The sequence below is a fragment of the Vigna unguiculata genome, chromosome 5 (assembly GCF_037176805.1).
Source record: "Vigna unguiculata cultivar grain cowpea cultivar isolate G323 ecotype 2 chromosome 5, ASM3717680v1, whole genome shotgun sequence".
In the NCBI taxonomy this organism is placed as follows: domain Eukaryota; kingdom Viridiplantae; phylum Streptophyta; class Magnoliopsida; order Fabales; family Fabaceae; genus Vigna; species Vigna unguiculata.
The window spans coordinates 12,418,154-12,490,242 of NC_140796.1; the positions used below are offsets into that span (position 1 = coordinate 12,418,154).

The window sequence follows — 72,089 nt, forward strand, 5'->3', positions numbered from 1 at the left end:
TAGAATCATGTTGAAGAAATATCAACCAGAAAATGTAATGATGAAAACATAGATATTTACACAAACTTTCAATAGATATGAGAACAATAAATACAAAGAAAAGTTACACAAATATGGATTAAGATAGAGACCGACAATAATAGTTGTGTGATTATCAAATGTGATATGTGTTGGAACTAAATGGTGATAGTAAATTAATATGCACCTCTTGCTCATGTATACAATTTTCATTTTCCCTTCATTAAGGATCCAAATAATTTACTCAATTCATTCCAATAACTCACTCGGTCCCTTCTTTAGGTTCCAGAAAGCATTAGGAGCCAAAAATATAACCATGTCCCCAATAATTATTTTCTCATAATATTATACTATGATATCATATGTTCCCCTATTCTATTTGGCCAAACCAAATTAATTCCTTAATCATGATTATCTAAGGATCTAAACAACTTTACTCAATTTCTTATAATAAAGTAACTCAATCCTTGCATTAAGATTTAGGACAATCATAATCAAAAATACAAATTTGTTCCCAAGAATTGTCCTTTTTTGATAATTTAGTTTAATTTGTGAAAGTATTTTCCAATATCATTCAAAATCTAAAATCAAGTATTGGGATTTCTTTACCGTCAAGCATTAGGTGTGAAAGTAAAGCATTAGGTGTAAAAGTAAATCAAGTTAAAAAGTAAATATTTGAATATGATGTATATATGAGACAAGAAGTTCAAAAAGCGTAGCTACTCATGATGAGTAGGATATTAAAATGAATCTAACAACAACAAATAACACAAAGTTTAAAATGTAGATCTTCCTATCTAATTTAATCTATTATCCTCCTACTAAGTCATTATAAATTCTCTCTATTTATAGAGCCAAGCTACTTTATTTTTACTGGAAGTTTGCGCTCAACGCCTAATTACTTCACTCAGCAAATGACCTTTCCTCATGTGTAGGATTTCCTTTCCGCTCAACTTCTCTACAATGAGCTCAACGAATGTTTTACTCATCTGAAGGGTTTCTTCCAATGATAAGCTTCTCTTCACTTCACCCAACTCTTTAAAGCTCGCTTAACTACATTTTTCCTTCCTCTAAGGGTTTTTTCTCCCACTCAGTGCATCCCCACTTCGTTCAACTCTGAGGATAAAATTTTTAATTTTTTTTCACCCTCAATTCACTCAGCTCCAACTTTTTGTGATCAATGAATTATTTGTCTTCAATTTTGCTTGTTATGATAAAAATATATAAACGGAAACATGTTCCTTAAGGTCTGTATTACTATCATACCGATCGAGAGTGAAAGTTTCCCACAACTTAGGGAGTGAGATCTTCGTGATTCTATCCATGAAGGGGTTTCAGTGCTTTGCCCGAGATGTCGAGTTGTTGTTTGTCATCCCCACTGTCCTAAGGGTGAGGTTGTATTCACTATCCTCCTTAATATCTTGGAGGGTGACTTGGCATGCAACGAGGTTTTGTGTGCCATGTACAGATCGTTAGGGGTCTCCTTGTCTTTTCCCTTCGCATTGATCCCTTCAGCCTCTACCTTCCTTTTAAGCCTCGAGTTCTCTTGTCTTATCACATCCATCTCCTTGACGCTCCTTTTTCTGAATTCAGCAAATTCTTGTTGCATTTTGGCTTGACTTTCCAAGATAACGGCTATATTTGCTTGGGACGACCTCCTCCCTTTCTCGTTCTGACCATTCGACTTCTTGTGGAAACTATTCAATGATCCATCTTTGCAAAATACTAGTCAACCTCACGGTGGTCGTTAATGTTCCAATTCCAAGTCTGATGATAGAATTGCAGTCTATCATCATACATCCGAAATATTGTCAGTTTTAGAATGTGGTTTCATCATGATTTTACCTTTAAAAGATGTCTCACAAAGTGAAAAAAGGAAAAGATATTTAAATGCTTTTACAAACTCTTTATCTAATTCTCCAAACATAAATGATACCTTTTAGAATTTGAGAGTTTAATCTAAAATTCCCCCTTCTCATTCTGAGAATGAATAAATTGATAATAATTTAGTTTATAAAACAATAGTGTAAATTTAGTTTATAAAATAATAGTGTACGTGTGTTATTATTTTTTATAATAATAACAAGTAATAAATTTATTATTATTATTATTATTATAATAGAATTAAAACAAATTTAATAATTTTATCGTAAATAGTTTTTATTTATTTCGTAAGTAATTTTATAATTAAGAAAATAATTAAATTTAAAAAATCTCAAATCGAGAAAAAAACTGTTAATTTTAAAGTAACAATTACTTGAAAAATTAAACTGATTTTAATTTAAAAAAACATTTATGTGAATAATAAAATCAGAAAACAAATGAAAAAGGAGGAATCCTAGGTATATAGGTATAGATTAGAAAATTTATGTGGCATCTAATTTATGAAAAGTGCAACCATTATTCTAATCTTGATCTTGATGTATATTTTAGTGATAAATTGGTTTCTGAATTTTACAGTTTAACTAACATCAAATTAAAAATAAAAGATATAATTTAATATCAAATTAGTTTTTAAATATTATAATTTAATAACAAGATAATCTTACAAAATTTAACAACGGAAGATAATTGTTATATATATATATATATATATATATATATATATATATATATATATATATATATATATATATATATATATATATATATATATATATATATATATATATATAAACATATTTAACTTTGAATCTAAAACTGTGATAAATTGAAGTAATTTTATGTAATTTTTCTAATTGAAATTTTCTTTTGCATTTTTAAAAAAAAAAATTTATCGAGATCCTCACACACTTGTCAATCTCAAATCTGAAGTTATCAATTCCTAAAATCCACTGCCAACTAAGCTTTATTGGTCACAGTATGCAACCCAAATTGTGTTAAATTATACTTAATATGTGTTTAAAATAAATAAAATCTTAAGCAACAAGACCGAACAAAGTAGAAGGCATAATTAGTATGTGAACCAACTTTGAAAAAAAAATGATTTTGTTGCATTCCCCTTTTTCTAGTTTAAGATAGAAGCAGATAATGCTGATGTTATAAAGCAAAAATTCTACAGACATTAATTCCTGTACATCTATAATGCCCCTTATGGAAAAGAATGCCATCACATTGAAGTTTAAGATGTAAACATTCTCTAATGCAACTAAAGTTCATAACTTCATCTCACATGTTGTAGTGTTTTTCTTCCTTTTTTTTTAGTTTCTTGCTTTATTTTTCTCACCCGAAAGATGCTGCAAGTTGCCAAATTAGCAGCAACCCGATCCACCCAAAAATCACTGAACATTATTAAAATAGCAATATTTTAACCATTTTAATATCACAGTTACGTAGAAAAGAAATCTCCAGCTGGAAGCAATGCATATATGCTCCTTTGCTATGAAAGAGAAAGTAGAAAGTAATTAGAGAAAAATAAAGGCAAAAGCTTAACGAGGGTGACAGTGGGAAGTTGCAAAACCGTTTTTGTTTTTGTATAAAAAGATAGCACTTGGCACGATCTATACTTGAGAGCGAAATATTTGGAACCTGGAAACCTCACACCGTCACACGCACTGTTACTCACGCATATATAGGTTGCACAAACTTTTCAGTTGTTGTGTTGCTATTCTTTGAGCTCAAACAATGGCGAAAATCTCCTTCTTTCTCTTCTCTCTGGCTGCATTCTGTTACATCATACTCACAGGTAAAAATGGTATTTTATTTCTTTTCAATTTGTAACTGAAACCTTTCTATGCATTATTTATCTTCTGTTATTTGTTGCAGATGGTGCTCAACTTATTGTAGTGAACAACTGTGGGGAAAGTGTGTGGCCAGGGATACTTGGCGGTGCAGGGCAGCAAAGTCCAAAAGATGGTGGGATGCATCTTGGAAGTGGTGAAGAAATTGTGCTTGAAGTGCCAGAAAAGTGGTCAGGGAGAATTTGGGGTAGGCAAGGTTGTAGCTTTGACAGTGATGGAAATGGGCACTGTGTCACTGGTGACTGCAATGGGAAGCTACATTGTAGAGGGCAAGGAGGGGTGCCACCAGCAACAGTGGTGGAAATGACCCTTGGATCTTCCTCTTCCCCTTTGCACTTCTATGATGTGAGTTTGGTGGATGGCTTCAACTTGCCAGTTTCCATGAAGCCCATTGGGGGTGGAGTTGGGTGTGGAGTGGCATCCTGTGAGGTGGATTTGAACATTTGTTGTCCATCAGCACTTGAGGTGAAGAGAAATGGCAGAGTTGTGGGGTGTAAAAGTGCATGCTTGGCTATGCAATCAGCTAAATATTGCTGCACAGGGAATTATTCTGACCCTAAAACTTGCAAGCCTACACTTTTTGCTCATCTCTTTAAGGCTATATGTCCTAAGGCTTATAGTTATGCCTATGATGACTCTAGCAGCCTTAACAGATGCAGGGCTCCAAGGTATGTTATCACCTTCTGCCCTCCTCCACTGTAAAGGGATTCATGATGACAACAATGAAGTTGAAGCTGGTCTTGGAGAATTACAAAGGTCATCAGTTATCTGTGAAGAACTGTTTGAATATTTTAGTTCTGTTTTTAATCTTCAATTGTCATAGTTATCTGTTTTATAGATTGTTAATTAATAGTCATTGTTCTTTGCCATCAAGATAGTTGAAAAGAAGGGTAGATTGATAATAAACAATATTTCACATTTTTGCTCTTACTGGTGATAGTGCTTTGCCTTGTATGAAGTTTAACTAATGAAGTTAACTTGGGAATAATAACCTGTAAACTACACATTCTACTTACAGTAAAAGGGAGTAAATATTGGAATCATGTGACCAACTTCTTGGAACCAGAAAAAGGGGAAAGAAAATCTGAGCAGCATCATTTGCAATAAAAATTATGGACAACGATATACTAAAAGTTCCATTTTTTTATCTTAGTGTTACTTCCATTTGTTTCCATGAAAGTTTCATTAAGAAAGATGAAAATTGAATGAATAGAAGCTTTTGGTCATTAGAATTCTAGCAGGTTTGGTGCACCAAGAATCCTACCATGCTGGGTCATGTACAATTTCATACAGCAAAAAATAGTATATCTCTTCGATGCGAGTGCAAAATTAGTCCTCACGATTTTATCTTTTAAGATACGTCTCAAGCAAGGGAAAGAAAATTCATTTAACATTTTCTCCTCTTTATAGGATGCAAAACTTTTGGTATGAGTCATGTGGAATCATTACTTTGCATTTGGTTATTCCATTAGCCTCATCTATGCAGGGCTTTCATCTTGTTATTATCACTTTACATTCTTCTCCAATAAGAGATACCTCAAAATGAGGATTCCCTCATTGGTCTACTGAGATTTTTAGATGATTTAAAATTAGGAAAGAAGGAAAAGAAGATCTTCATCATGTACTACCATCTTCTTTTAGGCTATATTTGGTATTAGACATGTCTTAGGTTGTTCCATGTTGGAAAACAAGAATTGTTCTTCATCATGAGAACATTCTCTAAAGTAGGACGGATTGAAAAGCAGAGAACATAGAATAACATTTCACATTTTTGCTTTCGTGCTAATGACACTTTGCCATATACATAGTTTAATATATTTCAATAAATTGGGATTGGGATTGGGAATAGTTGGCAGCCAATGTTTTTAAAATTGGACTCATTTCATAGATCCAATAGATCTCCACATAAGAGATTGACTCCACTTCCAATCTAAAATCTTAAGATAATAGTTTTATGAGTTTTTTTTTCTTATATAGTATTCAACTTTTTAATTTTTACTTAATGTAGGACTTAGATTCACACCTATAATAAACATGAGACCGGTTTTCTGACTAAATGCCAATTTGATCAGATTTGTAAAACATGGGTGCTAACTATTACATTGTAAGCTAAGCATTACATTGTAAGCTAAGCAATTTTTTTTTCTTTGGATCCTCCGCAAGAAGGTGCAATACATCCAAAACAAGGACAAGTTGACAATAAACTAATCTCCTCCAACGATTGAGAAAGACTTTGCTTACAATAGTGAATGTCCCTTAGAAACAAAAAGTCAACTCTCAGAGGAAACAATCTCAGCAGAACAAAGATGAGTCTCAATGTAGATGTTGAAGAGTTGGTGACTGAAATGGAGGAAGTACCCACTTTTGCTCCATCTATACCAGTCCCCAATGTTCAAGAAATGGTAAGGAATAATCCCCTGCAGGTTCCTGAAAGGTATGTGAGGAGTAATGAAGAACTGCAAAAAGTCAATCACATGCCTCACCTTTCATCTGAGGTACCTGTCATTGATTTATCACTGCTCTCATATGGGAACAAGGATGAGTTATTGAAATTGGATGTAGCATGCAAAGAGTGGGGTTTCTTTCAGGTAATTTTTTTATCAACACTACTGTTAATTACATACAAAAGTACACAAATGGGAAACTACACAAAGAAGAGTACTTCCACATCATTTTTTTAACAATAATACAACAATCACTATAACTTTTAGAGACACTGTAAAATCATTCATGCATCTTCATTTAGACAACTTAAACTTTAGTTTAATAAATTCATGAGATAATATTCTTAAAATATCTAGCTTGAGTTTGAGTCCTATATTAAGGATTAAGGAGAAATGAGCAAGATGAGTGAGATATAAGAAAAATTTACAAACTTAGTATGTTACCACTGCCATAATGAACATTTGACCTTATATATAGTTCCAACACCTTTGAACTACTAAATAGGATTAATCATAGATTTATTATCTTTTATGAGTAATGAAAACTAGTATTATATTCTCTTTGGTTTAAAAGTCTAACACAAGTTTAATATACAAAAACTTTCGGACTTCTAGATAGCAAAATCATATTAAATATTTTTCAGGTATTCTCATTCAAATCATTTAGACTACAACTTAAGTCGAATTTATCATCCTTCACAATGATTCCGCAGTCCTAGAGCTTTGAGATGGATGATAAAATTTATACCCTTCAAACTAGGTTTCCAACATGTGAATGAATCAAAAATATGTATCTTTCAACAACCTCTGTTTGTTGGAATTTAATTTAGTCTATACACAATTGTTGGCCGTGCTTCAACTCACCAGAATAGAGAAAGTTTTACATTCACCTCGTGCTTTTCACTCTGTGTATTAAGTTTGACTTCTTCGTTTTGCTATACTATTCTGATTCGGAATACTAGACATAGCACATTAAGCAACAATCTCATAATCTTGAAAACATTTTGTATATGGACGGGTGTTTGTACACTTTTTGTGTTTCTACCATAATACTTTCCAACTTTCTTTCATTAATCCTAATTTGTTTTGCACCATGTTTTTATATTTAAAACTCCATCCATCCTTAAACTGAAGCATATCAGTATACAAAGATGAGTAATCATCTATAGAAGTGATAAATATCTAAAACTACCTGCATTTATATAAACCATCTGATCTTCATCAAACTGACTGTGTGAATGTGTGAACTTCTAAGGAATCTGGATGTGTCTTTATGTAAAAGCTTAAATCTTTGGAATATTAATGAGAAGTTTGTTTGGATTTCATCAAATGGTGCTTGAGATTGAAGTCACCTTTGGTTGCAGATAGTAAACCATGGTGTTAAGAAAGAGGTCGTGCAGAAAATGAAGGATGCAGCAACCGAGTTTTTTGAACTTCCAATAGAAGAGAAGAAAAAGTATGCAATGGAATCAAACGATGTACAAGGTTACGGGCAGGCTTATGTAGTTTCGGAGGAGCAGATACTAGATTGGTCAGATGCACTGGTGTTAATCACATGCCCCACCCGATACAGGAAACTTCACCTTTGGCCAAAAACTCCAGAGGGATTCAAGTAGGTGCTCCTCTCAATTGGAAACTATATACACTACTTTTCATCACTTCATGAAATTCATCTACTAATGCAGGGAGGTAGTAGAGGCATATACAAGTGAAGTTAGAGGAGTTAGTAAGAAAATACTTAGTTCATTGTCAGAGATAATGGGGACGCAGAAGCATGTTTTTCTGGGACTGCATAAAGATTCATTGGAAGGTATTCGTGTGAACTATTACCCTCCTTGTAACACACCTGAGCAAGTGCTTGGTTTGAGTCCACACTCTGACACAAGCACCATAACCTTGCTTATGCAAGATGATGATGTAACTGGGTTAGAAATTCGACACGGAGGAGGATGGGTGCCAGTGGCTCCAATATCAGATGCTCTAGTTGTCAATGTTGGAGATGTTATTGAGGTACTAAATTATCTCTTTATGTCATAATCAAAAGGTTAGTTCTTTAATCATTTACTCTTGTTGTGAGTGTCTTCCTTTTGCAATCATTGCAGATCTTGACTAATGGGAAATACAAGAGTGTAGAGCACAGAGCAGTGACAAACAAGAACAAGAAAAGGATTTCTTATGCATTGTTTGTGTCCCCAGAGGATGATGCAGAAGTTGAGCCCCTTGATCATATGATAGATGCTGAAAACCCCAAGTTGTACCAGAAAGTGAGGTATGGAGATTATTTGAGACAATCTTTGAACAGGAAAATGGAGGGAAAAGCACACATTGATGTGGCAATGTTAGAACATTCTGATACGAGGAATGAAGACTGATAAGAAAAGAAATGGAAACAACTGAGAAAAGAAAACAAAAGTTACTCCAAGTCCCTCGTGTGGATTTATCAAGTGTCAATTGTGTTTGTATAGTAATAAATGGGAATTCCTTAACATCCAACATTTCCATGTACATTGTTGACAACTGCTTATTATGATAATAAAATATGATATTATAATAATAATAAGTATAAATAAAATATTATAAGAAAATAATAATTTATAAATATACATCAATGAGAGTTGAGTCTTTGTTCACTTAATGCGAATCTTGTCACTTTGATTCACTCAAATTCCACAAAACCTAAATTCTCATCTTGGCTTTTCCTGAGAAGGATAGTACTTTCCTTTATGAGTCAAATCTAAAAAAATTTAACCATGAATTGAGTTTTAATGCTGCCAAATTTTGGGTCATATATATTGTTTTCGATATAGATATAAGGGTTCAAATTTTAGTTATTTAATATTTTTTTAGTTAATTGAGTTAAGAAGCCGTTAAAGTGATTAAAGTGATGTTTCTTAAGTAGATTGTTCATGAATTAAATGTTTGTGCTTATGTTTATTCGAGCGAGTCTCAATCAAGGAAAATTAATGCTTAGTCAGATTGCATACTCATATGTGATGGTAAACGTGTGATAATTGTGAAGTTTTGCTTGTCAATGATAAATCAATTCAAAAATAGGTTTGTTGTTGGAGATGTTTTATTATCAATGTTTGATTATTATGACAAGATACCCCTACAATTAATATTTGTCCAAAGACTTAATATTGCTAGTGCATTAGGTGTTTTGAGATGAGTCATGCCATTATTTGAATATATTGATAATTATTATTTTTATTATTATTATTTTTATGATGTGAGCTTAATTACATTATTTTTCTTATTTTAAATTCAACTATTATTGCTTTAATATCTACTAATCTGAATTCGTTTGCAGTTCTTAATGGAGAATTTTTTAAAGACTGAAAAAGGAAACATGAAAATTGTTCTTAGTTGTATGGATCTTGATCTTGCATAAAAATTGAGAAACACATTTCTCCTACGGACTCTAGTATCTCTAAAGAGAGAAAAAATTATGAAAAGTGGGATCACTCAAATCGCATGAGTCTTATAATCATTAAGCGTGACATTCATGAGATCTTTAAGGATGTTATATTTGAAGAGATAACAAGTGCCAAAGATTTTCTTGCTGAAATTGAAAAGCGTTTTGCAAAAAAAGCAATAGGGCGGAAACTAGTGTTCTTCTTTAGAGTTTGATTTCTATGAAGTATTAAGGAAAAAGAAATGTAAGAGAAAACATTAGTGGAATGTCAAAATATTGCTTCAAAACTCAAGGCATTAAACATTGAGTTGTCGAAAGACTTACTTATACATTTAGTATTAATTTCTCTTCCTTTGTAATTTGTTCAGTTTAAGGTATCTTACAACTATTAAAAGGATAAGTGGTCTCTTGATGAGGTTATTTCATACTGAGTGCAGGGAGAAGAGAGATTAAAGTAAGAAAAAGACAGAAAATGCTCATTTTGTAACTACCTCTAAAGACAAGGGCAAAAGAAAGAAAATTGAGGATCCCAAAAATAAAGTTGTTAAGGGTCCACCACAAAAGAAACAAAAATCAGGGTGACAAATGTTTCTTTTATAATAAGGTTGGACATGTAAAGAAGAAATGTACCAAATATCATGCTTGGCATGCAAAGAAAGGTACGTTTCTTATTTTAGTTTACTTTGAGGTCCATTTAACTTTAGTACCTAGAAACACTTGGTGATTAGACTTTGGTGCCACTATTAACATTAGTGTTTCAATGTAGGGATGCCTAAGTTATCAGAAGTCAATTGATTATGCAAGATGGGTATATGTTAAAGATGGCAAATCGGTGGACGTGGAAGCTATAAGGCATTTTAGATTATTATTATTATGCACTGGTTTTTATTTGAGTTTGAAAGACACTTTTGTTGTACCGTCGTTTAGACCAAATTTGGTTTCAGATTCTTATATGGACAAATTGGGTTATTTATGTTCATTTGGAAACAATGTGCCCAGTTTGTATTTTAATTCAAATGTTGTTGGAACTAGTTCACTTTTGGCTCATGATAATCTATATATGTTTGAAATTGTAGCTTTCTACAATGAATCCTTAAATATGGAATCACGTGATACTAAGCATAAAATTGGCAATACTAGCTCATGAGCATTTTGGCAAAAACGTCTAAGACACATCCCTAAAAATAAAGTTGAACGACTTGTGTCAGATGAGATCTTGGATTCAATTGACTTCACAAATTTTGATGTTTATGTTAAATGTGTTAAAGGTAAACAAAAAAAAAATGTATGTATAGAGCTACAAACATTTTAGAATTGATACATATGGATATTTGTGGGTCAATCTCTAGATATATTCAAATCATTTAAGGTTGAAGTTGAGAATAAACTCAATAATAGAATTAAGAGTGTCAAGTTTGATCATGGTGGTGACTACTATATTAGATATGACAATTCAAGTGAACAACGTCCAGGACCTTTTGTCAAGTACCTAGAGGAATGTTGAATCATCTCACAACACACCATGCTAGGGTCACCTAGCATGAATGATGTGGCTGAAAGACGAAACCGAACCGTAAGGAGAATGATTTCTCATTCTACCTTACTAGAGTCACTTTGGAGAAAGGCACTAAAAACTGTAACTTACATTTTAAATAGAGTGTCAAACAAGGCAGTTGCCAAAACACCTTATTAGCTTTGGGTTGGGCGAAAACCTAGTCTAAAATATTTTTGATGACTATAAATTTTATGATCCTAAATTAAAGACAATTTTTGAGACAAGAACTGCCACATTCTTTAGAGATATTGAGTTTGAGGTGAAGAATAAGGTTAAATACTTTGTCTTAGAGGAAAAATCAACAATAATTCCATATTTGATTCATACAGTTGCTTTTGATAAAGCAAGTTCAGAACATTTACAAGATATTGTTAATGAATCTCTCACTAAAGATAATTTGGAAGTTTATGAAGAAAAAACTCAAGATCCTTAAGAAGCTTCATGAGCCATTACCTTTGTGAAGATTCATGAGAGAAAAGAGAAGTGTTATTCCAAGTGATTATGTGGTATTTCTTCAGACAAATGAGAAAAATAATGGTATGATGGAAAATGACCCAATCAACTTTCACCAAGCCATGCCATATTCGAACTCAGAAAAATGGATTAAAGCAATGAATAAGGAGTATAAGTCCATGTGTCGCAACCGAGATCGCAGCGGGACGGCAAAAGTAATTAAAAAAAAAAAACAGAGGAGTCGCCACCATAGTTTATTATAGAAAACTATAGAAAAAACCTTAAAAGAATGGTCTTCGAAACCAAATTTGGATTCGGGAGTCGGTTACGTGTGGGGAAGGTATTAGCACCCCACAACGCCCGTCTTAAGACGGTTCCCTCTTTAATTAAGTGTGCAAAGTAGAATTTTGATGTTTAAAATATTTGTTATTCCCCAAAAAATCAAACAAAATAAAAAAATACATACAAAAATATTAAAGATTAAAACAAAATTATTCTTTTATTTTTTTGGGCCCGACGAGGATTGCACCTCGCTCCTACGTATTTCCATTTGGAAAATCAAGGATAACGTAGTTCTTTGTAAAAAAAATTGTTGTTTGATATTATTATCTTATTTTTTTAATTTTCTAGATTTTATGTATATGTATATTTTATTAATATCAAGAGAACCAGAGATTCTACATGATAAAGATTTAGTTAGCAAGCAAATCCGAGATTTGACATGATATTTAAGATGATTTTATAATTTTTATTTTTTATTATTACTAAAAAAGAATTAAAAACCTATGAAAGAGTGTTTTGATTATCAAGCAAGTCTGAGACTTGACATGACATTCAATACTTATATAAAAAGAAAAAAAAATTATTTTTTTATTTTTTTATATTATTTTTTAGAGAGAATTTAAGCCTATGAAAGAAACCTTTTTATTTATCAAGATAAAAATAAAGAGAAAGAGAAAGGTTGAGCACATCAATGACAAACCCAAAATCCTCTAACATGAGCACCTCAATATTTAATCATACAACCGTTCAAACGATCATATATTTGATATTACAAGAGAACCATGAAAAGCATTAGGAGCAAAGAGAATTTACCTTAAAGTGACCCGTGACCAGTGACCCCCTTTTGCACGTACTCTGGTAATAAAAAAGGAGAGGAGTTTTTCGAATTTTCTTTTTTTCTCTCCCCTGCATTGGATATTTTCTTGTGCTTATATAGGCACATTGGGGTAACACTGAGATCCTAGTCTTTAATTATAATAGAATATATGTGAAAGAAATTGATATTGATGAAACATATTATAGTAATTAAATCGTTGCATACTATCCACGATATTGATTATAATTATTAACGAAATATTGCCTGCAATTATTAGAATCATATTTTCTGTCACATATAGATCGTGATCAAATCATAACATATTATTCATATAATTGATTCTAATTATTACCAAAAATATTTTCTTCTAAATATTAAAATCGTACCATTCTCTAAAAGCATTATTATCAAGAATATTTACTTCTAATTAAAATAATACCTTCCCAGACTGACAATGCAAAGAGACACATGAGTGTAAGTGCAAGATATTTATTCAAATTATTATAAAAAAAATATTGTTCCTAATATTATACCCTTCTCTAAAAACATAAAGTATGAAACATATTTTTCTAACATGTCATGTGGAGAGTGTAAATAGCAAATAGTGGGGGTGAAAATATGTAAAACATTTGGGCTTATGAAAAGAGTGTGATAATTAAAAATAAATTAGATTCTTCTTCTCTTGGTTTTTTCTTTTTTTTTTCTTTTTTCCCATAGTAAAATTAAAGTTAAAAAAACCTACCATCAATCAAAACATATTTTTTTATTTTATTTTATTATTTATTATTATATTATATATTATTTTTATTATTATTATTATTATTATTTTTAACCAAACAAATGCATTTACCCGAACGAAATTGGGTGTTGACACCATGCAAGACAACAAGGTTTGGGAACTTGTTCTATTACCAAAAAGTGTGAAACCCATTGGTTGTAATGGATATTTAAGATCAAATGAGACTTCAAAGGTAATGCGCAGAGGTATAAGGCTCGTCTTGTGATAAAAGGTTGTACCCAAAAGGAAGGGATTGGCTTTAAAAAGAATTTCTCTTCAGTCTCATTGAAAAACTCTTTTAGGACAATCATGGATCTTGTTGAACATTATGATTTGGAGCTTCATCAATTAGATGTCAAGACGACGTTTCTCAATGGCAACATTGGTGAGACAATTTATGTGATTCAACCAAAAAACTTTGTGTCAAAAGATCTAAAGAATATGGTTTGCAAATTGAAAAAAAAATCCATTTACGGGCTAAAACAAACAGGTCATCAATGGTACAATAAATTTCATTAAGTGATTATCTCATTTGGTTTCAAGATGATTTTTATTGATGATTATGTGTATCACAAATTCAATGGGAACAAGTACATTTTCCTGGTCTCATATGTTAATGACATACTGCTTGCCACTAATAATATTGCCATGTTCCACGAAACCAAGAGATTTATATCAAGAAACTTTGAAATGAAAGACCTTGGTAATGCCTCCTTTGTATTAGGAACTCAGATACACTAAGATTGATCTCGAGGTATTCTAGGATTGTCACAAAAAGAGCTATATTAAAAAGGTGCTTGAAAGGTTTGACATGCCGGAAATTAAATCTGGGGATACTCCAGTTGTTAAAGGAGACAAGTTCAATCTTAAATAGTGCCCAAAAGGAAATTTGAAAATTCAGAAAATGTAGAATATTATACATACGAAATGATCTGTAGATAATGCTGCGTCAAATTCATACAGTCAATTTTGTATGTAAATATGTATGTAATAATACATTTTTCAAATTAAAAACTATATTTTTCTTTATTTCCAAATTTTTTTACATTTCTTGTCAATTTCAATGAAATTTCACCAACACCACCAAGCAACATTTCACTTAATCCAAATCCAAGTTCATTATAAACAACATAAAATCCAAATCAACTTATAAACAAATAAGTGTCAAAAATTTAGTCTAAAAATGCTAATGTAGTTCTAATAAAAGTGCTAACATAACATAATGGTAATCAAGCTCTAACAAAACATCATCTAAAAGTGCTAACATAACGAAGAAGTGCAAACATCTAAAGACCTAATATTCCAAGTAGTCATGTCGTTCTTGTTGATTGTTTAGTCGTGGATGCTTCTGGTCTTGTTGTGGTTGCTCCTAGTCTTATTGAGGCTGACTTTGCTCAGATTGGGCTTGTTGCTCTTGCTGTTATTGTTGTAATGTAGTTTGTGCATCTGATGGAAGGAAAGGGAGGACAAGACTAACAAATCACTGAAATTGTCGTTATTCTTGTTGTAACTGTTGACTTAACCTTTCATTGTGCTCCCTATGATTGAAACTTTGATATAAATTAATTTTTAAAAGCTTAAAAAAATAAATAGATATAATCTTCTTGACTCAATAATGTATAATGTTTTTGACATGTTAAATATGTTTCAAACTAATGTTTGAGTTGTACACCATTTGACACATTTAAACTCAAATGTCAGTCTAAAACACTATTGAATGTAAGACCCTAGAAAATGACGTTTTAAAAGTGATAATGATTTAAAAATAGTGAGACTCGGTTATTTTTAAGATTAAAAGGTTTTAGTATAAATAAAATTGTTTTATTTTAAAACACATCATCTTTTTAGAAATCACTTTTCTAGAGTTCTTTGACTTCTCGCTAAGGATTCTCCTCCTCTGTTTGCATGATTGAAGATTTGAAACCGTAGGAGTGATACCCATGGCGAGCTCTTCAAATTGGCCCAATCAGTTTCTCCATTCGCGTAAGTTAAGTTTCAACCCTTTTTCCTTGTTCTTCTTCTGGATCAAGTCACATGTAAGGTTTTTCTACTTGCATGTGTTATTTTAATCTTCTCTATGAGTCTTTGTTGATTAGTGATCCTAATGGTAGGTCTTGATCGTTCTTGTGTTGTTCCTAGGTATAGATAGAGCATCTTGTGGAGCTAAAGGTGTTTTGATGTTCCTTGAGTCTATTAAGCTGTTTAGACTGTTTGAGTCGCTTTGTCAAGTAAGGGAAGCTAACTTTTGTGTTCTTTCCTTTGTGTTGTCTATTTTCTTTTGCAATGATCACCTTATTGGTGTGAGCAAACGAAGATGCAGGTGTAGTGGTACCTCTTGTGGTTAAGGCACTATCAATTTGGACGGTCGATCGAGATTAGATCCTGTTAGGAATAATTTGGTAATAGTAGGATAGTATAATAGCTTGAAAATGTATGTGTGTGATATCATTGTAGTCCTATTTGATATGACTGTACTAATATACTACATACATTGGACTATTTGCTTTTTGAAATATTCATAATAAAATGTTTTAATTTTTTTTAAACTGCTAAAAATTGGGATGTTATATTGAAAACCTAAAAGATACAGTTAGGTTGAAATAATTAGATCCATTCATTTATGTCTTAATCTCCAATGCAAAATATAAAAAAGTTTGAGAAAGAGACAAATTCTAATTTCGCATTCAAATTAAAGAACTAAAAATATATTTAACTTATTTTTTATTTTTGTATATGAATATAATTTCTATTAAACAATTTATCGAAGTTGTACATAGGATGTAAATATTATAGGATGTAAATATTATCTCCACCAAATGTACAGCTATACACAAGTGGCAAAACTAAAATCTACAAGAAAATGTTGTTAAAAGCATCTTTAATGGTTTTTAACCTTTTTAAATAGATGTGAAAAGTGTCTTTTTAAATGATTTTATCAAGGAAGAGGCTTATTTAGAGTAACCACCTGGCTTCATTAATTTTAAACATCCAAATCATATCTACAATTTAAAAAAAAAAAAAGCTTGATATAGATTGAATCAAACACCTAGATCCTAGAATGAAAGACCTAGCCATTTTCTTCACGAAAACAACTTCAAAAGAGGGAATGTTGACTCAACCCTATTTGTTAAAAAAAATCTAATAGTGTGTGATTTGTGATTTTTGTACGAATATATGTATCTATTAATCCTATGTTATGCAAGGATTTCTCTAAAGTAATGCGGTAGGAATTTTTAAGGTAAATGATGGGTGAATAAACAATTTTTTTTGTCTACAAATTAATTAGCTAAAAATGGCATATTTGTATATCAATCAAAGAACTACACATAAAACACTCTAAGAAATAAACATGTGTAGCATTATCCATTACTAAGACAGAATATATTGTTGCATGTAGTTGTTGTACTCCATCTATTTGGATAAAACACCAATTAAATGATTTTGATATATTTCTTAAACAAATTCCTTTAAAATATGACAATGTTGATGCTATAATTCTAACAAAGAATCTTATTATTATATAAAAACAAAACGTAGAATAATTAGACATCATTTCATGGATTATGTAGTCAAAAGTGTTTGTAAGATTGAATATATAATACCCTTAATTAGATGACATTTTTTCTATACCAAACCATGACCTAAGGAGAGATTCTACGCTGTTAAAAATGAATTAGGGATCCTAAATATAGCGTGCACCTTTTAAGTAAGATATTTTTATATGTATGATAAATTTAATCGATTACGATTAAAATTAATCGATAAATTGACCTCTGTAAAATTTTAAAACATAAACTTTTAAATTTTTGTAACTGATAAGCTAATTCAAAAGTTTTTAGTTAGTTAACTTTAATAAACAAGTCAATAAATATAAAATGATAAAAAACATATTATATAAAGTAAATGTTTGTCTCTTACATAAAAATATATTATTATATAACTAATTTTAAAATTTGTAAATTAACTAAATTGTTGTTAAACTTCGTATTATTTTTATTTATTTTTAAAAAATTCTATAGGCTGTTTTATTTGTATATATAGTTTTATTTAAATGTAACAAGTATTAATAAAATTTAATTTATAATATTAATTATTTTTTAATTTAATATATATATATATATATATATATATATATACATATATATATATATATAAATAATAGTTCAATAAATAAAAACAAATATAATAAACTATATATTACAAACTAACTAAAATAATTTTATAACTTTACCCGTCTTTCTTTATAGAAAAGATATGTTTAGGTGTTTGCATAAGACACATAATCACACCCAAAGAAAATTGTCTACAACATCATATCCTTTCTTTGTATCATCCTTGTTCTATCCAATGATATGCAAAAACAAAGCTACTAAAATAATAACAAAATATTATTGTAATAAATTTGAATCTTTAAATTCGTATTATAATCTAAAATACAAGATCAAGGACCCAAGTATTTCCATTGCTCTTAACAATCAGATTATATAGATTTTACTTTTATTTAATTTTAATATGTATAGTTATTTAAGTTTTTTTTTAATCTTTAGTAAGTTATTATTGTTTTTTAATCTTTTTATTAATAGTTATTATGTGTATTTATTGGAATTAATATTTAAATCAGCCTTAACTTAATTAAAACTAATTTGATTCATTTTTAATATTTTTTAAATTTGTTTAGTTATTTGTTGTTTCGTGATTTATTATATAAATCATATAGATAAGTGTTCATTGAAAAGCTCGGTTTTAAAAGCAGTATAATATTTGTGATCTATGAGACTTTAGTTTCCACCAATGTAAATTTAATATTTCTCTCACGTTTATCTATTCAATAATATTTTGTATAGTATGGTGTTTAAATAATAATTTATAATAAAATTAATGTATATTGCTAATATATATATATATATATATATATATATATATATATATATCTTGAAATTATTTTTATTTTATCAAAATAAAGCACATGGTTATAATTTCATACTAGTTGCTGCGCCTAATATTTGGGTCACGAAATCTCAATTCTTTTATGAATTAGACTCAAACTAGAAATTAAATTCATTGTATGAACATAAATATTGTAGAAATGTTATTATTGAAGTTGAATTTAACATAAGTTAAAGTAATGTCAATAAAGAAATAAAAAAGAAATACAAAAAATTGCTAACAATACTCTGATGTAAAATATCTAACAATGTTCTAATATAAAAAGAAAAATTCTAACACTCTTCATTAATAGGTCTTGCATTAGTAGGTTGGACAAACTTTTTCCAATAAGGGTGATTCTGCCACACAATATGCATTTCTTCAATGGGAACTCCCTTAGTCTCTGGCAGAAACTTGTAAATGAATGTACTCATCACAAGGACAAAGCATGCAAAGAAAATGAACAATCCAAACTTCATGTGACATAGCATTGAGGTGAAAATTTGCACAATGGCAAAGGTGAAGATCATGTTCACAGAGACATTGATACTCTGTGTAGCAGAACGCACTTCAAGTGGGAAAATCTCACTTGGAACCAACCACCCTAGAGGACCCCAAGACCATGCAAATCCTGCCACGTACATACATATGCCACATACAACCATGATAGCATACCACTTTGGCAACATTCCTGGGTTTCCATCAAGTCCAAATTTCCAAGCAATTGCCGCAGTTATCATAGTCTGCACCAAACCAAATCAAAACAACAAATTAATCACATTATACTAGTAAAATAACATCAAAAGAGCGTTAAAGAGATCATGTTAAAAGAAGATGTTACCTGACAAATAAGCATTTGTATCCCTCCTTGTAAGACAAGAGTTCGTCTCCCGAACTTGTCGACGGTGAATATGGATACAAGAGTGGCAATTGCATTGCAGGCCCCGGTGATCATGGCAGACATGAGAGAAACATTAGCTCCAAAGCCGATGGTTTTAAACAAAATAGGAGCATAAAATACTATCACATTCATGCCAGTAAGTTGTTGAAAGAACAGAATGGCTATGGCAAATGTGAGTTGAGGCCTGTATTGTCTCTTTAATAAAGAGACCCAAGGGTGTTTCACTACTTTGGATGATTCACTCGCTGCCACAAGATCCTCAAACTCGTGTTCGATATCTGTAGTTCCTCGAATCTTGATAAGTTCTATCTTAGCCTTCTCATTGAGACCACGTTCGATCAAAGAGCTTGGTGAATCTGGAAGAAAGCATGCACCAATCGCAATCATGATGGCAGGGACTGCTGCAAAACCTAAGCTGTAACGCCACCCGTTTTCCATCTTTGCAAAAATGTAGTTGAGAACATTGGCCATAAAAATACCAATAGTAATTGCCATTTGGAACATCATGTTAAGAGCTCCTCTATATTTATATGGAGCAACCTCAGATACATATAGATTGGCACAGACCGTAAAAAAAAAATAATGTAATCATAAAATCATGATGAATAACATAAGTAATATTTTTTAAGAAAATAAAATAAGAACGTGATATATGTAAAAGTCATGTTTTATGTTTATACAATAATATTAAATATAGTGAAAACTTGTACTCTCTTTTTCATATGGCATATAAAGTTTTATTGGATAAAAATTCTCATCAACATATAAAATGTTGAGATGAATAATACTAATAACACTAATAATAATAATAATAAAAATAAAAATAAAAGTGTGTATGTATGGTTTAATGAGTAGTATATTTTAAGAAAGCAAAGTAAAATATGAACTTGATATAATAAGATATAGGTAAATTACTTGATTGGCGCAACCAATTCCAAAACCAAGAAACATGCGATCAACAATGAGCATCCAAACATGTTGAGCAAAGAAGTTGACTCCAGCTCCTATAAGAAAGAGCATACCACCACATATCATGGTAGGGCGTCTTCCGAAGAGTCGAGTCACCATGGAGGCTGACACTGATGCAACCAGAGCAGCCAAATATAAAGATGATGTGAAGAACGTCAATGTTTGACTGTCGAATTTACAGTACTAATTGTCCGAAGACTTTATGTTGTTCTCCTTTTGATACACTTCTGAAAAGAATTTCTTTAAAAAAGGATCCATGGAAGTCACGCCACCTGTACATATTCATGCACATATGAGTAATCAACAAAACAACATTATATGGATAGATAGATATGTTACACATACCTGATATACCCAGATCATATCCAAATATCAAACCCCCAAATGCAACTACAAAACAAGTCATAAAGACCCTAAAAGTCAGTTTTCCAGGATAATTCTTTCCCCCGGAAGAACCAATTGAGATGAAACCACCTGCCATTCTAAATCAATATTGAAAGAAAAAAAGTGTGACTCTAATAAGAATGAGGAGAAATAAAAAGGTGCTTCGACTATCCGTAGCACTATGAAAAACACACACAGTAGAAGTGCTGAAATACAATAGTGATGCACTTAATTTATAAGCAAAATGTTTCGGTTAGATTTTTATCATTTAGTTTATCTTTCATTATTTATTATATTTATTATTTTCCTTTAATTGTATTCGATAATTCATAATTGATAATATCTTTCTACCTTCTTATCTTAAATCTTATTATCTTAAATCATTATCCAATACCCTTGGTTTATTTCTTTTAAAGATCATACATATAAAATTTTAATTTCAAATTTTATGTACTATTATTAACATTATCCCTTATACTTATGGAATAATATAACAAATTAACTACTAAAAATTAATCTTAAATATATATTTCATCTTCTAAATTTAAATTTAACAGCAATCTTATGCATACATAATATTTTCTCAATCTTTTTATCTCTTTCAATCTACCATTTTAAATATCTTTAGTTATAATTTGTATTTGTATGCTTCTTTAAGTATATATTATCTATCATAAATATAAAATATAACTCAGAAGTTCAATATATATATATATATATATATATATATATATATATATATATATATATATATATATATATATATATATATATTATATAACTTAATGATATACAGTAAGATAATAATGTAATAAGTATTTCAACTCAAAATATATATTTATTATTCTTTTTTATTTTTATTGTTATACACTTATATGTCTTCCAAATAATTAAATATATAAATTGATAATCCACGTTTTGTAAGTGTGAAGTTAATCTTTTATATACAAAAAATATAAACAAATTTCATATATGTTTAAATTTTATCTTTCATCTTTTTGTTGAAAAAACGAAAAAAGAAAATACATGATTATCTCATCTTATATTTCTTATGTTTAGATATTGTTTAATTATTTAAAATATGAGTATTTTTATTCTGGATATTAAATATTTTTTCTTCAAATTAAGTATTTGATAAAATTAAATATTTTAATTAATTATTCTCTCTTATTTTTATCATTTTTATCGTTTTAGTTGTTATACAATCTGAAATAATAATTTATATCAAGTCCTTAACAGTCACGTGATGAGTTGTTGAAATAAACATCAAAAAAATAAAAAGAAATGTATACTTAAATGAATAAAACATAATTAAAACTTTCTTTCAAGTGTTTATTTAAAATAATATTAATTTATTAATTACTTAATTAAAATTTTATTAACCCTTAGAAAATAAAGTATTGGAAACCTAAAATACTTTTAATTCTATATCTGACTTTTCAACCTTTAATATTATTTTCCTAAACATGAAAAATATGTTTATTTGTGGAGCCAACGGTGATTTATTCCTATTATGTTTTTTTTTTTTTTTATGTTTTGCACTTTTCATTATTTGAGTAACGATTCTAATTAGTAGGTAATCTACCATTAATTTTGTCATTACATAGTAATAACAGATAGTATGAATATATATATATATATATATATATATATATATATATTCAAAATAATTTTTTTTATATTAGATATGTTTTTGATTTAATGTAGAATTGAAATTCGTTTATATCTAAGACTAAAAAAAAATGTATTTTTCTATGGACAAAATTTGTACGTAATATATAAAATTCAGATGTAATTAGATATTTTCTACGGATTATATACGAAAAAAAAATTTGTATGTAAACCAGGTGTTGGTAAACTTACATACAAAAAAAATTGTATGTAACTTTATATACATAATTTTTTCGTAGGTATTAAAATCTGTATGTAAATTACATACGGATTATTTTCTATGTAATTTTCGATGAATTACATACGAAATATTCCGTATGTAATTTACATACGAAAAAAATGACCAAAATATATATATATATATATATATATATATATATATATATATATATTTATTTATTTATTGTATATTACATACAGAATATTTCGTATGTAATTTACATATGAAAAAAATTCGTACATAATGTAAAATATTATATATATGAAATAATCCTTAGATAATGCTGCGTCAAATTCATACAGTCAATTTTGTATGTAAATCTGTATATAATAATAAACTTTTCAAAGTAAAAGTTATATTTTTCTTTATTTCCAAATTTTTTTTACATTATTTCTTGTCAATTTCAATGAAATTTCACCGATACTAGCAAGCAACATTTCACTTAATCCAAGTCCAAATTAATTATAAACAACATAAAATTCAAATCAAAGATAATAACATTATACAAATCCAACTTATAAACAAAATAAGTATCAACAATTCGGTCAACAATTCAACTTAAAATATATATCTATTATTCTTTTTTTATTTTTATTGTTATACACTTATATGGCTTCCAAATAATTAAATATATAAAATTGATAATCCACGTTTTTAAATGTGAAGTTAATATTTTATATAAAAAAAAATATAAACAAATTTCATATATGTTTAAATTTTATCTTTCATCTTTTTGTTGATTGAAAAATCGAAAAAAGAAAATACATGATTATCTCATCTTATATTTCTTATGTTTAGATATTGTTCAATTATTTAAAATATGAGCATTTTTATTCTGGCTATTAAATAATTTTTTCTTCAAATAAAGTATTTGACAAATTAAAATTTTTAATTAATTATTCTCTCTTATTTTTATCATTTTTATCGTTTTAGTTGTTATACAATCTGAAATAATAATTTATATTAAGTCCTTAATAGTCACATGATGAGTTGTTGAAATAAAAATTAAAAAATTAAAAAAACTATACTTAAATATATATATATATATATATATATATATATATTATGGATTTCTATATTAAATATATTTTTAGTTCAATGCACAATTGAAATTTGTCCATATCTCAAATTTTGATATAATTTGATTTTCAAAAACTTATAAAATAAATAAATATAGTCTATAACTAGGGCTGGGGATAATTTACTAAACTATACTAAATTATAGTTAATTGTACTATATTAAACTAAAAAATACTAAACTATTTATAATAATAATTGGATTGTATTATAAATAAGTTTAGTTTTAAGAAACTAAACTCATGTTAAGTTAACTTTTGAAAAGGTGTTTCAATTAAGTCCCTTCTAGACAAAAATTATTAACGTCGCTAACTTTATTCATGAATTTTACTACTAAATTTTAATATAAATATAAATATTAATTTTGTAATTCATTCTAAATATCAATACAGTTAACGACATTAATAATTTTATTCTGAAATGGACTTAATTGAGTCATATTTTCAAAAATTGGAACTCGATTGACCCTTTTTTAAAAGTGGGTATCAAACTAACACATCTAAATGAAAGTGGGTATCATCCGACTAATTAAACCTACAATTAATTATCCATGTTGATACTTAGTGAATGATAAAACTCATTCATCCATCAATTCAGTCCACTTGCATCTCATTTATGGATTTTGAGCTTGGGGGATTATGTATCATCCTTTATGATATTTGGAAATATCTCCAAAATATTAGGAAAGTATCTTCAAGATATTTACAAATAATATCTTATGATAAAATAATTGATTATCTTCATAAAGATCATAAGTAACAAACTATGTTTAACTATATGATTGTATGTGATAGCTATATGATTGCATGTGGCTCAAGAGAGCTTTAGATGAATCTTTATTTTCTTGTGGTCATTAAGGTATGTTCAAATCCTTAATATGAGTTTTCTTTATGTAGATAGAGTAACCTATGAGAGTTAGAGCTATTGAGAGTAAAGTTGAGTTAGGATTCTTTAATCTAGGTAACAGAGGCTAGTTTGAATTTCTACCTTTAATTTAGTTAAATGAACTAAATTTTGAAAACGAATTGCAATACTTGTTTCTAAGTAGTGATTATTGTGGTATGTTGGTAGAATGTGATGGCATATGAGTTATTGAAATGTTGGATATTGAGTATCCTAGTTGACCATAAATTAGTGATATGTTGAATTAAGTTAGATATATCATTTTGGTTAATTTGTTCTATCTAAGGAATATTTTGAACTAAATGATGGAAATTTTTTGATATATGTGTAAAGTTTTGAAAATTATGCAGGCTTACTAGGCTAGACACTCAATCGTTGGGTGAAAATGTCATTTTGAGATTCTAGAGGGATCGAGTAGCCTTACTCACTGGATGAAAATTTTCTTGTGACAATTCAATGACCTCATATTGGTTGGGTTGCTAGATGAGCTTTGTTCTCGTTGGGCAAATTTACATACTTTACTTCTTGAATGATGCACATATACGATATGTGTATCAAATATGACACGTATCTGATACACCGATATGCTAATTTTGAAAATAATAGGACACGACACGTGATATATACATATTGAAAAATATACAAATTGTTTTAGAACCTTGAGAAATATATGATTATTCTTATGTGAATCTAAATAAAAAATCAAATGTATAAAATATTTTCAAATAAAAATTTATAAATTATTATCATCATAAAAATATTATTGGTTTAAATATTAGATACTTCATTGATAAGTATCGATAAAGTATCATAAAGTATCAGATACAAATACGTGTTGGACACAGATACGTGACAAAATTGAAGTATCGGTTGTACTTGCTTCTTGGACAACCCTCTCCTTTCGATGGACAAAATTCCTTTTATGAAAATCCATAAAGTAGAGAAAGTGGTTAGTCATTGAGCGAGCCACAACACCCTCTGCTCCTTGTAAGCTCCATCGTTGTGTGTGTGGATAAGTTCTACAAGTAGAAATGAGAAAGTTAAGCAATCATAAAATCTCAAGGTTTTGAATTGGAGGTGATATCAATCCCTTATGTAGGTTGAGCTTATGTCTCATTTGGTGTTGTATCTCTCTAATGAGTACAATATTGAAAGTCTACTAACGAATGGTTGAAGCATGCTTCAATTAGAAATGATTTCAATCCCTTAAGTGAGTTAGATTCATGTCTCATTTGATGTTGTGTCTTTCCGGTGAATAAAGTTTTGGATTGGAGGTGATTCCTTTTAAACTTATATCTTATTTGGTGTTGTGTTTATCCGGTGAATCCGTTATAGAGACCCCTTAATAATGCAATAAGAAAATAATCAATGATAGAAGATAGAAGAGTTGGTGAACAATAATGATAACTCGGACCAAAACATGTTGGAATCAAACAAGTTTTTTAACTTTGTACGAATATCAAGTTACCTAATCCCTCCAATGAAAAAAAGGTGTTGCTTTTAAAAGTAAATATACATTAGGAAAAAAAAAACAAATTCAATTATCAAAGAAAAGTTTATAATAAACTAATCTCCACCTAACACACGTTGAAAATGCTAATCCCTGTAAAGAAACGCTTTGCTTATGAAAGCAAATATATATGTATTGGAAACGCACTAACAGTCTTAGCTGAACAAAGATGAGTCTGAATGCACATGAAGATCTAGCAACTGAAGTGGAGGAATCACCCTCTTTTCCTCCGTCTATATCATTAGATAACGTTCAAGAAATGGTAAGGAATAATCCTTTTCAGGTTCCTGAAAGATATTTGGCCAGTCAAGAAGAATTGGAGAAAGCCAACTATATGCCTCACCTTTCATCTGAGATCCCTGTTATTAATTTAGAATTGCTCTTAAATGGAAACAAGGAGGAGTTGTTGAAGTTGGACGTAGCATGCAAAGAATGGGGTTTTTTTCAGGTCATTCTTCACCAAATTACTCTTTTTAACCATCACCGCTTACAAATTTTAAAGATTTCATTCAAGCCTCTATATATTTTGCTTTATTCGTTGTCCAAAAACTGAATGTGGTAATAATAATGTGTTTAGAGATTTCTCATCAGATAATTAGTGCATCACTTTGACATACTAGTAAAAGTTGGATATTTACTTCTTTTCATCAAATGCTCTGCTTGAGACTGCAATTACCTTTGCAGATTGTAAATCATGGAATGCAAAAATAACTTAAATGCAGAAAATGAAGGATGCAGCATCTGAATTTTTCAATCTTCCAATAGAAGAGAAAAACAAGTATGCAATGCCATCAAATGAGATACATGGTTATGGTAAGACTGGCGCAATTTCTGGGGAGAAATCATCTTAATCACTGATTGCATAGTTATCTTCACACTAATATCTGTTGAGTTGTAATGCTGTCAGTTCCATTGGAATCTTGCCAGCGAGAAATTACTGTATGAACTGACACTATCACATGTTCATGGTTTGATTGGACACAAACATGCACTTGACATAATACATTTTTTCAAGTTACAGGAAAGAATTAATTTTTTTTTTGGATATACATCATATGAATATTGATCAGAATAATTAATTAACATGTTCTAATTCTAAACCCAATGATAAAGGAATTCGGTGATTTCCAAATTCCCTCACAAGGTTTTAGGACCACTTCACTGTGTCCCTCTAGAATATAAAGAAATGAAGATTTGGAAAGAAATAAGATTAATTAACTTTGAAAAGAAAATATGAATAATTTGAAAAATAATACACTTACTGAAAAAATTATCTTAGCTAACTTCCTTAAAAAAATATGAACTAGTCGAAAAAAGATTTGGAAATAGGACAGTTTGATACATATGGTATCTTAGTGGTCCCCCAGCTTGTCAGTCTCAAACCCATTGGTCAGAAGAACAGGTGGTAAAAGAGGACCACAATGCCTTAAAAACATAAATTCCAGCAATTTAACCACATTATTCAAATTCCAATACACACAAATGGCAATGGAAATTCATGACAATTTTGGGCACACTTGCCTTCCAAATACAAAACATTAAATGAATGTCCACATTTGCCAAGTTCAATTTTCCTTCTCACAGCTAATTTATTAAAATATGGAATTTGGTCTTTGGAACCCTATTAGTGTGCAGAGAGTCTCTAAATCAAACTACAATTAGCACTTTTTCTCATGTAACATGAAAATTGCCTTGCCAAAGATAAACTAACACCTTACAGCAAAAGCAAAAAAGACCAACAAACACATAAAAAAAGGACATGCAAGAATGTAAGTTTCAGGTCTCAGCTGTGTCTGAGCTTATTACAGTCTCTTCAATTGAAGAGATAGGTAGTTTGCTCCCTGAGCTCAGTTTGTGCACATCCTGGCTGGAGCAAATGAAGATTCTTCTCACCATGTTACAGAATTCACTACAAGAACATAACAATCATATCAATCATTATACTTTATATTTATATTAACGGTAAGAAAGAAGTTATTGCATGAATAATTGGTTAGTGTTCTTAGAGATCCGACTAAAGATAAAGGCAAATTCAGAACATACAAATAGATGTAAATCCAACCTTATAAGTCAATTTTGTGCGTATCTTTCTTCCCTTTTACTAACAAGGTTATGCATGTTCCTAATTAAGTTCTAACACTTAATGTTTAAGCACATATTCCTTAATAACTTTTTATTCATTTTCTGCATTGCCTATTCTCTAGACAACACTATTTATTACTGTGTATAAAGAGATACTCACGGCCATGGATCATCACCAACAAGCATCATATCCCCTTCATCATCAGTGAAGACAATTTCCCACTTGTTCCTGTGTTGAAGCTGTCTCTTTATGTCGAACATCTTCTCCAATTCATCTACAAGTTGTTCATAACCATCCAATGTGGTCAAGTCCACAGCACGACCCACTGCAACCCCCTGCATTTGAACCTTTTTGGCATTGGAGCCCAACAAAAAGGCTTACGTCAGTAATTTTTCATACAACACTATTGTTTTTATCTAAATAAACAACACATGTGACATGTCAAACACCTTAGTGCAACTTCTGCTACAAATTTGCTTGTTTTGAGTCTCTTTTGGGGATACTTGTGGCTGTTCTTGTTTCCATTCTTTGGAAGCCTTTGAGATATCAGACTCGTGGTTTGCATCAGTTCTGCCCTCAGATGCTACTGCAGATGCATGATCTACAGAAAGAGAGTTGCTCCTTGTATGATCAATAAGGTCAATTCCAAACAATCTGCACCCTGTTGCAGGCTCTACTTTGCTGATCTCCTTGTCAACCTGGTCAAGGCAATGGTCACTGTTCAATCTTTCGGAGTGAGCTTCTGAAATAGGCGAAGGAGAAGGAGAAGACAGCCAACTTGCTTTTCTCTGATTCATTGATATACCGTTGCTGCTGTTGTTATTGTTATGATGCCACATGTGAGCACTACTTTCACTCCTTTTGCTTTCGTCCATAACACCAAGTTGTGTAATATCAGACTGTGTCAGACCAGGATCCCAGAAAGTAGGCGCAATTAATGGTGTGTCTCCTTCGAAAGTGAAATACCAGTGTCAAGAAAGATTAATCAGTACAAGACTTGGGAGTGAAACATCAATTTGGACCCTGAAATTAGCACCACCTGGAACTTTGGTCCTTGATATATTATGAAAAACAACAACTTAGTCTTTTAAATTCAAACCACTAGTCAGTTTAGTCCTTGGTATTATGAAATGGCAAATTTAGTTCCTGAGTTTAGCTGTAGTTCAGGACTAGATTCTTTGTTGGAAACTAATTTGATTGATAATGCCAATCATAGAGACTAAATCGACCACGGTTATCAAAGTTAGGAATTAAACTTTCTAGTTCACTATTACGAACCAAGTTGATTGGTGATATCAAATTCAAGGACGAAATTGATGTTTTATTTAGAACTTGAAAGGATTAAAAGAGGTAATTCCTCACCAAGATCTGAAACTTCACTTGCTTGTCGAGGCCTTTTATTCTTTATAACAACAGTTTGAGATGATATTTTTGTAGGTACAGAAGCCAGAATGGGTTCTATCTCCCATGGTGAAACTCTATCAGGTCTTGGAAAAGACGTAGGTTCATCCCATTGAACCTGTAAATAGATGATGAGAATAGATTCATACCACAGAACCACAAGAAATAACTATGGTGAATAATTACAAACACAAAGACCACAATACCTTGAGTGATCGCCATTTTGAATTTACCCAATGAGGGGAAATATCCTCTACTCCGATTACTGTGCCCGAAATTCTGATAAACCATGTTTTAGAACATCTAAAGTGAAAATGTCACACCACAAAGACACAAACTGGAGCAGTAAATTTTGGTACCTTTTGTCTGTTTCAGTAGAATCATCCCCTTCAAGCCTCATCTTCAATCTCATGCCAACATTACATTTTTGGTTGATAGCCTCCAAGTACTTGTTCACACTTACAATAAACTGGCTTGTCCTACGCAAACAAAATCAATCTCCACATCAACAATCTTCCTTTGACTACTCAATAGTAACATTATAGTATGGATTTCTAGTTATGTTTGAAAAGAAAAAATGACTGTATACATTAGAGTTTCTACTCTATACTTTTTGCAACAATTAGAACTTTTACCTTGGCTTATAATATACAACAAAAAGTGTCTGAGTTGCTACAGCATGAGATGCAGTTGCAAGAACTCCTAGGTGCATGCTCTGACTAGAAATCACAGATGATGGCATGCTGCTTTGAACGGGAGTAAGACGCCTCACTCCAACTCGCAGTTCTCCGTTGCTCCCTCTACACACAAAATCTTATTTAACTAAAGCTTGTATATCCAAAGAGACAAAAAGTATGGTTTTATAGTTAAAGATTATCTTCTGAACCATGCGAAGGAAACCAAGAAAAAAGGAAAACATAAAATCAAATGTATGTGTATAAGTATGTACCTCAGAAACACAAAGGTGTCTCCAGCAACTAATCTCTTGGAAGTCACAAAAGTACTCCATCCGGTTGTGAGCAAGTGTCTACGAGGTTGACCTGGATAGAAAGGAAAATAGTTCAAAGGCAGCAACATTAGGCCACTAGTAACCACAAACCAAGACCCAAATGAAATTTTTTCTTATTTTTTACCTCTAAATATATGCTTAAAGCGCCATTCATATCCATGAAGATCCTTAGCAACCAATTCTTGAGTTGGGGTTGATTTCGACATGTCCTGAGATGAAACAAAAAAAAAAAAAGGTTAGAACATAGCCTTTGTAAAATCAATAAAAAGTTAAACCAAAGCGACAGTGGTATTACCAATGCTGGAAGACATTCAGTAGCATGCTTCCGAAGGACAGAGAAGCCACCATGGGTGCTTGTATCAGAAGCGGTTAATACCTTGCAGAAGGAGTGAACTCTTGGCCTTGGAACTTCAGAAGGGCACGGATCAGGGCTTGTAGGCTCAGTTTGCTAAGACATTTGTTCCATTAGAAATCTAAATAATAGAGAAAAGAATCTAAGGTTGACCATGAATTTTTTGAGAATCATAAGGGGTAGCTACATCCTTACATTATTTTCCGGCACCAGAGTAATCTGTGCATAAACCTCATCTGTTTCTGGTTCGGCCTAAACACGTCAAAATTCAAGCCAACTTTTAGTTTTCCATCCAACCTTTATGACACAATTCATGCCAATCTAATCATTTTATCAGAAACCAAACAAGATATCTATGAAATAGAAATAAGGAAATTTAAAATAGGAAGTAGAATCAGAAGGAGAACACTTAATTAATTAATAAAGAACTCGAGACCAAATTTTGCATGATAACTACAAAACCAAGATGAATATTTGACCTTTTTTTAAGAACCAAACAAGATTTTTCATTTTATTCTCCTTTTCCTCGAAAAATAAGGGTGAAGAAAAACGAAAGAAATTTGGATCAGAAAGAAAATTACCAGTAAATGGACGTTGACGACACGACAAAGGATCTCGGAGGGAAGTTTGAACAGTGGAATCCTTTGATTTAGTTCCTGATTTGTTGATACTTCTAACTACAGCCGCAAAAGCATATAAAGTAAAAAAGCAGTTAAACAAAATTAGAAAGAAAAAAGAAAAGCCTCAACCAAACAAACATGCATCCAACAACAGCACCACCAACATTCTGAGACAACCTACGACCCCAGATAAAAAAAAAAAACAAAGATTTTTCCTTAAGTAACTAAAAACCAACCTGTTCCATGTGTCCCTGAGGGAAGTAGAAGACCCTTTGGCCTGCACGAGGAATTTCCACATGGGGTCCTGCACACGCCTTCCACAGTTGCTCGTAGAGCTCATCTCCTTCACCACGGTGCAACGACATCGTTTAAAGCTGAAACGAAAAAGTGTTGATATTGCTGTTTGGTGGTGGTTTTGATTTTCAGTTGAGCGATGTTACTTGGATGAACTAATCTAAATCCGTGACATCATTGATGATTGTCATAAGGTTGTAGAAAGCAAAGTAGTAGCAGTAGTGATGATGATCACCGTGTGATGGTGTCACAGATGATAACTGAAACGAATGATTATGCGTTGACAGGGAATTTATGAGAGGAAGCAGCTTTTGGAATCGTGTCTGCTATGCTACCTCCTGCTACCGTTACAGACAGCTCTGTCTTTCTCTCTCTATATATCTATATGTGTATATATATATATATACACTCAGTATCTCTTTCTGTGAGGAAACGGCGTTCCTCGAAATGCTACCACATAACTACTCCGTTGGAAGGTGTGACCATTTTATAATAAGACCCTGTCATAATCCTTACCCTTGTGTTGTGTGGCGTAGCACCTGTGGACACTGTTTCTATCTATTACCAACATCCAGTGAAAAAAAAAATCTTATAAAAACTCTTTTGTGAAAAATTATTTATTTCATTTTAGAGGAATCTTATATTATAATGTGACATTATTCGTATGATCTATCACAATTCAAAAGTTTAATAATATTCATATTTTTATAATTTTCATTTCAACTTTAATTTCTATAGTTTAATTAATATATTAAAATTTTAATTTTGAGACTTTTTATATTACATCGCCATGTTTTAATATAACCTTATAAAGTTTAGATCTCAATTTTAAGATCTTGATTATGAAGATACTTTAAAGTTTGAACTCTAAAACTTTTGTATTATAACTATAAATAATTGTGGTTTATGTGATTTTTATTAGATTTGTTTCTTATTGTGGAAAAATCACATAAAATGTATTGGTATGGAACATTGTCATCTTAATTAAGCTCTCATCTTTCTATTATTGATCATGTCTTCATGTGCTATAATATGCATAAGATCTTTGAGGTAGTAATTGTAAATCTAAATTACAAGATGTAATTAATGATGGAAACGAGAAGTGAGATAATGGGAGATGGATAGAACATGTAGTAGGGGAATGGTAAATGTGATTAGCCAAACTATCCAAATAATCATGTATCAGAATGTATTAAATTAGTTTTTATCTCATGTTTATTGTGAATTGAATTATTTGGAATACAGAAATATTTATTAACGAGAGTTATTAGGGCATATATAATTTTTAGTTCTTTTGGATTTTTTTTTAACTTAAAATAAGGATTTTACTTGTTTAGATCTTGAATCGAACCTGATTTAGAGAAAAATTATTTATTCATATAAATAACCTTTGTTGTTGAATGTCAAAACCAATCTCATATTTTCTAAAAATTGAGTAAAATCAAAGAGGCAAGAAGGGGAGAGGATATAGATTGTTGCTAGAATGAAAAGTAACCAAAAAAGATTAATGGATGTCCTATTCATGGACATGGAAGCAAACAAAGCAAATGAAAAATAGACATATTAGACTTTGCAACATGTTTAGGAGCTAACCATATAAGATTAGGGACAATTTTACCTAATTTAGGAGTCAACTATAAAATGGGGATAAATATAACATAAAAGTTAGGGTTAGAGTTTTGTAAACATAAAGACTTAATGTGTTATAAATTCTAAGAGCTATTATAGGTTGACGATGTTTTTTTAACAAAGTTTTAACAAAGTTTCCTATTTAGGTAAAAAAATACTATTTTAGTACTCTATTTTAATTCTATTTTTAGAAAGTTTGTTAAGTTTGTCAAAATATTTTTTGTCAAAAGATAATTTCCCAAATTGTAAACTGGTTGGATTGGGGGGATTGGCAAGAACAAGGTTTTTCAAGAATCAATCTATAATGTGGTTGTTGTATATCATGTATATGAGTTGGAGCATCTCGAGATGCTTCATTTATAGATATATAATATTATTTCCTGATAAAAAAATGTGTTATTCTGTATAAATATTATAAAAGGAAACTAAAGATATATGCAAGACCAAACTAAACTCATATTGAAAGAAAAAAAATAGTTCTAAATTAAAATTACTTACAAAAATTACATCAATTATAAAAGAAAAAATATTTAATCAAGTAATATTTTGTCTATTTGTCATCGAAAAATTAACTAAATATTCTCATATTTAATTTGGTCCTATAAATATGTGAAATTTTAAAATTTATTTGTGTACATATTTGAGTACACTTCAACCATTTTCTATCAAATTCCAAGAAACAAACATTTTATAAAGTACACTTCAAACATCAATAGCAAACATTCTATTAAAAAAGAAAATTGAATGATCATCATACATAGTATCACATTCAAGCCAGAACCAATGATGTTAAGATGCTCAATAGCCAAAGTGACCATCATAAGTTTTGTAACAAAACAATTATGATTTCAAAATAAACATGAAAAATATACTCTCACAACTATTCAACATAGGCAAATTTATTTCAGTTTAATTAAAAGTATTAGTTAAATTTATTTTATATTCTTATTTTATAAAATAGAGAAAAACATTTCTAAATTATTAATAATGTTGATTGAGAGGTTGTTCATATTTAAATATAAAGACATTTTTAAAATAATAATAGTAAATAGGATTGAGTTAGTTGAAATTTATTTATACTTAAATTTATTAAATAAGATCATATTATCATATGTTTGAGTTTAAAAGGAACTAAAATACTATGTCATTGGTGAATATAAAATATGGATTGAGAATAAAAACTAAACATGATGAAAGTGAATAAATAAATAAAAGTGAAAGTAAATAAACAAATTGAGGATAAATAAGTAAATAACATGTGAAAGTGAATCTTAACATGTTTGGTAGAATAAAAAAAAAAAAAAATGGTTTCTAAAGTTTAATTAATATAATAAAAGTAAAATAATTAGATTCTGTAACTACTCAGCCCACTAAATTCAATTTATAATTAATTGTAGTATTGGATTTGAACAACCAATTAATTAAAGTAAAATCTGGAATAAATTTGTACATACAAATAGATTTCCAGCTCAGCATTAGTATTAACAAGTCAGTAATTAATAACTAATATTTCGTTTAGACAGTGTGAGAAAAGTGAAATCTCATATATATTGAGAAAGAGTATGAATCAAACAATTTATTTATTATTTTAATATTAACTTGTATTAATTATTGTTATTAATGTAATAAAAAATAAAACATTCATAATCGAATTTAATTTTTTTTATCAATTATATAAATAACATCTCAAAATATCCATTTTTTTTTCATGATCTAAGATATTATGTCACTAGTGCAGATTGGGGTTTTTAACTCGTCTTATAGGACTCGGTTACTGCAGGACCGAAGTCTATAAGAAACGGTGGCACTTTTGAAATTTTTCTAACCATTTTGTCTCGGGTCCAAGTTCAACCGAAGCATATAACCAGTTTTATGCTTCGGTTCTCCATCAACCGAAGCCTATAACCCGTCAGTGGCCCCTAGTATTACAAAATTGTCATTGACAACGCATGATTTGGCCTCGGGTAGCAAAGGACCGAGGCCTATAACAGATGATTTGGCCTCGGGTGGCAAAGGACCGAGGCCTATAACACTTTATGCCTCGGGTGTTTACAAAATCGAGGCCATATCGTTTATTTAGGTTCAAAAATCGCGCGAACCCATCATTGTTCATCTTCTCTCTCGCGTGAGGCAAAGCTTCGCTCTCCGCCATCGTGCCCTTCGTCACGATTGCGTCCTCCGTTGCCCTCCATCGCCGATTGCGCCTCCGTCCACGAAGCTAGCGTTGCTGGTCTTGCTCCGCCACCGAACAGCAGGCGAAAAGGAAGTAGATTCCGCCATCGTCGCGCGCCCTCGTTGCGCCCTCCGTCGCGCCTTCGTTGTGCCCTGGTTGCGCCCTCCTGCGCGCCACCGTCACGCCTCTGGTGTGCCCTGGTTGCGCCCTCTTTCGCGCCTCCGTTGCGCCCTCTGTCGCGCCCTCCGCCGTGCCTCCGTCACCCCACTTCGCCACGGTCCCCCACATCCACCACTTGGCGACAAACGTTGCACTGCTGCTCCATGCCACTGCTCCGACGAGTATCTTGCGCCTCCTTCACCATTTCCAACCACCATCGCACTGCCAATTCTCCCCGGGGTAAATTCAAAACGCGTTATTTTTTTTTTTCGTTTTGTATATTTTTTTATGATTTAGGTAATTGTTTTGAATTTTGATGAGGTTTTTGGTTGATTTTTGCGTTGTTCTTTTGCTATTTTTACGGTCTCTTATTTATTTTATTGTCTCTTATAGCTCTTAAAGACCTCAGTATCGTGGGTGTGCATCATCTTCCATTGTCATTCAATTTTCACGCTCCCAGGTTCCTAATTCTATTATTTTGTAAGATTTTGTTGTCTATTATGTATTAGTAATATGTTATATATATGTGGTTTATTATTTACTTAAATATTTGTTTGATTTGTGAGTTAGCCTTAGTTTCCCGTTTGAGATTCAATACGAAAATTATGTATTGTCTCCGAGTTTTCATTTTGAAAAAACTACATTTTTTTAAAATTAGATATAAGGGGATACAATACTAATAATTTAAATGTATTGAATCTTGAATTGTCCGATTGGACAGTTTAAGAAGATTAATCACTTTCTAGTATTTTATTAGTATATATATATATATATATATATATATATATATATATATATATATATATATATATATATATATATATATATATATATATTAAAATACATATCTTAAAATTCATGAATATTTGTGAATTGGGTTTTGTATTGATCTTCGGATGCATATTTGATTGTGGTTTATAATCACTTTCATTTCGTGTATCCTGAAGGTCAATGCGAAATGCTGGCAAAATTTTGTGAATTTTAAGATATGTATTTTAAGAGTAATATGTACCAATAAAATAAAGAAAGTGAATCTTCTTAAATGGGATAGGGTCATATCTTGATTACGACGTGAACATTGATTCAAAGATTACTGAAATTGTTCACGCAATTTCAGTATGGATCGAGATTGGATTAATTTACCATGTATTAGCGCTGAGTATGAGAATGGAGTATAGGAATTTATAAAATTTGCGCAACATTATGTGGGGAGAAGTGATGATGAGGTGAGTTCAGATGTCCTTGTGTCAACTATTTGAATGGAAGAAAATTGAATGCAACTCAAGTTAGGGAACATCTTATTTGTGATGGTTTCCTTATAAGTTATATAATATGGACATGGCACGGCGAATTAATACACATTCCAACTGTTTCTCGGACTGAATATCTTGCCAATTCCTCCATGAAAGAGCGACGGGAAGAGCGATGTGAAGCGCGAGTAGAAGAATACAATATGGAGGACATGATACGGGATGTTGGCGCAGAAGCTTTTGCACAAACGCATGTGTATGAGACGATGTCTGATGATGCGAAAACTCTATTGTATGTTGGCTCAACTAAGTTCACGCGATTATCAGCGGTTTTAAGACTTATGAATTTGAAAGCGACCAATGGTTGGACAGATAAAAGCTTCATAGAATTGCTCGTGCTCTTGAATGAAATGCTTTCCGAAGGAAATACTCTACCCACTCGAAACTATGACGTCAAGAAAATTCTTTGTCCGATGGGTATGAAGTATAAAAGGATACATGCATGTCCTAATGATTGCATATTATACAGAAAAGAATTTGAAGATTTGAAAAAAATGTCCAAAGTGTGGGTCATCACGGTATAAACAGAAAAGAAACAGTGCAGATAATGGTCAAATAGAGAAGGAAGGATCTGCTTTGAAAGTAGTCTGGTACCTTCCAATCGTGCCCAAACTTAAGCATTTGTTTGCAAATCCTAAAGACTCTAAAAACCTTAGATGGCATGCAACTGAGAGAAGATGTGACGGACTCCTTCATCATCTAGCTGATTCAATGCAACGGAAAAATATTGATCAGGAATTTCCCATGTTCGGTGAAGAATGTAGAAATATTCGTTTTGGCTTAGCTACCGATGGAATGAATCCATTTGGTAATTTAAGTACAAACCACAGTTGTTGACCTGTTATATTATTCATTTACAACTTATCTCATAGACTCTGCATGAAGAGAAAATACATGATGTTGTCTATGATGATATCTAGTCCAAAGCAGCTTAGAAATGACATAGATGTATATCTCAATCCTTTAGTTGAAGACTTGAAGTTGTTGTGGGTTGATGGTGTTGAAGTATTTGATGTTGTTGCTTCTAAAACTTTCATTATGCATGCAATGTTATTTTGCACCATTAATGACTTTCCAACTTATGGTAATTTGTCAGGGTACAGTGTCAAGGGTCATAAAGCATGTCCTATATGTGAAGAAAACACTGCATCTCATCAATTGAAAAACGGAAGGAAGACCGTGTATCTGCGCCATCGAAGGTTTTTACAAGCTAATCATCCTTATCGAAGGTTAAAGAAAGCATTCAATGGACATCAAGAGAATGACAAAGCACCAACTCCATTAACTGGCATTCAAATTCATGAAAAAGTTAATAAAGTACATCATGTATTTGGTAAAACGTCCAAGAAGTCATTTGCATCGAGCCCTTGGAAGAAAAAATCAATATTCTTTTACCTTCCATATTGGTCGAAGTTCGAAGTTAGGCATTGCATAAATGTCATGCATGTAGAGAAGAATGTGTGTTATAGCTTGATTGGTACACTACTCAACATTCAGGGAAAGACAAAAGATGGAGTAAATGCTCGTTTGGATTTGGTTGAAATGAAGATCCGAGAAGACTTGGCACCAAGGGAGGTTGGTAGGCGCACTTATTTGCCCGCTGCATGTTATACTATGTCCAGACAAGAGAAGATAAGTTTTTGCTTATGTTTAAAGAGTGTCAAGGTACCTCAAGGATGCTCTTCAAATATTCAGAGTTTAGTGTCCATGCAAGACTTGAAGCTTGTTGGCCTAAAGTCTCACGATTGCCACATCTTAATGCAACAATTGTTACCTGTCCTATTCGTGGAATTTTACCCAAAAATGTTAGACAAACTATAACGCGTTTGTGTGCATTCTTCTCTTCAATTTGTAGCAAAGTCATTGATCCTTTAAAGTTAGATGAACTTCAAGCCGAAATTGTTATCATCTTGTGTCAGCTAGAGATGTTTTTCCCTCCATCATTTTTTGACATCATGGTACATTTACTTGTTCATGTGGTGAGAGAAATTAAGTTTTGTGGACCAGTATACTTAAGATGGATGTATCCCATTGAACATTACACGAAGATTTTGAAAGGGTATGTGAAAAATCAATATCGTCTAGAAGCTTCAATAATCGAAAGATATATTGCTGAAGAAAGTGTTGAGTTTTGTTCAAATTACATGGCAAAAGAAAAATCGATAGGAGTTCCTCACAAATCATGGTTGAACAGGTGTTCTATAAGTAACAGCATCCGAGGTGTGAGTGTGGTTACCAAAAATCGCGAAGAGTTTATGCAAGCACACCTATACATATTGAACAACACAAATGAGGTAATGCCTTACTTATCTGCACACAAAGTCATTGTGAAAGAGAACAATCCAAGACAATCAGAGAAATGACATTTGATGGAGCATAATAGAACATTCATGCCTTGGTTTAAATCTAAGATTTTGAAAGATTCACAATGCTCTGAGACTTTGATGTGGTTAGCAAATGGGTTGAAATTTGATGTCATCTATTGTACAGGTTATGAAATCAATAATTGCACATTCTATACAAAGTCTCTTGATGATAAAAGCACGGTACAAAATAGTGGAGTCAGTCTTGAAACTGAGTCGCTACAATTTTCTACATCTAAAGATCAAAATCCCGTAGTAGAATCAATGGCATACTATGGTGTAATACAATAGATATGGGAGGTTGATTATACCATGTTTACTATTCCACTGTTCAAATGTAAGTGGATTGACAATATATCATGGCACAACAAGCATCTCAGGTTTTCTATGTTAAAGATTCTGCGTCTGAACATTGGTTTCTCGCTCTTCATGGAAAAAAACAGATTGATCCTAATGAAGAGAATATGAGTGATCTTAATATTGTTGTCACCCACCCATTTAGAAGAACGATAAATGTTGATGAAATCCATCTAGTTGATGATGTACATGCAATTCGAGAAGATCACGATGAAGGAATATACATATGACCAATCAATAACTTTATGTATGAATTTCATATTCTTGTTAAAATTTAGGTGTTTTGTTAAATAATGTTTTATATATTATTTTATATGTTGCTTATTAATGTTTTTTTATGTTTTCATTTCACAGATACATGGCTGAACATTATACTTCATCAAAGGATGAAACACCTACTAAGAGACCCACCAGAGGAGCCACTAGGTTGAGAGAGCTCTTAATTAGAAGTGTTAAAGGTCAAAAAACACATGTTGATATTAACGTCGACACTGGTGAGCCCAGTGGTCGTTCTGGGGACGTCTTCAAAAGCTATTTAGGAATGTTGGCACGAGAGAGAATATCAATCCTTACGCCATCTTTTGATCATGTCACTGAAGCTGATCGGGAAATGATATGGTAAGATTTATTGGTAACTAATAGTAATGTTATTAACGTTTGATAATATGATAAATATTGTTGATGACATTTTCTATATTGCAGCTAACATTTGATATTCCAAATGTGTCGACGCTTAAACAAAAATGTTTGTCATCGGTGACTGAGAAATTTTGTGGTTTTAAGACCAAGTTGATGTCTAGGTATGTCTTTGGACATAAAAAGAATGAAAATCCATTGTTGAAATACACTTGGATTGATGAAGACACATGGCGTCAGTTTCTTGAGCTTCGGACATCTGAGGGATGACATGTATATTTATTTGAAATCATCAATAGCACAATTGATAATTATGCAAAATTTTAACTAATTCATAAAGTGGGTTTTATATGTTACAGGTAAAGAGGAAAAAGGCTCAAAGCATAAGTGCTCAAAATAAAAACCCACACATATTATCTCGTGGTGGGTATAGAAAACTTGAAGAGAAGATAATGATAGAAAAGAAAAAATCTAGGCCCCCACCTTCTGAGGGTGAAGATACTGAGCCTCCTTCACCACCATCATGTCATCAAAAGTGGAAGTTAGCCCGTTTATGCTCATCGGGCAACTACACTTCTGAATCTGCACGAGAAATCTTTGAGAAAATGGTAAGATACAATTCTTATCTAAATAGCTCGTTCATGTTTTATATTGCATTTTTTTAATAAATTTTTTTGTTACATTGTAGGATTCATTGGTTAAGCAGACCTCCCAAGGAGGATTCATTCTAGAAGGTCGTCATGACATACTTGCTGCTGCAATTGGACGACCTGAGCACCCTGGACGTGTGCGTGGTGCTGGATCAGGAGTCGGCATACGCCAATTTTTTGGTTCCTCCTCTTGTCAGTCTTCATGCAGTCATGGTGCTGATTATGAACAAAGACTAAAGGAAATGATCACGGCGTAGGTGAGAGAAGAACTAATGCGCCAATTTAAGCATTATGGCATTCGTTCGCCAGTGGATCATCCGCCAGAACTAGACCCATTTGTGCCTCCCACGGGTAAATTTGTTTTCTATAAGTTATGAATTGAATAAATGATATTTAATAAAGTAATTGAATAACATTAATAAATCGTTGACTCTAACAGGTAGAAGCGGAAAGGGGAGTTGTTCAGCTCCACCCGGGGATGACATGGATGACACTCATCCATGTCAGCTATATATTTGGGATGGTACAAAGAAGACACTAGTGGCTCGTGGAAAAGTATGAGGCAGCCACATTTCTTCATGGCATGGAGTTATCAGGGGATGAGGTTAAGGTCACGGTAGAGGAGGTTCTCATGCCGTTTGCTTTAGTTCCTGTGTCAACAGATGAGGTGTATACTGTGGCACAGGCATTCCAGTGTTTCCTCGCCTGGCCTAGAGATTTGGTTGTTACTAACCCCCGGTACAGACTCTTAAACCCACAAATATACTACATTTTTAAGTTTACGTGTTTATTATATTCAAACTTAAATTATATTCCATTTTAACTGAAATTGCATCAATATAGGAAAAACCTCAATCAAAGAAGATTCTTCTCTCTTTGGACGATCCTCTTGGTGGATTGCTCCAACTTGCAGAAATCATAGCTGATAAGCCGATGCAAGTTCCTTGGGATGCTAACATTTCTGGGAGAGATCTTGACATCCCACTTTACTTGCATTCCCAAGATATCTTGGAGCTTGCACGGGGACAAGAGGAACTCAATATTACCATTATTCAGTTATGGATGATGTAAGTCTTTTAGTCATTATATATAGTTATTTGATATATTTATCTATTTACTTATATCAAATCAATTTTTGGTTTAGGTATCTGTCTGGTGTCACTAAAACTATGGGGCTGAATGATCTATATGGGTTTATAGACCCCCAACTCACCCATGAAGGCAACAAGTTTGATGACATCCAAGCATATGTGACCACATGCTTTCAACGTGGAAAAGAAATTTATTTTGTCCCTTATGTTGCTGGGTAAGTCATTTTTGTTAACTTATGAATATAATTAGTCATTTTAATGCATAACAATGAATTTATTTTCTTATCAGGCATCATTGGCAGTTATTTGTGGTTTTCCTAAGGGAGAACCTTGCTGTGTGGTTTTACTCTTTGCATCGCCTTCCCCTAACCATTTTAGACAAGTGATAGATTGGTAAGAACCTCAATATCAATCTTATGAATATGACATATTATATAAAAATATCCTAACTTATTCCTTATATCATAGTTCAATTGTTGCACATAACATGTTGTTAGGGAGATCAACGGCTAAGGCAAAAGGTCTTATATGGTGTTCTCTCCAGGTTTGATATTTCTATCCATATCTTTATAATTGTTTGCTTGATTTTCTTCCTTAATTGTAACATTGTTGATATAATGTAGTGTAATAGACAAACCGGCTCATATGAGTGTGGTTACTATATAATGCAATGGATGACAACCACTGTGCGTGCTCGTATTACAACAAATTGGAAAACGGTAATATATATTTGAATTAAAACGAATATTTTGCAATATTTCCTTTTTATATACTAACTTAACTTAATCTATTATTTTGTAGACATTCAAGAGTCTTGCCGCAATTCCCGCAAAGTCCATCAAGTTTGGTAGGATAGCATGTGCCAAATATATAATTGAAATGTACAATAGTATTGATTAGGACATGTATCTGGATTGTAAATGATTTGTATTTGTCTTTTAAATGAATTTGAATTGTGGATGTGTTATAAAATATTATGTTCTGGTATGTGTTGGGTGCTGAACAAAATTTGCAGGTTTAAATGTGGGAATAACACCAAAACAGAAACTGCATTAAAAAAAACACCATATTAGGCCTCGATTCATACCAGAACCGAGGCAAAAAGGTGACATATGGCCTCGGGTAAAACCAAAACTGAGGCCAAAAGGTGACATATGGCCTCGGGTCAACCAAAACCGAGGCCAAAAGGTGAGCGAAGTTGCACATATGGCCTCGGGTCATACTAAAACCGAGGCCAAAAGGTGAGCGAATATTTTTAAAAAGTAAAAATAAGTTGCACATATGGCTTCAGTTAGGCCTGAACCGAAGCAGAGAGCTGGTGCTCTATGGCCTCGGGTACGCTGGAATCGAGGCAGAAGAGGGCTCTATGGCTTCGGTTAACAACCGAGGCCAAAAGCTATCCTCCTTTGACCTTGTCCCAATATGTTTCGGTCCAGAAACCGGTGCAGAATATCAAAAATAACCGCTGCCAAAACTTCTTTCTGCACTGGTGTGTTGATCTTCTCCTACAACTCATATATGCCGATCCAAACAGAATCTAAAAAAAGTGAACATTAAATTAATGGAACTGCACAGTAATAAGAAGCAAAAGTGGGTCTCTTACCTTAAACACACCTTTAATTTACCTAAAATTTTATACTTGCCAAACAGGGCGTAAACATTTATACGCACTCATGCTATATTAGGCTGGAGAATAAATTGCATTAATTGCTTTTAAGATCATGTGAAATTACACAAATACTTTTTCAACACTCACCACCATAAACTTTATTATAGGCTATAATAGTTTCAAAATACTAAGTTTGGCAAAAAGAAATTTTTTTATGTATTAGAATCGTGATTTTTCGAAATCATAAATTAATTGTTATTTCTTGAAATTTTTAAATTTCATTTGATTGATAAAAAAATATCGTAAGAATATTTGTAAATATTTTCTAGAAATAAGAGAGTAGTGTGTTGTTTTTATAATATAATTAATTTATTAATATATGAAATAAGATTTTTTTTTAACAGGATTTTCATTTTAACTCGAGAAAGTTAGATTATAACATGTTTTCGTGGGAAGTATTATTAGAAAACATTTTTATTGGATAACGTTATTTTATGTGAAATTGTTTTTTTAATCGTAAATGAAACATGAGAAGCTTACTTTTTGAACTTCATATCCTCATAAAACTAACACTATTCCTTCTACCACATGGACTAGTGAAAATATAAAACAATGTTGGCTTATTTGTTGTTTTAAAACAATTAAGGAAGCTAGAAAAGAAAAAAAAATACTTATTTTTGTTTTAAAAATCAAACCAGTCGGTTTGAAAATTTGATGTCTTAATCTAGCGTTTGGTATGTTTGAATAAAAAAATCAATCTAAAAATTAGTAAATACGTAAGGAAAATTGACTCACACAAGTCAACAGAAATATTTTCTATTAGAAAATTATATTTTTAAATAAAGAATTCTTAATCCAATGTTATTTTTTCCTTAAAAAAATAAAACGTAAAGCATTTTTTTTCAATTTTAAACCAAAAACGTCTTCTTGTTGAATAATACTATCCTATTTCGTTGAAACATAAATATAAATAGTATGGTATATATACATACGTATATATAGAGAGACAGAGAAATTTTATGTTTTCTTTTAATGCTAAAATGTTATAAAATAGGATTTTTTGTTTTTAATATAGTTAAATTATGATATTATATTTATCTAACGTTATTTCATGTATTATTTTATTAATACCATTCAACCTTAAAGTATGTTTTGACTAATTCAGTAATCAGCTTAACCTTACGAGGTAACTTCGAGAATAGGGAATATATATATATATATATATATATATATATATATATATATATATATATATATATATATATATATATATATATATATGTGTGTGTGTGTGTGTGTTTTTTTTTTTTTTAATTAACAAGAGTAGTTTTAAAAAAAAAAACTTGCCTATAATACAAAAATTGTGAGAGTAAATTGAATGTTTGAGTTAAGTGATTCATTTAAATTTAGATTATCTGTGTTTGGATTGGGGTGTTGATTTGGAGGAGTGAATTTGTGATGATTTGAATTGATTTATAAATAAAGATGAAGTTTTTTGGATTAAAAAAATATAGTATGATTTAAATGGATATGAGTGAAAAATTTATGAAAGTTTGTATATGATGTGATTGGTAAATTTTAATAAATTATAATTTTTAATAGAGTAAATTGTATGATTACTATTTTACCCTTCAATGTAAATAAAATAAATGATATTAAAATAAAATTAAAAATGTTATTTAAAATTATAAAAATATAATTTATTGATATTATCATTAATAACTTAAAATAAATTATTATTATTCTCAATAATACCTTGAAATAATTTATAATATAGACTATTTGATTTATATCTCCACATTTATTTACATTTATTTTATTTAATATAATTAATTCATTTATAAAAAATATTTATTTGAATAACAATAATAATAATATAATACTAATTATTATAATAATTATTAATATTTAAAAAATAATAATTAAATATATATGTATAATATATATATATATATAAGGATTATTGTATATATTATCTTTATAATATATTCTATCATTATATACATATAATATATATTTATACATATATATATATATATTATATTTTTTATATATATATATATATATATATATATATATATATATAAATATAATAGAAAGTAAAAAATATAAATAAATTAAATTATTAAGTACATGGTCAATGAAGTACTTTTAACGTGATGAGTTGTTTTTTCCTGCATTTCTCTGCATTTTAGAGAATGTTAAAATGTACAACTCATGTGTAAATTCGTCCTCTCAAATTAGCGCATAATCAGTGAAACCAAAGATGTCTGTAACTCACTTCTTATCTGTATGAACAATACTCATGCAGATCCAAACACATTATAAAGTTTTGATATTGTTCCTCAATATTTTAAAATAAATTAAAAAAATTTATATATCAAAATAAATATATTTCGTATATAAAATTAACAGAAAAAATTCCGAAGTCGAATAACTCACATTTGCATAGATTAAAATTATGTCAATTCTCTAACAACTATTTCTCTTAGTGATTACTATCATATATAATGTTTTGTGCTAAGTACTTTATTTATAATTTTAAGAGTTAATTATGTATCGGTTCTAATTATAATGTAATTTTTGTTTTGTCTCAAATTTTGATCATATTATGTCTTTATTTAAGAAATACATGAATGAATTTTTGTTTAAGGACTTTAACAATATATAATTCATAATTTTTTCTTGTGTTAACATCATAAAAGATTAACATGATTCATCGTTTATCATGAAAAAAAATAAAAATTCGGTTGAATAAAAAAACTGGATTTATGATTTTTAAAATATAAAAACTAATAATAAAAAGTTTAAAATGAAACGAAAACAAAAATTGAATTATAATTTAAACAGGAAAAGGGTAATTAACTTCATTTCAAAATGTTGACAAGTAAATGATCAAATTGCAGTACTATGTATTATAAATTATTGAATAAATAAAAATAAAAGTTATATTCTGTGTTGCATATTATTTTTTTTATTTACTTGCAATAAAGTATTATTTTTAGGAGAGAATTTATGTATATTAAAACCTTTGACAGATGAAATGGTAGGCAGAATAAATAGGGAGTCCGGTGTACAGTGCTGCTACCAGTAATAATAACAAGTCGGGTAGGGAGCATTGAAAAGTGTGAGGTTGCCGTAACGGAACGGCAAGATAACGGAGACGTTACGAGACGTCAGTCGCCGTTAGCACCCGTCCTTTTCCATGTCTGCTTCAAAGCAGGCAACAGGATTGGCTCAAGTTACCCGGCAATGCCATTTTCATAATTTTCTTTCCTAGTAATTCTCTTTTTTTCAGAAACATTGTCCCAATACTTTTTTTTAATCAATTTCTACCTTATTTATAAAATTAAATTAATAAAATTGCTTTTAGAAAAAAAAATAAATTATGAATTACTTTATTTAGCAACTCGTTAGTTAGAGACAGTATTACATTGAAATGAAAACAAAAATGTATTATTTAAACTGGTGATTCAAACTTAAATATGAAAATCGGCGAAAATTACGAATTTGCCACTAGTGTATATTTGTGGCCCAACTAAGCACGTTATAATCAGCCTTTGAACGGGTCCAACTCTTTTTCTCTCTCACTCCTTCCTTTTTCTATTGTTTCAGATTTAACAACATTTTCCAGCCAGAAAAAAATAAAAAGAAAAAAGAAAGAACGTTTTAGCAATATAGCTAAGTGGTCCTCCTCCACTTCTATGAAAATCCTAAAAAAGAATAATAATGGTATAGTAATAATATTAAAGTTAAAATTCATTTAAAGATTACTGTAGTATTAAAATTCATAAAATGCAGTTAAATTTTGCTTTAATTTTTCATTTATGAATGTAGTCTTTGTATTTCCAAGGATTAAACAGGTCTTTCGTCTCAAATTATTTAAAAAAACTTGTGTTCCATCCTTAAATATGTTAAGTGTTTATATTTTATAAATAAAATTTTATATCTTGAAAAAAATAATATGTACATGATTTTCATAAAATTCATATACAAAATAAGTATATATTTGTTTTGAAAACCAAATGCAATTTTAAAAATAATTTGAGAATAAAAAACTATTCAAACTTAAATTTAAAAATCAATAATTTTTATTCAAACCTCAAATCTAGAATATTCATTAATTTCAACTACCGTCAAATAGTTTAATTTATTATATGCTAAAATAAAGTAAAATGCTAAAGCAAGTTGGTAAATTCTGAAAGTTATGTTATGATGAATCATATAGTAGGTTTTTCCACTTCCCTTAAAAAACTTCACCTTCCTCTTTAATGAATTACTACATCACTTCCTAACAAGTAATTTTCTTCCTTCAAATAAACTATCCTTTCCACCCTCCTGCAAATTCCTTTCTTACAAAAATGTTAATTAAATGACGTTTATTATAATTGTTAATACTCTTCCTTCAGTAATCCTAAACTGAAATTAATTTTATTTGTTTTATTTATTTATATCTATGTCTTAAGTCAATATAATTGACATTTCTGATTAATTTATACTAACTTAAATAAATATAAATATTAAAAATAAATATGTTAATTTTGTTTGATTTTAATATTTATTTTAATTAATATTTGTTAACTCAAATATTTATTTAATAAAAATATTTAAAATTAATTTTATATTTTTTAATTTTTTTAAATTAATCTTTTCATCATATTAAAGAAATGTCCATTAAAATGATATTTATTGTCGCTTTTATATATATATATATATATATATATATATATATATATATATATATATATATATATAAATAAATAAATAAAAGTTCATCCTATTTCTAAGCAATATGACACCTTAAAGAATATGTTTATTTAAATAAAAAGTTCTCATCAAATAATCCAACTATTCAAATAATTTAAATGGTAATTGTTGATTAACACCCAAGTAATAATAATTACTTCATTTTATTTCTTTTGTAAGTGTCAAATACTTACCTTCAGATGTATGTCGTAAACATTTTTAAACAGTTTTTTTTTACAAAACATGTACAATAATAGTTATAAAGGCAATATAAATGAATTAGACCTGAAGAACAATCGCTAACCCGTAAAAGAAAAAAACAAAAAATGGGTTAAAACAGAAATTTTAGTTTCCAACTTAAAGCAACTCAATCTGTACAACCAACCAACCCGTCGGACTAACCCGTTGGTCAAGTTAGGCCAGCCTGCAACCTTTTTTTCCTTTTTAAACAAAGACATGTTGTTTCAATTCATTTGTAAATTGTGCTTTTACAGTTATGAATGATTTACCATTATCACTCATTAAACAATCTTTTGCATAATTAAGATTCTCTATGCAAACTTTGATAAGGATCATGTCCAAAGTGTATTTATTTTTTTTTTTTATGGAAAGAGTCATCTATAAGCCTTGAAAGATGATTATTTCTATATGTCTCTAGATGTCATGGTGATCTCTTTTGATGTTTACTGCCTTTTAAAGAGGATATGTAACTTTACATTAGCATTCTATATGTTGCACTCAATGTGTAGTTTAAGTTTCTTTTTGAACCTATTTTTCTTGTATTGCGATAATCATTTAAGTAAAAGGTGTTTTTACGATTATACAAGGTATAAGGTGGATGTGTAGTAAAGAGTCTTTTATCTTGAGTATTTTGTTTTATATTTCTTATATTTGATATATTATGATGTTTAATCTAGTTATATCTTATAAGATGATCTTGTAAAAATTTTGATAAAAAATATTTTAATAAATTACTTTTTGTTTTGAACATAAACTTTATCGCACTTTAATATTATTTATTGTAATTGAAATTTTTTAAATGATTAAATTTTATTAAAACTAGATTATTAGGACTAAAATTATTGAGAATAGAGAGTTGAGATTTAAGTTCTTATGCTTAAGTCCTCTATATTCTCATCAATAAATTTTAAGGTCTATTTTATTTTCGAATCTGTCATCATCGTATTCCTTAGCTTAGTATAAACATTTTATGTATTTTGACCTCATTCTCATTTTAATTTACAATGCCTTTTTGGAGTGACTTTATTTTTATAACCTAAATAAGGATCAATTGTATATATTTATGTGGTGTATCATAATTAGCCATTCTCTATTTTTATCTTCTTATTCCATTAAACCTAAAGAAGAAATCTATTAATAAATATTAATTAAAATGCAACATATTATAATAATATAAAATGTCGTCATGAATGGTTTGACTTAAATTTATAATTAAACAAAACTTCTTTAAGCGATTATGTTATTTTAGGATTAAATTATATTTAATGGGATTCTTATAATTAACCTTTTCTAGTGAGTAATTAAGTTGTTCAAAAAACAACACATCCAAGTTCATAATTTATTATACAAGGTACAACACAAATATGGATGTAAAATAAGGTGTAACTTATTCAAATTTGAATTTTTTTTTACTCTATTATACAAAGTTCAAGGCAAATCAAATGTGGGTGTGAAATAAAGTGTACCTACACTGAAATTGAGTTGTTACTCTGTAAACATAACCACGCCCTACAACATTTTCTTCAGAACTTTATAATCACATTTGTATTATTGATTCTATCTGATTGAGTTTCAGAAGTCTATATACACTTCCAATTCCATCTCTGAAATAATTTTATTTAACTGTAAATTTAAATACATTATTATAAGCAAATATATTAGGTTTACTGAGAGAACAATAATTAAAATTTAAAATTTATTTACAACATATAAAAGCATATGAGTTTAATAATTTGTTTCTTTTTATCTATGAATGAAAACTCATGTTTCATAATAACATTCTTTATTTTAAGGTTAGCTCGGGTAAAGAGAAAGATGAAAAAGCCAATAACATTTTTTTTTTTTTTACAAATCACATTTAACTTGTGTGTCGTGTTCATATTTAAGACGGAACTAGAATATCTTATACATAACCTACCTTATTTCTTGACACATGTCTTTCTGACAACAATTACAATGAAATCAATGATGTCGTAAAGTAATGATGAATTGTGTGCTTAACAGTGTCCTTTGCTTTATCCACTACTCATTTCCTGTTCTTAAATGGTGTGGTTGAGAGACTTCACATGAGAGAGAGGTTTATTATAACTGAGCTGGACTGTGTCCGTACATGCCGTATACTATAATTATTTTCATAGATTTAGTACAAAGCTGATTTCTCAAATTTGTCACAATAATATCTTCTCAAATTTAGCATTAATATAACATAAAATTATAAACATATTTTCCAAAAATTATTGTATAGAAAATATGAGTTGTGAATTTAAAACAAATTCATAAGAAAAACAGAAATATATATATATATATATATATATATATATATATATAATTTACTTAAACAACACAAAAAATTTAGATAGTTAAATTAAATTGCTAACAAACTATAATTTATATACGAAAATAAATCACTATGAATTATAAAAATTTTCAAACACTGTAATGATTTTTACTCAATAAATAAATGATTTGTTTCTTATATCCATAACAAATTATACATTGAATGTACATTTTGGTACAAAAATTTACAATGTTATATATATATATATATATATATATATATATATATATATATATATATATATATATATATATGTATATATATATATATATATTATAAAAAAGTTATAGACCAAAATTACTTCAACTATATATAATAACTACCAACTACCAAACATGTTTTGAATTACTATTAAAATTAAATTGTTATATATATTAAGACTATAATATACTAAAAATAATATACTAATATTTATTATACTAAACTGGCTATTTACTCTCTCTTTTTTATGTTGGTTAAAAGTTTGTTTAATTACTTTTAATGATTTTTTTTTTATTCATAAACTTAAACAAAGACTTCTTATACCTATCAAAGATTACACATATATAAAAATAAATTTATCTTCAACAAATCAAGTGACTAACAATAATTTAAACATTAGTAGTTTTAGAAAGTACTATAACACCTTAGCAGGGAACTTTGTGTTTCTTCTTCATCCACTGCTTTAATCAATTTTTTTAATCGTTATAACTCACATATTGAACAACCCTTGATGCAATAAATTTGTTTATGTACAATATTAAGTTAGGTCATGCATGTATCTTTATGTTCCAAAGCATGGGACATAATATCTTCTCCACCTTATAGTTATTAATTAGGTAACATGTGATATTTTGGAAGCATATCCATATTCTTCAATAATTGCAACAATTCAATAAAACTTCTATGAGTCAATCTATTTCTTGCTATTAAATTAAACAACTTTAATTTTCTTACAATTGACTAAATATTGCATCTTGGGTACAATTGTTGTTCTAAATCAAACTTCAAAGAATTATACACATGAACTATTTGAATTTTCTTTACCATTATCACATATCAACCCTTCTAAATGATTGTTCATCATTTTCCAAAGAAATTTGATGTTTCAAAAGAGTAGGAATGTCTAATGTTTCGTTGTGTCAAATTCTCTTCACTATACCAAAAAAGAACAAGTAAATCATGTACCCACAAATCCTAACAAATATGATTGAGACAACAAAAACAAGGACAATAATATGTTTCGTTGATAGGTTTTTCGTTTTGGTGAGCAAATTGTAAGAATTCAACAATACCTATTTATACTATGCACTAAGGCAACATGCATTCATCCTAATCCTCTCTATAACTAAGGACGTTAAAAACTCCATCACCAACACCACATGTAACATAAAGTTCTTACTATTTTAATTAAAGGTTAGACCCTACCCATTAGGAAAAATATTTTTCATAATCTAGTAACATGTACAAGAAAGATTTATTATCTTAAATTTATTAAAATTTTAGCACTATTTCACATTCATTCTTGAAGCATACGAAATGCAAGTGGTCACAAAACACTGCAATCAAGTGTGCGCTTGATAACAAAGGGTTTGAACCACAATTTTATCAAACTTAAATATAACTATATAATTTGTATATATTAATAAATTATGAAAAATTATTTTTTCAAACCGTCCAATAAGATAATTCAAGATTTAATATAAATTATTAATGTTTAATCATTTACACTAAATATCAAATGAGAATGGCCCAATGTGTGAATGAAGAATACTTAAGGTAAATAAATATAATACAAGAAAAACAGGCAAGATCACCCAAACGTATTACAATAACACAAATACAATATCAAGGATGAACAAAAATAATCCAATGTAAACATTCATACATTCTCATGATTGAGATCCAAAAAATCAATCACAATATCGATGGAAAAAACAAAAATGGAGGTTTAAACTATTAACCTTAACAAAAAACACTAAACCACAATACAATTGGTTAAAAATATCCATGTGCACTAGCGCAAAAAGCACTTTTTATAGTGACTTTTTATACTGGTTATAATCCATCAGGTATAGAAAGTGGCGTAGTGGCATAATTGTAAATAATGTAACATTTTCTATCCTAGTTAAAGATTAAACAGGTATAAAAAATAGTTTGTTATATACATATATATATATATATATATATATATATATATATATATTTTAATTTTAAAAACATATACTATATATTGGTTTGACCTAGTAACTGGTACAATGCGTTTAATCTTGCACTTCCTCCTTCACACCCCAATTTCACTTTCATTTACAGCATAATGCTTTTTTTTTATTTGAACTCATAATTCCACTCATGTTCACATTCGAGTTTTCTCTACCATCTTCTACCATGACTGCCACCAATGACTCCCTCTCTAAATTCCTTACCGACAATCACATAGTCATCGAGACACAGGACAACATAATTCGTTCTCTAAAGGCTGCATGCGTCTCGAAGTTAGAAATCGACACCACAATCAAAACCCTAAATGCACTCAAGCTCGAGAAAACGTTCATCGAACGCTCCCTCATTGACGGTTTCGACACTCGTGAGGCGTTCAAGTAGGTTATCGTAAACACCCTAAAGCGACACCTATTCTACGTCTTGTCGTTCAAAATCTATCGCGGCATTGCCATCCTTTTCAACTATGGTCCTCCTGGTTGCGTTGCGCTCTTTTACCTTTACCTTTTCAATTTGATGATTCAAGCTTCCATTGGCCCTTTTGGGTTGAGCCTTAGGTTCGTGAGACTTGAGACTACATAGGGCATCTTCGTGAACTTTGAGGATTTGATTTATTACATTGGGAACAAGCTACCTTTTGCCACGATGCAAATTGGTAAGGCGTTTAAGAATGGGGTGAGGGTATTTTGAAGTTGTTATTGCTTTGTTGAACTTGGTTTGTGTTGAGTTAAGAGTATAATTTTTCCAAAAACTAATTCTACTGTGAATCCTAGGCAAAAGTCTATTGGAGTGCCAAACTACTACCTCTAAGCATAGGCACATCTGAATCTATCTTATTTATGGAAGTTGAGGAACAACATTCAACATTGTGCTCTCCATAGTCTTGAATTGTTAATTGTTGACCCTTTTTTTCTAGTGATGCAAAGTCTCTCACAAAGACGAAAGAAGAACATCCTTTGGATCACTAATACAAAAAAAATGTCAAAATCGTAAGGAAGTAGTGAAGAAGGAGAAAGCGCGCATATAAATTATAATGAAACTTATGATGAAAGAAGAACATCCTTTCAAAATTTACATTGTATTACATGAAAACTCACAAGAAGTTGTTTTTAGTTACAAAAATATCACCCTACTTTTTTCGTGTTAAGTGTTTCTTGGTTAGATATTAAATTAGTGACATAAATTGCCTTTTTTTTTTTCACAACAATCATAATAATTAAATCTCAAAGTAAAACTAAATCTGACTAACCATTAGCAACACATAATCATAAAAAATCATCTTAAACATGTGAAAAGTCATTTGAAATTATTACATCAAAGTTATATACAAAATTTTATGGAAATTAAAAGAAGTGAGTCTTGATGGATTCTTTAATACCAAAACTATGCAATCGACCTAATAAATTTCAATCCTAGTGTACTTGAGTATAAAGCATTAGGTTTATTTTTCTTCTCACAGTATTATATTTAAGATTTTTTTTTTCTTTAGAATGTAGATTTGACAAAATTCTTGGTTTTTGAGTACCTCCATAAATAAGCTTTAAAAAGTTCTGTTAGTTGTCTTAATCATTTAATTTTTTTTCTACTGGAAAAATATATTAAAAATAATTGGATTTTGATAAGATCATATTATTATTGCGCCTTCTCTTAATTGAAAGATCTCACAAAAGATTTTTTTAGCTTTATACACAATTTTCAGCATAAACTGAGTTTAAGATAATCTAATTATATATGAAAAACTACAATCTAAGAAAATAGAGATTACGTTCGATCAAGGCACACATTGTTTGAGTACTCTTTTGTGCTGTTGTTTTTTTTTATTATTATTATAGACCAATTCAAATGAGTTGTATATATGGCATTGTTTTCATGTGTGATTGAATGTGAGTCGTGCATGATAGACTTGTATGACTCACCATCGTACTTATCATTTGTATTTGAATTGAACTTAATTTTTCTTTTTTTAATTCTTTTAAAAAAAGTCTTCAAGAACATGTTAATTGACTATCTTCTAATATAATTGATTATCATTAGTGTTAGTAATTTTGGGTCATGCATATATATGAGACATAATTAAATGTGTTAGGGCCATTATTTATAAAGTCAAATAATGAAGTGATCTGACTAAATTAAAGATTTGGCTCAAGGCATATGTCATGAAAATAAATATTGTGTAGAGACCAGTTAGTAATTTCTAATTTGATGAGGGGCCAAATTAGAAATACTAAAACTTAAGTAATTCAGTTTATAAATGGTCGTGGTCCCCTTCTGAGAGCACACACAAAGTCATAACGTACTTTTTCTGTTCCTTTCTCCCTATCCCCGTCAAGAGAGAAAACCAAAGGAAAATAAAGGTGCTTTAAGGAGGAAGATCATTGTATCATTAGTGCTATCTAATATTATCGTTATGGCCAATTCAGGTAAGCTTCAGTTTACTTTTTACAGCATGATTATCAGTATGGGATATTGTTTATGATTGATTGTCAGAATCAATAATAGGATCATATTCTGCGTTTTATGCTTAAATGTGGTATCAAAGCCACTCATACTTGATTCATGTTTGTCTTTGGTTAATTTAATTAATCTCTATTTAGAACCCAAAATCCCTAATTATGAAACCCTTAATCCCAATTTTGTTTTTGGGAGAAAAACCCCAAATTGAGAATCCTAGAGTTTCTTAAAACCCTAATTGAAGTAAATTATTTTAATTAGTTTTGAATTTTGGGTTCAAGACATTTGAACATAAGGATTTATATTTTAGAATATAAATAATTTTATTTATTTTATATATTTTTTGGTTGTTTAATATATAAAATAAATATATTTGGTTTTGGAATAAATATATAATCAAATTTTGGTTTTGTTTAATATTTTAAATGAATTAATTGAATCAAGAAGTCACCAAAGTGACATCTCTTGAGTAGATAGTTCGTGAAAAAATGTTAAATGTTGGTGTTTATGTACGTTCATGCGAGTATTGATCGGCCCAAAGGAATATTAATATTTGGCCAGATTGCATACACACTTGTGATGATAAACATGTGATAATTATAAGGATTTGCTTTGTCGATGATAAATTAATCCAAAGATTAGTTTGTTGTTAGACGTGCTTTATTATCAATGTTTGATCATTACAACCAGATACCTCTAGCAGTTGATATTATTGCCTAAAGACTTGATATTAATGGTGCATTGGGTGTTTTGGGATGGGTTAAACCATTATTTGAATATTTTTATAATGATTTATTTATTATGTGAGCATAATAAGTTATTCCTCTTGTTATATATATATATATAGCTTTAGTTGCTTCTATATCTGCCAATGTGAATTCTGTTCCGATCCTCAATGGAACAAATTTTAAGGACTAGAAGGAGAATATTGAAATTATTCTTGGCTGCATGGATCTGGATCTTGCGTTAAGGACTAAGGAACCCCCTACTCCTACGGTGGAGAGTACTCCTGAACAAAGGAGGGATCATGAGAAGTGGGATCGTTCAAACCGCATGAGCATAATGATCATTAGGCACGGCATCCCAGAGGTGTTTAGGGGCACTGTTTCTGAAGATGTTACAACTGCCAAAGAATTCCTTGCTGAGATTGAGAAGCGCTTTGCAAAAAGCGATAAGGCGGAGGCAAGTACTCTTCTTCAGAACTTGATCTCCATGAAATATCAAGGCAAAGGAAATATCAGGGAATATATTATGAGCATGTCTAATATTGTCTTCAAACTCAAGGCACTAAAGCTTGAAATCTCAAAAGACTTGCTCATTCATTTGGTGCTGATTTCTCTTCCTGCACAATTTAATCAGTTTAAAGTATCTTATAACTGTCAAAAGGATAAATGGTCTCTTAATGAACTCATTTCATATTGTGTGCAAGAAGAGGAAAGACAAAAGCAAGACAAGACAAAAAGTACTCATTTTGCATGCACCTCAAAGGCTAAGGGCAAAAGAAAGAGATCAAAGGATCCCAAGAAAGAAGCTGCTAAGGGTCCAGAACAAAAGAAACAATCTCAGGAAAACAAATGTTTCTTTTTGCAATAAAATTGGACACGTAAAGAAGAAATGTGACAAATATCATGCTTGGCGTGCAAAGAAAGGGTTGCCTAAACTACCGGAAGCCAATTGATTCTGAAAGATGGATATATGTTGGAGATGGCAAATCGGTGGAGGTGGAGGCTATTGGGCATTTTAGATTATTATTATGTACTGGTTTTTATTTGGATTTGAAAGACACTTTTGTTGTGCTGTCATTTAGACGAAATTTAATTTCAGTTTCTTATTTGGACAAATCCGGTTATTCTTGTTCATTTGGAAACAATGAATTTAGTTTGTCTTTTAATTCAAATATTGTTGGAACTAGTTCACTTTTGGCTTATGATAATCTATATTTGTTTGATACTGTGACCACCTATAATGAAACCCTCAATATAGAATCTCATGGTACTAAACGTAAAATTGACAATACTCAATCAGGAGTATTATGGCACAAGCACTTAGGTCACATCTCTAAAAATAGAGTTGAACGACTTGTGTCAAATGGAATCTTAGAGTCCATTGACTTCACAAACTTTGATGTTTGTGTTGAATGCATTAAGGGCAAACAGACCAAAGCGAAGAGATTAGGTGCATATAGAGTTTTAGACGTCTTAGAGGTGATTCATATGGATATTTGTGGGCCATTTCCTACACCTTCTTGGAATGGTCAACAATACTTTATATCATTCATAGACGATTACTCAAGATATGCATACTTATTTCTTATACATGAAAAGTCACAGTCTTTGGAAGTGTTCAAATCTTTTAAAGTTGAAGTTGAAAATCAACTCAACAAAAGAATTAAGTCTGTTAGATCTGACCGTGGTGGTGAGTACTATGGCAGGTATGATGGATCAGGTGAACAACGTCTAGGACCTTTTGCCAGGTACCTAAAGGAGTGTGGAATTGTCCCACAGTACACCATGCCGGGATCACCCAGTATGAATGGTGTAGCTGAGAGACGAAACCGGACTCTTAAGGATATGGTAAGGAGTATGATTTGTCATTCCACCTTACCAGAGTCACTCTGGGGAGAAGCATTAAAGAAGGCAGCTTATATTTTAAACAGAGTACCAACTAAAGCAGTTACTAAAACACCTTATGAGCTTTGGATTGGGCGAAAGCCTAGTCTAAAGCATTTCCATGTGTGGGGTTGTCCAGTTGAGGCAAGGCCTTATAAGCCAAATGAAAAGAAATTGGACTCCCGAACAGTAAGTAGTTACTTTATTGGTTATTTTGAGAGATCCAGGGGATATAAATTTTATGATCTCATATTAAAGACAATTTTTGAGACAAGGACTACTACATTCTTTGAGGATATTGAGTTTGGGGGGAAGAATCAGATTAGGAAATTTGTTTTGGAGGAAGAATCAATAATAATTCCAGAACCGATTCAAACAATTACTTTTGATGAAGTAAGTTCGAAACCTCCACCAAACATTGCTGATGAACCCCATACTCAAGATGATTTGGTTGTTCGTGAAGAACAAACTAAAGATCCTCAACAACCTATGCTTCATGAGCCAACACCTTTGCGAAGATCCATGAGAGAAAGGAGAAATGCCATTTCAGATGATTATGTTGTATTTCTCCAAGAAAATGAAGATCCTAACAATGGTGTGATGGAAGATGACCCAATCACCATTCGTCAAGCCATACAGGATCCTAATTCAGAAAAAATGGATTGAAGCAATGAGGGAAGAGTATAAATCCATGCAAGACAATAAGGTTTGGGAACTTGTCCCATTACCAGAAGGTGTGAAACCCATTGGTTGTAAATGGTTATTTAAGACCAAACAAGATTCTAACGGTAATGTGGAGAGGTATAAGGCTCGTCTTGTAGCTAAGGGATTTACTCAAAAAGAAGGGATTGACTTTAAAGAGACTTTTTCTCCAGTTTCATCAAAAGACTCTTTTAGGACAATTATGGCTGTTGTTGCACATTATGATTTGGAGCTTCATCAAATGGATGTCAAAACGGCGTTTCTTAATGGTGACATTGACGAGACGATCTATATGGTGCAACTAGAAAATTTTGTGTCGGGAGACCCAAATAATATGGTTTGCAAATTGACTAAATCCATTTATGGACTAAAACAAGCATCCCATCAATGGTACCATAAATTTCATCAAGTAATTCTCTCATTTGACTTCGAGATGAATCTTGTTGATGATTGTGTGTATCACAAGTTTAAGGGGAGCAAGTTTATTTTCCTGATCTTGTATGTTGATGACATTCTGCTTGCCACTAATGATATAGGCATATTGCACGAAATTAAGAAATTTCTGTCAAAGAATTTTGAAATGAAAGATCTTGGTGACGCCTCCTTTGTATTAGGAATTCAGATACACCGAGATCGATCTCAGGGTATTCTAGGATTATCACAAAGGAGCTATATCGATAAAGTTCTTAAAAGGTTTAACATGCATGAATGTAAATCTGGGGATACTCCAGTTGCTAAGGGAGACAAGTTCAGTCTCAATCAATGCCGAAAGGGAAATTTAGAAATTGAGGAAATGTAGAAGATTCCTTATGCGTCAGCTGTAGGGAGTTTGATGTATGCCCAAGTATGTACGCGTCCAAACATAGCATACATAGTTGGGGTTCTAGGCAGATACTTAAGCAATCCAGGAATGGACCATTGGAAAGCAGCAAAGAGGGTCATGAGATATTTAAAGAGAACAAGAGGTTATATGCTCACATACAGGAGGTCAGACCAGTTGGAGATCACTGGGTTTTCTGACTCAGATTTTGCAGGATGTCAAGATAGCTTAAAATCTACTTCAGGCTACATTTTTATGTTGGCAGGTGGTGCGGTTTCTTGGCGCAGTGTCAAGCAAACCCTTACAGCTTCATCCACCATGGCAGCAGAATTTGTAGCATGCTATGAGGCATTCAATCACAGGATATGGCTGAGAAATTTTGTCACAGGGCTGAAAATTGTGGAAGGCATTGAAAGACCACTTAAGTTATATTATGACAATAACTCAGTTGTATTGTATTCCAACAACAATAGGAGCTCGACTAAGTTGAAGCACATCGACATTAAGTTCCTAGTTATTAAAGAAAGAGTACAGAGTGGAAAAATTTCCATAGAACATTTAGAGACAAACTCCATGATTGCAGATCCTCTAACTAAAGGACTTCCACCTAAGGTCTTTCATGAGCATGTTGCTCACATGGGTGTTTTACAGTTTGAGGAATCTGAGGTTTAGTGGGAGATAGTCATTTTTTATATTTTTTATGTTCTATGTTTAATTTCTTGTATGCATACATTAAACTTTCAGACATATTTGGTTATTTATATATGTGGTTTTAATTTTACACTTTGTACATTAAGTTTTTATATTGATCTCATTAAGTTAAAGTTTGGACCAGTTGAAAATAGATGTGTATATACAGATCACCTTCACATAATTTTTCATGCTACACATTTCATGATGAATCCATGTCATTTGGTTGTGTCAGGATTAGTGATCATTGTTGGTTTTAGTTGCGATTGATGTAATGAAAAACTGGTTTGGTTCTACATACTGATATAATCAATGGACGGGACTTTTGGAGTATGCTCGAGTAATATAATGGCAATTTTGAGCTCATAAAGTCTAACACATTTAAAAGGTTGTAAGGACATATATATATTTGTGACCAGTGGGAGATTGTTAGCAATTTTGGGTCATGCATATATATGAGACATAATTAAATGTGTTAGGGCCATTATTTATAAAGCCAAATAATAAAGTGATCTGACTAAATTAATGATTTGGCTAGAGGCATATGTCATGAAAATAAATATTGTGTAGAGACCATTTAGTAATTTCTAATTTGATGAGGGGTCAAATTAGAAATACTAAAACTTAAGTAATTCAGTTTATAAATGGTCGTGATCCCCTTCTGAGAGCACACACAGAGTCATAACGTACTTTTTCTGTTCCTTTCTCCCTATTCCCATCAAGAGAGAAAACCAAAGGGAAATAAAGGTGCTTTATAGGAGGAAGATCACTGTATCATTAGTGCTCTCTAATATTATCGTTATGGTCAATTCAGGTACGCTTCCGTTTACTGGGATATTGTTTATGATTGATTCTCAGAATCAATAATATGATCATATTCTGCGTTTTATGCTTACAATTAGTTGTAATGAATTAAATGAAACTTGACTTCAAAACTCATGTTTACATTTTATTGATTGTTAGTCGTACAATCAATCAAATTGTTCTTGTTGAATTTCTAGAATTAATATAGAAGAAATGATTAATCTTGAAAACAACTTGTTTTAAAAATACTATATTCATATTTAATCGGTTATATCTAAGAAAAATCTATTAGAATGTTCAAGTTTTCTTTTTACAAACAAAAAAATTGATTATCTTGATACATAATTGATTAAATCTATACAAAACTATTTTTCTATAAATTATTTTAAGTGTTTTCTTGAAGGCGAAAGTTATACTTGCTTCAGGTTCTTCAAGAATCTTGAAAGAACATGTGATCAATTCTTTTATGAAAATTCCACATTAAAGATAATTTTGTGTCTTTGTGAGATTATTAATAAGTTATTGCAATTATCAAGAATTTAGTTAATTTGAAGTGTTATTATAATCAATTTTATCAAGTCTATCAATTCCTCTCGTATTGATATGATTGTAACTTGATGTAAAATCACTAAAATTCAAAATTCTTGTGTATATTTTTTTTTTCATCCTCATCTCTTATTTTATAGTCTTGAAGGATTGATTAATTTTGCTTTTAAACCAAAATCTTCTACATTGACTTGGTTAGGTAACGTTTTAAAGAATCTAATAATATTTTGATGAGAGAAAAAAAATTAAAATATCAATTCACCTCTTACTAACATAGAACCTTTGAGTCTAGTTCTACACTTATTAACAACCTATGGTAGGTTTAAAGTGAATAATGGAAAGATGTAATTAAAGAATGAATGATTTTGATTTGATTTGAGAGGAAAAGAAAAAGTTTAGAGAAATGATATTATATATAGAAGAAGTTAGAATGATGAGTATCACTCTACATGCTTCTAAGGGACATGCTGCTGATTCGCCCACCACCATTACCACACCCTCAAATAAGGAATGCTTTTTGAACTTTATTGAAACTCTTGACACTAAAGACAATAAACTTTAAAGCTTAGTTTAATGAGTGTGCAATGAATTTACACTTGGTTGCAGGTGTGTGTGTGTATGTGTGTAGGTGAGAGAGTAAGAGAGATAGTACTCTTTTTGGTGAGGATTGTAATTTTGTATGCAGAAGAGACCCCATGTGGACACCAACGTCTCTTCCTTCCATGCTTTTGCTTAGCTAACTTTGGCTTCCACAATCAATACATTTTCTTTTCTTTTTTCTTTTTCTTAAAGATCAAATGCCGAGTCCAGATTCTCTACTGATTTTTTTGTGTTGTTCTATGCTGAGCATTAAAAATACACTATGTTGACCTTTTAACTATCTTTTTAATATATTTGAAAACGTTAAAATTAGTGGTAATCAATAAATTATGGAGACACAATAGAGAAACAACACCAAAAAATCCAGCAGACAATCCAAATTCTCAAATGCCATTAGTTACTAATCTAAATTAATTATCATAATTAAGACTTTTTATAAATTCAATGAGATTTTTTACAGTCATAATCTTAAACATACAAAGATTTTGCAAAGTGGAGAAGGAAAACTCTAACTTACACACTTGTTGAGGGAGGGAAAATGAAATTGACATAATTTATATTTATTAGTTGGGTGCCCTTCTTTTAAGAAAATACTTAATAAACAAGCATTTTTAGTTAGGAAAAATATGGATTCATGTGAGGAAAATGATGTGCAAATGGGAAGAGCTTATTTTGGTTTGTGGGTGGTGGAAAGCTTAACCATTTCATCGTTTTATGCTTGCACACATTTGGTCACAATCAATAAAATAAAATAAAATAAAAAAGCATACAAGTTGAATGTTTGGTGACCCTAGTTGACCTTACCTACTTTTTGCCCTTATTTTAAGCCTTGCCTTTTATACCTTCTTGTTTAGGTATAGTTCACCATTGACTGCCCCAACTTCTTGTCATGCCTATAAATATGGCTATTCCTCTCAATTACCCAAGAACCAACCCATGCATTTCTAACCTCAACTTCTCAATCCCTCTTTATACAACAACAACTATTATTTGAGAATTTATAACCACAACAAAAGCAAAAATAGAATTTTCAATCATCATATTCCTTCAACAAAATACCCTTCACTTAAACCTACTACTTTGTGACTATGAATATACCTTTTCAAAAGAAAGAAAAGGGTTAGAGATTTGATTCTATAATTACCGTTTTTATTAATGGATTCTCCAAGAAAGATCCTTTATTCAAATGAAGCACTCATTGCTAAACATACTATTATTAGTAACATAAAATGCGCCCATTATAGATAAACTAGATAAATCATTTTAAATTCAAGTAAAGAAATTGCACGTTGAATAATTAAGTCATTAAGCTGGGGAAAGTGTTAGTGATGAAGAACATAATTGACTACTTTCTACGAAATCGTATGTTGTCGCTGTTATTTCAAGAGCTTTGTCACTTGTTGGACATTCCCAAATGTCGATTAATTTCAAATCTCTTCTCCACCATCCATCATTATCATTGGCACATAAATAATTAAACCTTACAAAATTGTCCTTCTCCATTTCCTATGAAATCGAATGATAAAATGATTGAAAGAGAGAGTAGAGGTTAAAAGACAATGAAAAAGAGTTCGACAAAGTAGTGGATACTTTTTTTTTTATATATATATAAATCAACCAGAGAAGTGTTTAATGGTGAGAAACAACAATATTTAATCAAACAGATGCTTTGATTAAAACATCCATTAAGAAACTTAACCCTTACATTTATGCAGTCAAAATTTTAAACAACATTTCAATATTTTAAAAAATCTCTTGTACATCCTAAATATTTCAATAATAAAATATATATTCTTTATTATCCTTAAACTCATTGTTGCTATCATTACCCTAATCACCACCATCATAATCAATGTTATTGGCATTTTCAAAAGTTTTACTTACTTAACATAGTGTTGTTGACACCTACATATAACTTACCTGAGCTTTAAGAGCCACACTTCTGTAAATAATATGAACAAAAGTGAGGCATGTAGGGGCCATATGATTGGTGATGATGAATATGTAGGTAAGGGGTAATCAACTAGGAATCCATGTTAATAAATTTTGATTAGTCATTAGATTATAGGAATCCACATTATCAACAAGATTAGTGCTTTGTGGCTTAATGGGTGCGGCGGCTAAGGTAAGAGAAATAATAAGTGAATAAACAAATGCATATCCAAGCTCTTTCTAATTTATATATATATATATATATATATATATATATATATATATATATATATATGCAAACTTTGTAGTGATTGCAGACGAAAGATCATAACCAAGATTTGCCTCATACACGAACATAACATATGTTTTGCTGAAATAAAGTGTCATATCATAAACTCTATTATTGTGCATATTTATATTAGCTCGTAGAAAATGAGTGAAAGAAGGTACAATTAGAGGTTCTGAAGCATGAATGGTAGAGAAAATGATGAAGCTGAGACATTTAATTCCTACTTTGCCATATTTAATAGATTTCTTGTTCCTTCTTTTGTGGGGCATTGTCTGCAACATGTGAAGTAAAATATTCAGTACCTACCACCAATATGAGAGTGCTACATGTTGAACCACACATGCTTTATATGAATGGCTAATTAAACTTGATAAGTAATCATTTTGTCAAAATAGCATTGATGGGCACTGATTGAACACTAACTTTCTTTTGGCAGCAATAAAATCAACGACTCATCAAGCTGTGAAAATGATTTCGAGAAACCGAAACAAATGATGCATGAGTGTGGTGTGATGTTTATTTGAAAAACAAGAAAATGGCAAGAGCAGAAAATGATGAAGGAGGAGGAAAATAAAGAACAGAAAAACACTCCATGAGGTATTCGTGAAGAAGCAGCAATATATATATATATATATATAGTAGCACATGATCCTATGTTGTATGTGCAATTTTTCAGTCTTCTGTTATCTGTCAAGAAAACTTGGTTTTCTGAATACGAAATTTCAGAGATTTGGTGGACATCATGATTGATCGAGCAGTATGCATTTTTAAGATATCTATGGAAAAGGTTTTTTAGTTGTTGTACACTGACAATAAAGAAAATAACTAATATATAATTAAAAGTTATGGATTTTTAAGGTGGTTTTATTTGTAATTATAATTGACAGAATTAATTTTTTTGCACTATTAAACAAAACTGATTCAAGACATTCTGTACTGTCTCTTATTATTTTATTTTTTTTAAGAATAGGAGTAAAGATTTTACCATACTTTTTTATTCTTTTGTTGAGAAAATATACGAGGAAATGCTTGCCGTTGATAGAAGACAACAAAATTTATTGGAACTTTCCTTCCTTTATGCGTGATTTAGCGTGTGATATCATGGAAAAGTGATTTGGGTAGGTCACTTTCTGGATTTATTGATTTATTGCTAATTTGGTGAGATAAATTATTATTTTAGAGTTTAGGGTTTAAAATTTAATATATTTAACTTATTTTGTTAATTTCAGCAAGTGTTTGTCAATTTCCTTTCTGGTAGAACAGGTTATAACTCTCAATATGCCCTAATTATAGTGGATTACACCCTAACACATTTTTAAAAACTCAAATGGTACGGAAAAAAAGTATAAGCCTAGGTATGTTACTGCTTTCTTGGAACACCTTTCACATTCACACGTACATACACACATATACACACACATATATATATATATATATATATATATATATATATATATATATATATATATATATATATAAAATTTCAATTTGAGAAGTGTAATCCAAAATATGGGAGGTGGGAAAAGAAACACTCCTCCTTAGTCTTTCGGGTGTTAAATGCTTTGAGTGTACTTTTGGGCCACTTTAGATGGAGCCTTTCTTTCCCCACGTGGGTTACTTGGTTGAGACAGTTTCTTTTCGCACCTCCACAAATTTCTTCTTGTATTACCATATTTTGTTTTTTACTTTTTTTATAATTGTACAATTCAAAAATTATTTTTGAACTTTCAGATAATCTAATTTTTCTTTGAATTATGTAATCCATAAAGAAAGAATGTTTTCTAGAATATATAATTCAAAAATCATTTTTTATTTCCGAATTATAAATCCATAAGTTATTTTTTATTTTTGGTGTAATCCAAAAGTCTTTTTTAAGAAAAAAAATTCATGGTGTAATTCGAAATAAAAAACAATTTTTAGATTATATAATTCAAAAAGGATAAAATGAAAGAGAAAATTATGAAGGTGTTGGAAGAAAATGCCCTTGATGGACTATATTTTCATGTACTGGTCACATGAAAGAAGAAGAAAAAACTCAAACACTACATATCAAAGTATCCATTCTAGAACGAAGGAACGAGAGTGTTAGAAAAATGCAATGCCAAGTAGAAAAGAACACTAAGCCAAGAAATGTCTTTTCTTTTTATCCCCACAATATCCGATTACGTCCTCTTTCATAAAATAATTGTCTTAAATAAGATTTTTTTTTTTTTCTAAAAGAAATAGATATAGTTTTGGTCTTTAAAATATGTTTGGAGTAGGGTGAAGATTTGAGAGAGAATGAGTGAATTGATTTGAGGGAATAGAAAGGACACCGGTGTTGTTTGAATTAAAAAGAAAAATAATGTGATTTGAGTGAATTTAAAATGAAGATTTGTGAAAATTTTTATATGATGTGATATGAGATTAAAAAAACATTTTAATAAATAAAATTATGTCATTATCATTTTACCTTTTAAAATAAAGGTGATATAAATTTAAATATAAATAGTAAAATTATTATCGACTTAAAAAGTAATGGAATAGAATAAAAAAAACTGGGAGAGTAAAAACAACACAAGCAATAGAATAAAAAGACATAAAAGTAATGGATAATAGGCTTAAAAATGCGAGAATTGATTCTCATGCCTACCAAAATCGATTCCTATGCATTTAAAAGTGATTAGAATCAATTTCGTGATCTCACGTTGTTATAGGCACAGTAAATCCTCACTTATATCTACATAATGCAAGGATGCAAATTTGATGCTCACCCACAAATCTCCTCCTCACATACCTTCAAAACCACTAAATCAAACAACCTACCCACTCGCAAATCCATCCGTTTATACATTATAGAAGCAAACACACCCTTAACACGTTGGTGATGTTATCATAAAACTACCATATATCGCGATAAACTTTTTTAGATCACTGTTACCGAAACGATCACATCACCTCATAATATTATTAAGCGTTACAAGTAAATCATGTTAATATTAAAAATAATTTATTTAACAAAATATAAAACCAATGATTTAAAGCAGATGTCACATAACCATAATTAATCTAGAAATAAGTTAATACTGAATGTGAAGAATTTTTTATGTTTTTTTTTTCAAGGTTTTTCTTTGATAAGTCGGGTAGACACTAGTTAATTTGGTTCAATTTATAAAAATTGATTTTGATTAAAAGAAGTTTACAGGATAAAAATATTTATATAAAAAGAATTTTAAATAGCCAAAATACTAATACAAGTTTCATGGGTTGGAACAAATCTAGGAACATTCTTTAAAGAAAAAAAAGTTATTTAAAAGTAAATGAAAAGAAAAATACTTACAAAATCGTGTCAAGTTGAGATAAGTTATATTTGACCTTAGTCGTTTCAAGTTGGTTGGACATAAGTTAGGTCTAGCTAAATCTGGTTTAAGTCAAGTATAAGTCGAGTTAAATTCATTTTTGCTTAGGTCTTAACTCATGTTGGACTAAGTTGGGTTGGATCGAAGTTTGACCAAGTTGGGTTGGACCTAGGTTAAGTTGAGTTGCGACCATGTCAAGCTAGTCTGGTTGGGCTTAAGTTGAGTTGTGTCCAAGTCAGGTTAGGGTTGATTGAGTCCACATCAAGTTAAGTTGAGTTAGGTGCTAATCAAACTAAGACTAGTTGTGCCCACATTAGGCTAGCTTTAGATCAGGTCATGTTAGGTCACGCTAAGACAAGATCAGCCAAGGTCAAATCCATGTTGGACAGTGTTGGGTTACGCCAAAGTGAAGTCAAATCTTTAATATACTTTGTTTGAGACAAGTGCAGACTGTCATCGTTATTCCAAGAAACTTCAATACCGAAAAAAATCAAAAGATCCTAGATCTTTTAGAGAAGAATGCTTTGTATCATAGAGTAGATGATGTTCTTGTGATCATTATATCATCAAATAGACAAATATGAAAAACATATAATTAGTCTATAATTTATCGACTAGAAAAGGATCACTTTTGGTAAGAGTGGAACCGAGTTTAATGAGCATTAGTCTAAGTTTTTAAAACCAAGATTTAGGAGTTTGTTTCAGACTGTAAATTTGCTTTATTAGAGTCACAAATTGGAATCACGGGAGACGAAACTACAAGGCTATTGCATGTAAACAGTCTTTAGCCAAGTCTATCACTAGTGCATATTTGACATTTTACTTCGTCTTATAGGCCTCAGTTATAGCGAAACCGAAGCTTATAAAGAGGCTGTGGCATTTTTGCAATTTTGTCCAACTATATTGTCTCGGGTCTCTGAAAACCGCTGTAGTAAAGGGACTTTAGGCCTCGGTTACAAAAGAATCGAAGCCTATAAGGCAGCTCAATAAGCAAAATTTCAAAATTGTCACTAGCGTCAACATTTTTTGCCTCGGGTGTTTAGGGACCAAAGAAGTAAAGGAACTTTAGGCCTCGGTTATTAATTGAATCGAGGCCATAAAGCCTATTAAATTCCCAAATCATGAAACACTTTCACTATTCATCGTCTTCTCACAATCTTTGTGCGTAAAACCCTATTTGTTCTCTCTGCCACCACCACTGTCCAGCTCCATCGTCGACCAGCTATAGCCGCCGTTCGTCGCACGTCATCGCCTCCGTCGCGCCATCCATTGTCGCCGATTAAATCGTCGCCTCTCGTTACCGGTGAGTTCGAAAAATGGGTTTCCTATCGCGTTTTTTTTTCTTTTGCGTTTTTGATTCGTTTGTGTTGCTTTGGAGTTCACAAATTTAAGGTTCAAAACACACCATTGCCATGTCACAAAGAGGCACCGCTGTTGCAACTTTGTGGGCTGAGTGTGAATCTAAGGCATTAATTGTTGTTGTGAACCCATTTGGTTGTGACTGTTGTGTGTAACATCCTGTCAGGATATTACGAGTTTAAATAATAAAATAAAATAAAAAAATAAAACTCATTAATTATAAATCCATTTCCCAAAAACGCGGGAAATTTCAACTTTATTAAATAAATAAAGATGCCAAAATCCTTGAATATAATTACTATTACCATAAAAAATAGTCCAGTAATATTAATAATTACAACTGATTTGAAATCATAAAGACAATGTAAAAACTTTGAGAAAATTGCCCCAAGACTAGCCCCGCTCCGGCTCTATGCCTCACCAGATCTACCTACAACATCATTTGCTCACGTATACCGCGTATACGATCATCGCCAAACATAAGTAGATAGGGTGAGCTTAACAGATAAAACATATACAATTATATATACCCATATACAACATATCAATATAAACAACACAATCATTCCAAAGGATTTCCCTTCCTTTGATTCATACCACCTGGCCACAACCAGGTTATTCGTGTTCTACATCTTCTAGTGATTACTTCTAGGTGACTTGCTGCCATACCTATCGGCCACAACCGATAGAGCACGTGCGGGAAACCATGTTACGAATCATACACCGTAACGCCAGGTGGAGTTCCTAAATACGAACATAGTTCGCAATGTCCCAAGACTACCAAACTCGCCAGTCAAATACTGAGGAGGGCAATCTATCTGGACCCATCCGTACTGCCCACAACCAGCACACTCACACCGGCAACACTCATCAACCCGAGTCACAACTTAAGAGTTCCTCGTGTTCACCCGCCATCCCGAGCCACAACTCAAGAGATGATATTCTGAGTCACAACTCAAGGAATACCACGTGCTTTAACCCCTATCCCGAGCCACAACTCAAGGGATACGTTTTGAGCCACAACTCAAGGAACACCAACAATCCCACATTTGAAGCATCACCATAAGCCTTGTAGATCACGCCCACAGAATCAAGAACACCAATATTGTTGCAGTAAAATCGCCTGGCGGGGTACACGTACCGTCAGGCGCTGCCGCTTCCAGATTGCTTGGCGGGGGACACGTACCACCAAGCGCTAAGCGCCTTAGTCTTCACTGTCGCTGCAACTATCGCCTGGCGGAACTTCCTGTGCCGCCAGGCGCCACGTGCCTTAGTATTTGCTAAACTGCAGACTTAGCCTGGCGCACCCCTCCTTACCGCCAGGCGCCACCGAGATCCAGAACCCCCTGTTTCTACGTTGTCGCTTGGCGAGTCAATCACCACCGTCAGGCGCTACACCAGTAGTTGCGCAATACTGATTTTAGTTCAGGTTCAAGCACACTTCACACGGGTTTCTCTCATTTGTTCTCATTATAGAGTACCCCTAATGAAAGGCATTGCCATCTATAATGTTCCAAGCCTTATAGTACCTCACATGTGCATTCATCCCGTAGTCATATAGACCATCCCAAGCATGCTCAAACAAAATATAAGTAGCAGCACTCTAACAATTTTAAGCACATGATCTTATGCACTAATGCAATTTAATATTGACACTCATGCCTTCACCAAACCAATTATCCACATGTGACTAACCCAAAGGAACATTCAAATTGATAGAGACTTACCACATAACCCAATCATGCTTCATTAGAAGTTACTTGAACTTATCAAGAGCATATTCATGTATTTTACAGACTCCAAAATCAGCAATATTAAGTAATTTATATCTCTAGCTACGGACCTCCAAATCCAATCTCCATCATTCAAAATGAAGAACCACATGTTATGGACCACTTGTCACAATTTTACCTAAATCAACGGTTAACGAACTAGGAAATGCAGTTTTACGAAAACTGCGCAAACCAGAAAAACATGGTGGCACCTAGCACCCAGAAGTGAGGAGGTGGCGCCTGGTGGGACTAAACTACCGCCCGGCGGTTCCTGTTGCGCGAAAAATACGAAAAACAGCATTTTTTGTGAATAGAACACCATGCACCTCTTTGGTATGGCGCTTGGCGACCAAATGGGTGCTGCCAGGCGGTTCCTGCACCTGCGAACCTTACCCCCTTCACAACAACTCTGATTTCCATCAATTTCTGACTCCATAGGATACGAACCCAGTTATTGGGATTATGGTTCATCCCTAACACTTCCCATTCACGAATTCATTCACATTTCCCCTTAGATTGCTGCCACTATAGAAATTCTCAATTCATCAACCCTAAGATAATATTCCTACTTTTTCATCCAATTTATTCATCAATTAAATGAATTTCAATGATGTTTGACATCCAATCACCCCTTAACCATTAAAATTTGCTTTCGCTCCGATTAGAGTCATCTCAAAACATTCAGAACATCAAAATCGAACCAAAATTGGTTTGCGTCGCCTAGCAATCTTCATCACCGCCAGGCAGTTCAAGCAAAACCCAGAAACTGGGTTAATCTGTCACGCGTCGCCTAGCAGCACAAAGCTCACCGCCAAGCGGTTCCTCTCGGGAACCCAGAAAATAAGCAAAATAGGA

At 31.0% G+C, this 72,089-nt stretch overlaps 5 protein-coding genes across 5 annotated transcripts; 3 read left to right on the forward strand and 2 right to left on the reverse strand.

Annotated features, from left to right (window-relative positions):
• The first annotated feature begins 3,444 nt into the window (after window positions 1-3,444).
• LOC114185709 (Pathogenesis-related thaumatin superfamily protein) lies at window positions 3,445-4,688 on the forward strand. Its single transcript, XM_028073583.2, has 2 exons — window positions 3,445-3,703; window positions 3,784-4,688. Exons 1-2 carry the CDS (start codon window positions 3,643-3,645, stop codon window positions 4,458-4,460), a joined length of 738 nt encoding a protein of 245 aa, XP_027929384.1. The 5' UTR covers window positions 3,445-3,642; the 3' UTR covers window positions 4,461-4,688.
• A 146-nt stretch (window positions 4,689-4,834) lies between these two features.
• On the forward strand, window positions 4,835-8,746 carry LOC114185722 (protein LATERAL BRANCHING OXIDOREDUCTASE 1-like). Its single transcript, XM_028073597.2, has 4 exons — window positions 4,835-6,346; window positions 7,567-7,814; window positions 7,888-8,212; window positions 8,305-8,746. Exons 1-4 carry the CDS (start codon window positions 6,008-6,010, stop codon window positions 8,572-8,574), a joined length of 1,182 nt encoding a protein of 393 aa, XP_027929398.1. The 5' UTR covers window positions 4,835-6,007; the 3' UTR covers window positions 8,575-8,746.
• A 9,975-nt stretch (window positions 8,747-18,721) lies between these two features.
• On the reverse strand, window positions 18,722-20,779 carry LOC114184364 (sugar transport protein 1-like). The gene is made up of 4 exons (XM_085674090.1): window positions 20,644-20,779; window positions 20,240-20,570; window positions 19,270-19,888; window positions 18,722-19,171 (listed from the first exon to the last, which is right to left on the reverse strand). Exons 2-4 carry the CDS (start codon window positions 20,395-20,397, stop codon window positions 18,722-18,724), a joined length of 1,227 nt encoding a protein of 408 aa, XP_085530216.1. The 5' UTR covers window positions 20,398-20,570; window positions 20,644-20,779.
• A 6,710-nt stretch (window positions 20,780-27,489) lies between these two features.
• Window positions 27,490-32,269, reverse strand: LOC114185360 (auxin response factor 9-like). The gene is made up of 13 exons (XM_028073035.2): window positions 31,765-32,269; window positions 31,490-31,585; window positions 31,104-31,160; window positions 30,852-31,004; window positions 30,681-30,765; window positions 30,497-30,587; window positions 30,183-30,347; window positions 29,907-30,026; window positions 29,754-29,826; window positions 29,509-29,665; window positions 28,596-29,095; window positions 28,306-28,493; window positions 27,490-27,972 (listed from the first exon to the last, which is right to left on the reverse strand). The coding sequence occupies exons 1-13, from the start codon at window positions 31,891-31,893 to the stop codon at window positions 27,840-27,842; spliced, it is 1,947 nt and encodes a 648-aa protein (XP_027928836.2). The 5' UTR covers window positions 31,894-32,269; the 3' UTR covers window positions 27,490-27,839.
• A 24,452-nt stretch (window positions 32,270-56,721) lies between these two features.
• On the forward strand, window positions 56,722-57,366 carry LOC146886084 (uncharacterized). Its single transcript, XM_085673297.1, has one exon. It carries the CDS (start codon window positions 56,722-56,724, stop codon window positions 57,364-57,366), a length of 645 nt encoding a protein of 214 aa, XP_085529423.1.
• The last annotated feature ends 14,723 nt before the right edge of the window (window positions 57,367-72,089 follow it).

Excerpts from the sequence above, each read along its gene's own strand:
- LOC114185360 (XM_028073035.2), bottom strand. The coding sequence starts at position 31,893 with ATGTCGTTGCACCGTGGTGAAGGAGATGAGCTCTACGAGCAACTGTGG. Across the intron at positions 31,161-31,489 it reads TCGTCAACGTCCATTTACTG|GCCGAACCAGAAACAGATGA; the intron begins GTAATTTTCTTT and ends TGACGTGTTTAG. Across the intron at positions 30,766-30,851 it reads CTGAATGTCTTCCAGCATTG|GACATGTCGAAATCAACCCC; the intron begins GTAATACCACTG and ends GTTTCATCTCAG.
- LOC146886084 (XM_085673297.1), top strand. The coding sequence starts at position 56,722 with ATGGATCTGGATCTTGCGTTAAGGACTAAGGAACCCCCTACTCCTACG.
- LOC114184364 (XM_085674090.1), bottom strand. The coding sequence starts at position 20,397 with ATGGTGACTCGACTCTTCGGAAGACGCCCTACCATGATATGTGGTGGT. Across the intron at positions 19,889-20,239 it reads GGTTGCGCCAATCAAGTAAT|CAATCTATATGTATCTGAGG; the intron begins TTACCTATATCT and ends TACGGTCTGTGC. Across the intron at positions 19,172-19,269 it reads TACAAATGCTTATTTGTCAG|ACTATGATAACTGCGGCAAT; the intron begins GTAACATCTTCT and ends GGTTTGGTGCAG.
- LOC114185709 (XM_028073583.2), top strand. The coding sequence starts at position 3,643 with ATGGCGAAAATCTCCTTCTTTCTCTTCTCTCTGGCTGCATTCTGTTAC. Across the intron at positions 3,704-3,783 it reads CTGTTACATCATACTCACAG|ATGGTGCTCAACTTATTGTA; the intron begins GTAAAAATGGTA and ends TATTTGTTGCAG.
- LOC114185722 (XM_028073597.2), top strand. The coding sequence starts at position 6,008 with ATGTCCCTTAGAAACAAAAAGTCAACTCTCAGAGGAAACAATCTCAGC. Across the intron at positions 6,347-7,566 it reads AAGAGTGGGGTTTCTTTCAG|ATAGTAAACCATGGTGTTAA; the intron begins GTAATTTTTTTA and ends CTTTGGTTGCAG. Across the intron at positions 7,815-7,887 it reads AAAACTCCAGAGGGATTCAA|GGAGGTAGTAGAGGCATATA; the intron begins GTAGGTGCTCCT and ends CTACTAATGCAG.